The sequence below is a fragment of the Myripristis murdjan genome, chromosome 3, assembly GCF_902150065.1.
Source record: "Myripristis murdjan chromosome 3, fMyrMur1.1, whole genome shotgun sequence".
NCBI lineage: Eukaryota > Metazoa > Chordata > Actinopteri > Holocentriformes > Holocentridae > Myripristis > Myripristis murdjan.
Window position 1 is genome coordinate 40731385 of NC_043982.1, and position 72089 is coordinate 40803473.

The window sequence follows — 72089 nt, forward strand, 5'->3', positions numbered from 1 at the left end:
CTATTCATCCAGTTCACACAGCCAGTGCTCCTAAAGCTCTGGAAGGATACCGCAAAGGCATTTGGCAAACTTGGGCCTAATTTTCAGGCGCAGGATGTGAGCTGGAGCAGATCTCCCAGGGTTCATGTCGGTGAACTGTATATTACTGCACAGGCCATGTTCATAGTGCAGACTGTGCAGTTTCAAGGACAATGCAGTTATTTTATTTAAAAAAACTTTTAGCTAAGTTTTACACAGTCTTTCCATTTTTATCCTAACCTCTATCCAAAACAAACTGGGACTGCCAACATAAACACAGCACATTACCTCAAGATTTATCTCAGCTATTTGATAATAGTGTCATGGAACCAGAGGATGGAGCCAGATTATCTTATATTCCTGTGGCAATAGGACTGAATGAAACATCTGAATTTAGTGTGACCCAATACTTTTGTCCATGTTGTGCATTTCTGCAAGTAGCTGATAGGGTTGTTGATCAGTACAAATGACTCAACAATTACTGCACCAGCTGCTGCAATTTTTGGCTCTCAAAAACTCATATTCTGGCCCGTACTCCGTTTTTTTAATGATAAAACACCAAAAGCGTCGGTGTGCATCATGAGGGCCCGGCTCAGACCGCTGGGATTATGAGCGGCTATGCTCCAGTTATACTCAAAGGCCGGGATGTCCTGTAAAAAAACGTGTCATCCGGTCTCTGCTGAACATTGAATCCCAGGAGCTTCATGGCCTATATGACTGTGCTCAGGTCTGCAACCACTCAAAACCTGGAATCAAAAATAAGTAAGAGCATATCCCATACAAGAGACAGAACGGGGCAGCAGGACAGCTGGCAATGTATAACTCTTTTGGTTTTGGACAGCGGTCTGCATGTAATATTTTTGTTTATGAAAGTTTAGAAGTCAGAATTACAGGTAAATTCTCAGTATTTAGACGCTACAACACGAATATTTCTGAATGTATCCCAGTCATAATGCAACTAATCCTGACACAAATTACAAATACGGTACCCCAGAACAAATATAGCAGCATATAATAATCGTGATGTGATTTTTCCATTAATCTATTTTTCCCAAGCCTGATAATCCCAATCCAATTCATGACGGTGGTCTCATCTATACTCTTTCTTTTAACAAGGCAGCGGGGAGGCAGAGGGTGTTACTGACATGGGGGGGATCAAAGCAGTCAAAGTACTGCATTCGGGAGTCCAACTTTGGCCCACATGGGAGGATTATATGTGTTTGAAATTAAGCCTCCCCGTGGACGAGGCCAGATGTCGGCCTGATATCTGCTCTCCACAGTTGCTGGAATATTCATTTTGAATGGGAGCTGCCTAAACCAGCACGACACTGGTAGGGGCTAGCAGAGCTGTGGCCTCAGTGGTTTCAAATGAATGATGTAGTGATTATTCCAAAAAAAAAAAAAGCAGTGTGTTATTATGTATTGCATTGTTTTGATCATTATCCATGCTTTGTTCTCTGGCTGCTTTGATGTCAGCGGTAAAGTGGTAGGTGGGCATAAGAGCTCTCATCGTCGGGGTTATCAAGTGGACGTCGCCCACCAGAGACGTTTTGTCGCACGAGGCCGTTGACATTCACAGAGGGTTCAAGAGTAAAATCTGTCATCGCAGAGCCTCCTCCTCGCCACATGCAGCATGCGTCCTGTGTGGTGGCGCAGCTCGTCGTTTAATTGCTGGCAACTGCGTCTCTGTGCTTCTACCCAGAGGCTAACCCGAGTTTTCTGGTTCAGTCTGGGGGAGAGAAAGTACAGGACCACTTTCCATTAGACTACCCTCATAAAGGGGTTATGAGCAGCTCATAATGAGGATATTAACATTTTGGAGGGTTACTTTTAAACAATATTCCACTACATTTCTGAATACATACCCTAAAATGTAATTTGTATCATATTCCACTAGATTACTCAGTTCAAGTAACCTATTCTAGATACTTACTTTTGGAATACCTCAAAATTTGCCCATTTATCTGGGTCACTCTGAATCTAGTTAACATTTGCTTTGGGAAATGGCTTTAGCTGTCCAACTATACAAATGTGGTATGTTTTGTCCTGCAGCTTAAACTATTTAAAGGAAATGGCATCTTTTTATAACCTGCTGCTCCCCTTTTTCTAGGAAAAATTCTGTTTATGGGAAATGTGTGCCTCATATGAATTGTAGACAAAAACAAATGAAGTAATCCCCTCAAGCAATCTAGTTTAAAGACAGTAACTGTATTCAGAATACCTCCAATTTAAAGTGTAACAAATGGAATACAATTACTCATTTTTTTGTATTTTAAATATATAACATCATTACTTATATACCATTACTCCCCAAACCTGGCTATTAATTAGGTTGTAAACACTTTCTAAATCATTAATAAACAATTATAGACAATCAGTCATACATCAATGCAGGCTCACTATTTGGCAAGATCAAGCTACCGCTGCACTGCATCTATTCTGTTAAAGCTCAGATTTGCTAGCTGCTCACCGCTATCACTTCACAAAAAGACTAGACCCCTATAGAGAGCATGCACAGATGTATGAAAACCATTATAAACTGTTTATAACTGTTTGTTAATGATTTATAAAGTCTTACCACCTAATTAATAACCTAATTATAAACCATTCACAAACTCTCTATAAGGGTGGTCTCATTGTGAGGTGGTGCTGAGAGGGTTTGAGTCAGTGGCGACCTGCCTTCCCTGCAAAGAAATAAACAATAAATCCCAGTATTACTTGGAGGGGACATGTATTGTACATTCAGTCTCTTTCTTCTGAGAACTACAGTGCAGTTGTTTGGAAACGGTTTCTGTACATCGGTGTTTTGCCGGGTCACGTACATAACAACTCTCGATCCCTGCACACAGCTCAGTCGCTTTTCTTAAAAAATAAAAATAATAATATGTGGTAACTCCCTGCAGCAGGTGAGCCGGTGGTCTCAGAAAGGCCGTCGTGGAGCTGCTGCTCCTCCGCAGACAGGCGAGGCTGTGAAGAAGAGGCCAGCTGATTGCTAACACACCAATTGTGCCGCAACAATAGGCTTGCTTTATAGCGATGCTGCCAAAGGACTGGCTGCCGATGGGCAATTTGAAGCTCAGCTGTGGCCAACTTTTCCACTCCAACAAAGGCTTAAATGACGTTTCAGTGAGGGGAAATTAGTTACCAAGAAAGGCTCCTGTGCAGCTTGCAGCTCACCAAAACCAAAGACCATCCTCTAAGATTATGGTGGTCGTTAGAGTGTCATCGAGTTGGATAATTTATTCAAATCTCTACCACAAATGACAATAAAATAACAAAATAAAAAATGTTATGGAAATGTCACACACCTGTTTGTCTTCCAGAAAGCCCTAACCCAGTTTACTGTTAGTAACGACAATATTTCCTAACACATTAGTCTGTCTTCCCGGACATTAATGAGGCTGTTTATTGTTATGTTTTTGTCCCCTCCAGAGGAGTTGCATCCAGACAGCTTGGTAATGGTCGCAACCAAGCAAATTACAAATATCTCATAACCTGCAGGTGTTCCAGACAGGCTAATCAAGATCCACCGGAACATACCCGTTAATCTTTTCTGAGAAATTAAGAAAAAACCCCTGCCAGCCAAATCCACTGCAAGCTGCCCAGCAACAAAAGTTAATATACCGTACCTTACAACATATGTCCGCACTCCAGATGAGCTACCCAAGGTGTACTCTAACACGCATTTTTCCTCAAGATGAGTAATTTAAAGCCGAGCCAGACATCCCTTTAGATAGCAGCCAAGCAAAAACAAATAAGCCTCCTAACAAGCCTCTCCTCCAATCAGGTTGCTCAGTGCAGCTGTCTCCGGGCATACATGTTCCATGCTGCGTGAGTGCTGGTATAAAAATAATGCATGAGGTATTACCATAATGCAAAGACCTTACTGTACGTGTCAAGGTCAAAAAATCTGAAAAAAAAAAAAAAAAAAAAAAAAGCACTGCGTTTCTTCAGCGTGTCAGCATGGGTCGTCTCATCTCTCCTTGTTTCGGGGAGGAGTTACCTGTGGCTCTGCCCTTTATCTGAAAAAGAGCACCGGGGGCTTTAACATCCTTTTAGCCACATCAGCAGACTGTGAGGTCACACTGCAGTATGAACACACAGTTAAAACTAAGTGAGACCTCAGTGCGTGACTCTGTTTCCTGCAAGTAGCACCAGCTCAGGCACATTAATGCAGGGGAGTCATTTGAGAGAGATTTTAAGAACTTTAATAGCAATGAAAAATGAATCCAGTGTGTTAACCAGGAGAGTAGTTTAATGTTTTACAGTGTAAAGCCGTTATATGATGAGATGTGAGACTGGTGCGGCGCTACGTAGCACAAAAAGAGTCTTACAGTACATACAGGACCAAAATCTGTGCATCTCTGGAAAGTATCATACTGGAAAATGGATTAAGCTGTAACTAAATGCTCAGCATTACAGTAACTGCAGGCGTCTGAGATATTTTGGTAAAAGGTGCCATCTAGAGGACGTGCAGGATACGGCACCCATATTGGGGAAAACACACACTATGACCATGACAGCTTCACTTATTTAAATTCCCAACATGTGATAAAGTTGTGTGGAATAATGAGACCAAGCCTCTTAGTGCTTAATGTTTAACCTTATTGACTTTTATGAATGAAAACAAAGATGACATAATTTTTTTGATTGATTTAATTTGAAACTTTTATTTTGAACAACCAAAAGAAGAGAAAAAGAGAAGAAAAAACAAAAACAACAACAGACAATGAAAAGTTTGTTCAAAAAGGAGTGGGAAGAAGTTGAAACTTACCTAATCCCGCCCCTTCCCCATGCACAAATGATCTACAAATCTATCCTGCTTCCTTAGAAATACTACTATGAATAACCATAATGATAATAAATAAAAAATACTACTACTACTACTGCCACTACCATCACCAGCAAGAACAATAATAATAATAATAATAATAATGATGATTGGTGAAAAGCAATAACTTTTTCCAGCAATTTGCCCAGAAAGCCATGCTCGAGTGAGTGTGAAGCGACTTTGATGTGAGTATTGATTCATAATTTATTTACTCATCTCTTGCTTGTCCTGTGATCTCCATTAGCTCCAGGAGAAGCTGCAGTCATTCTTCTCGGGCTGCATGTAAAAGCGTGACATTGCAGACATACAGAGCAGCAAATTCATAGCTGCAAGCTGTCAAAAAGTTTTCTCTCTTTTTCTTGGATGTGTCCAAGTAAAGAAAGTGTATCTCCTAATGCTGTGAATTACAAACCAGGCTACAAATAAACAGAGTAGGCCGATTTAACAAGAGGGAAATTATGCCTGTTGTGAATGGTAAGATGCAGAATTGGGTGCAGATTCTTGCCTCTGGGGACGACAACTAAGCGGCTCTAAAACCTGCACCGTATTTCTTTTCCTGCAGAGGTTTTCTGCCCACCTACTTTGTTTCTGCACTGCATAAAGTTTCTGCTTTGGAGATGAAAACCTGCTCCTTTGCAGCGCTGCTTCCCTGTTAGATCCCAATTTATTTTTCAAATTTTATCTCTGACTTCTACTGCCTGACTTTAAGCGGCCTTGATCCTAAATATATCTCAGATTTATTAAGCTGGTGCGTTTCCTCTCGACCCGTTAGATCCGCAGATGGAGCGCCGCTGGCTGCTCCGAGGTCACGACTTGTGTCAAAGGGTGATCGGGCTTCTGCTGCACTGCTGAACTCTCTGCCTCACTAGCTTTTTAAATCTCTTCTTAAAACGTCTCTCTTTGTGAAAGCTTCTGGAAATGTTTTAATCCGTACTGTTTTTATTTGATCCTATTCATTTTATTGTCTTTGCTTCCTCTATTCTCATCTCCTTTGACCTTATTCTCATTGTATCTGCTATGCCTGGTTTTTGATTTCTGTCTGTAGAACATTTTGTAACACTGTTATGAAAAGCACCATATAAATGAAGTTTACCATTGTTGCTGTTTATTATAATTTGCCACAGATGATGTAAGCACACCAGTGAAATGTGGTGAGTGTATCTGCTTCAGAGGCTGTGTGATCCCTGCAGGGCTTTTGTTTTGGTGCTTGCTAATGAAATGCAGCTTCAGTGAAAATTTGGTCAGGAAGACTTTATGCTCACATGTCGGCTTTAGATGTTTCTCACTTCTTTTCCAGCCTGTTCTTCTCTCTGTCACGTGCTTGTTTGAAATTTCCTTTGCTGTCGTTGTCTTCACAGTGAGGCTACATTTTCTCTCTGTGGTCCAAGACTCTTGAGCCGCCCTTCCCCAAAACCAGAGGGCAGCAGAGAGTGTTTGTGTATGTTTTTAATAGCAAACTTAAGACCTACACCTTTTTAGCTTGGCTTTTAATTTAATTTTAATTTCTCATTTATCTGTTTATTTATGTATTTTGCCTGTTTGCCATCTCAATCTATCCTTTTATTTTCTTTTTAATACTGTAGTTTCTACTCTGGTTTCAGTCACTTCTGTTTATATTCTCTCTTTTACTATTTTATTATTTTATCTTGCACTCTGAACCACTCATGTACTTTTAATCTACTGTTTGGAATTTTTATTTACTTATTTATTCATTTGTTTGTTTTCTGCTTTTTATCCATTTCTTTTTTTTTTTACTTAACTCTCCCTCTGTTGTTTCCTCACTGCAAATTGATGAGATTTATGATAATGTTTCCTCAGCTCCTTTTTCAGTCTTTTTTGGAGGAGGCGGGGTGTTGTTTTATTGTTTTACTGTGCGACGCACTTTGTGTTACATGTGTTTGTATGAAAAGTGCTATATAAATAAAGTCTGATTAATTGATTGATTGATTGATTGATATTGATATTATGCCCCCAAGCCCACAAATGATGAGGCAGTCCCAATTCATGATTTTCATGAAACGGTGGGCCAGATTCATCACTTCATCAGCCACATTCACCACCTGATGTGTCTGATGGCTGATGCCCCTCAGCCTGAAAATCTCCCTGTAGTGTCTAAGATTTTATCATCGAGGCATCATCACTTATCTGCTGTATTAAACTCTATTTTCTCCATTCACTTATCTCTCCTGATTCTGAGCCTCCACACACACATACACACACACACACACACACACACACACACACACACACACACACACACACACACATACACTGGGACTGGTAGGAGAAGTTTCTAGGGGGAAAACACCAAATCTGTTCCACTGCTGCATTTCTCTGCTCCCAAAGCCTGAGCCTGAGGAGCACACGGGGTCACACATTTTTTGCAGGATGATTTATAGACTGAGTCATGCTGATCAAATAGTGCCTGTGTTACCGGACAAAAGGTGACGTTCACACACTTACTCAGAGCACACGAGTCAATAGGAATGGCTTAGCAGCTAAGATTAGCACAGAGAAAAGTGTTGCGTCACAGAAAACACCAGGAGTCAATATTTGTAGCCATGGTGCAGCAAACAAACAAGCTCACAGCTGTGGAACAGAGGAAAGATGCATAAAATGAAGATAAAGAAATATTCACAGAAAACATGTGAAGTCTGCATCCTCATTAAGACGAAGATACTTTAACGCATCCAGTCGATGGATGCTAAAAAATTCCCTTTGGTTCGGTTTCTGTAATTCATCACCCCCTCTGGCTAAAGGTTTAAGGTTTAATGGCATGTTTATGTTCATTGAAGCAATCCCTCAGGCATCTTTACTGTGTTTATTTTATATATGATTGTTTTTTGTTTTTTTTTTAATATTTTTGCATGAGTCTGTCCTTAAGAGCAAAGGTGTGCCTAAAAGAAATAATAGGAGGTTTGGAAAACTTTACTTAAAAGGGTGTCACTCCCAAAAATATAACCCCGTTTCTTTGGATTTGTTCAGCATGTGAGCTATATGTGGTGACAAAAAAAAAAAAAAAAAAAAAAAAAAGAACAAGACTGACTCAGGTCTGTTGCGTTTGTTGTTATGGAGAAGAGTTTCCTGCTTATGTGGCCGTGCTCTGGTTACATACCGGCTCAACCAGCCTGGGTTTGTAAACTCTGTCTAGAAACCTTTTGGACATGACCTCAGCCTGTTTTTTTTCTGCAAACCGTGGTCACTGAGTTGTTCAGCGGGCGTCAAAACACTGCACATCACACGGGTCCCGTCACCAGATGTCAGCCCAGAGGAGCATTTTTGGCACAGGATCTGAGCCTGCAGGTTCCACCGTCCCAATCAAGACTCCAGGGAAGAGCATTTCAAAAACAAAGAGACACTGATGTGGGAGAGAGAGAGAAAAAAAATGACCACTACTCATTTAAATTTAGTACTCTGACAAATTATACAGATAAACCCCCCATTATACTATTTTTGAACAATGTTAGTTCAGTCCATGAGTCTCTACTTGCACAGACAGACAGCCTCACAGAGGAAAAGTGGTTATTTGCTGCCACCTACTGTGATGATGATGCTGTATGCTTTTGAAAATGTCAGTTGAAGTATAACAATTAGAATTTTAAATGGAAAGATGACAACAAAAAGGAAATGGTATATGATAACCAGGTGACCCAGATGTGACCTTCATGGATGTCACATGAAAAACACGAAAGCTTGTGAGCCAAGGAAGTAAATACTATCAGCTGTTAGGAAAAGCCAGTTTTGTAGAGGTGAGTTTTAAGGCGTCAGCTGACCTGATGCTCAGTGGAAGGCTGGTCGAGAGCCGAGGAGCCAGAACTGCAAAGGCTGCATCACCTTTTGTTTTTAATCTGGACGCTGGAATAGTCAGAGGAGCCAGACTGGCAGAGCTGAGGGACCTGTTTGGACTGTAAGGTGTGAGGAGCTCATTTACAAAATCTGGCGCCAGATCATTCAGAGCCTTGTGTGTGATTACAAGCACTTAGAAATAAATTGAAAACGAATCAAAGAAACGGGAAGCCAGTGCTGTGAAGCCAAGATTGGTGTGATGTGTGAGATTGGCTTTGTTTTGGTCAAACGTCTGGCTGATGAATTTTGAACTAATTGGAGCTGCCTCATGGCTCGAGTGTTCAGGCAAGTAAGCAAGGCTTTATAGTCATCAAGGTCGGAGGATGTAAGAGCATGTATGATTTTGTCTGTGTCGCTGTAGGACAAAGAATTTATCTAATTTTGGACATAATCCTCAGTTGATAAAAACATGACTGGACCACTGTTTTAGCTGCTGCTCCAAGTTCAAGTTACAGTCCAGGATAACAGAATTTTTTGTTGGGAGTGGAGACGGCCAAGGAGTGGTTTTATTTGTTTTTGAGACATGTTCAGGGGCAAAGAGCAGAACTTCTGTCTTGTCAGAGTTGAATTTTAAGAAATTTTGAGACATCCTTGAGGCTGTTTTTTGTCAAATAAGCAACTATGTAATGAAGATAATTTCCTGGTGTCTGAGGGTTTTAATGACAGGCACCATCTGCATAGCTATGGAAAGAAATGAGGTGACTGATTACTGTCCCAAAGGTAATATGTACAACATAAACTAAATAGGTCCCAAAACTGATCCTTGTGGTGTTCCATGATTGGCCTGAGCAGTGTGTGAAGCAAATTCCCCAACAGAAACAATAAATCTCCTGTTGGCTAGATACAACAAAAACCAGTCCAGAGCAGATCCAGTTATACCCACTGAATATTTTAACTTATCTATAAGGGCAGAGTGGCTGATCATATCAAAAGCTGCACTGAGGTCAAGTGATAACAACACAGAACACATACCAGAGTCTGAAGCCATCAGTAAATCATTTGTGACTCTGAGAAGGACAGTTTCTGTGCTATATAGTTTGCAGCAACCACATATAACTAGATAAACTATAAACTAGCAACCAGATATTGTTGTTAGTAAGTGCCTGAAGCTCTTGGTCCAGCGCTGTCTTCTCCAGGATTTTTGATAAGAAAGGCAGTTTGAAAATTGGCTGGAAGTTTTTTAAGTCAGTAGGATCCAACATGGGTCCCTTTAACAGGATATGATGTAAGTCCCTTTGCTATTGAGGACAGGAAATCTCTCTTTGAGCTCATCAAGAGGCTCATCCCATTGCAGATGTTTGGTTGAATTGGGCTGATAACAGCTCCAGAAATCTGAACGGGACATTTTTGTGTCCACCAACCCTGCACAAACATTGAGGCTTACACCTAATTCACATGCATTAATATTCTATGTTTTTTTTTTCACTATTTCTTTAACTTTTAGATGTCACATATTTTTATCTTTAGTAACTAAAACGTCTTTCATGCGATTTTATCTCTTTTTACTGTGAAGTGTCTGAGTAACCAGAAAAGCATTATACAAATAAATATGCAAATTATTTTAAAACTTCTGTTACATACCTGATATGCATCTTCTCCTCTTCATTACGCCACTGCAATACAAGATAACTACTTCCCTGAGGTAAAGCAACAACTAATGAAAATCTAGTGTTGTAGCAGAGCCTGTTTGTTTTTATTTTTGTCCAAATAGTCCAGTAATTTTAGGCCAAAATTGGGGTCAACCTAGGACAAATTGCAAGAGAAGCAAACTCAACTGATTTTGTATCCTCAGTTTGTCCTGAGTGAGGGGAAAAAAGTCCCAGGAAATCCCATTGGTGGAAAGTTTTGAAAATCACCTATATATGACCACAAATTACCAATAAACACTGTTTTTAACACACAGGGGAAAGGGGTTCAAAATTTACTTTCAGATATCACTATAAAAATTCACAAGTTGATTGCACACACAAAGACAAGAAAAAAAGTCAATTACAAGTTCTTTGAATTATTCTGTTTACACATGCATATCACACATTATCTGATTTGATATGCGCTAATAAGGAATATAAGTAATTAATTCACTGTTACATAGAAACCTTTTAATTCAAGGTTACTATATATATATATAGCAACCTTTTAATTCATTGTTTAAATGTCTCTTCTGGCATTTATTACTTATATTCCTTATTAGCGCATATCAAATCAGATAATGTGTGATATGCATGTGTAAACAGAATAATTCAAAGAACTTGTAATTGACTTTTTTTCTTGTCTTTGTGTGTGTAATCACCTTGTGAATTTTTATAGTGATATCTGAAAGTAAATTTTGAACCCCTTACCCCTGTGTGTTTTTTGGTAATATGTGGTCATAAATAGGTGATTTTCAAAACTTTCCACCAATGGGATTTCTTGTGACTTTTTTCCCTCACTCAGGACAAACTGAGGATACAAAATCAGTTGAGTTTGCTTCTCTTGCAATTTGTCCTAGGTTTTTTCATAAAATGACTGGACTAAAAACCACATGAACCATCGTCAACAACATGTAACATTTCTAACTTTTAAACTGAGAAGCTGGATGTTAGGATCAGGGGCACTTGAGGGCAGCACAAATCCCTGTCTTCCACGTTTTACAGTACTGATTAATGCCACTGGATGGCACTGTGTGCTTTCAAATAATGCACTGAGCACACTGGCTGCAGAGGTCATCTACTGCTGGCCATCAAACCACACAACAGGATGATATGTGATGGCAAAATCCTGTGTAATTGTCATCTCGATCGTTCAGTCAGTCAATCAGTCTGTCTGTCTGTGTTGCATATGCAGGTTGATCCTAAAAGCAGACCAGGCAGGTGGGGTAAGGTGGAACAAAGTGATGTATTTTGAATAAAATGTTGTAGTAGAGGTGAGGGTTGGCTGGCACCGGGTCTGTGGTGGAGGGGCAGTGAGGCAGGCAGAGATCTGAGGTTTTTGAGCAGACTGGTGGGCTTGGTGATTGGCTAGACCAGGGGTGTCAAACCACGTGCCATGGAGGGCAAAGAGGCTGGCAGGCTCTCATTCCAACCAAAACCTCACATTCAAGCAGAGAGGAGGGACTAATTAGTGGAATCACCTGATGTAGTTTCTGGTTGGAATGAAAACAACCCTGGGCTAGGCGGGCAGGCTGGTAGGCAGAGACGGAGAGTGTATGTCAGGCAAGCAAAGAAGAAAAACCAGGCAAAAACTTTGACTTGCAGGCAAAACAGGCAGATCAACTTAAAGTCAAAATGGCTAGACGTTGGCTTGACAACAAACCACGTGTTGCACAATGATCCGGTGAGGACTGGATGTGGCAGCAGGATGTTTTATGTAATACAAGACATGATGATCGGATGGCAGGTCAGGTGCACAGGACAGCAGGATGTGGATGTGGAAGTGAGCAGAGTGGTGGGGAGGCGGGTCCAGCTAGAGAGGAGGAGGGAGTGCAGAGGAGCTAGAGAAGCGAGCAGGGAGGGCAAACAGGCAGGCAGACTGTCATAAAACACTTTCCCTTTCCAATATGCAGTTCCTCAGTGCCCTAGTACCCAAAAGCTCCCAAAACACCACACACACACACCTGTATTTTGTCAACACAGGAATATGACCACATGCAGTCGAGCTAAACCAATCCCTCTGTTGGTCTTAATTCCTCCAAAATAAGACCAAGCGCATGGACCAACAGTACGGTGTCTATTTTACTGTTTTTAATTTGTGTGTATATGCATGGATTTAGCTCTTGCAACTGTTGCCTTTTTTTTGCCATTATTTTGAAATGTCAAACCTTTTTAAAGCACTTTGAGCTTTTTGCTTCAAAAGTACCCTATAAATAAAATGTATTATCATTATTATAATACTCTTTATAAAAAAAAAAAAAAAAAAAGACAGCATGTAGACCTCTTCACATCCTCCTGCATGGTGGCCTGCTTTATCAGCTGTCCCTTGACTGGATGGTATAACACGTCAGTCCTACCTGTCCGGAAAAACAGGCTGACAGAAAGCCTCAGCTCAGGTGGGAGGGGTGACACCAGACAATTGGCATTTTATGGCAACCCTACTTCCTCGTTGCATGTCATTACAAGCGCATGGTGGACGAAGTGGCCAACTCGTGTATGAACACACAAAGGAGCGACCAGGTAACACACATCCTTTTGTCTGTGGAATAAGATACTTCTAATCAGGGGAAATAGGTGATTTTGACAGCGTGCAGAAATAATAATAACAGTAACAAAAAAGGAATACTGCATCTACTAAACAAGAATGCTCAATGTAAATTTGGAAATTGCGGGGTGAAACATCATGATGAGGAAATAGCATGCTTACAACACCAATCAGGAAATAATGTGATTTAGACAGCGCACAAAACCAAACAAATAATAATAATAATAATAATAAATAAATTCTGTTTATTAAACAAGAGTGCTGAATGTAAATTTGGAAATTGAGAGGTGAAACATCATGATGAGGATATAGCTTTAGAAATACGCATACATTTTGAGTAAAACTGGTGATTTGTTACAAAGCGTTCTTGGATTTGGTTAACGTCGTGACTTTTGACGTGGACTGTCCCTTTAAAAAAAAAAAAAAAAAAAAAGAGAGAAGGCAAACAGCAAAGCAGGAAGTGGCGGCAGTAAAGAGCAGAGCAGCCGGATGACGATGTGTTATGGCTCCGGGACAACACGGTTAATGCACTTTACATGGTTATAGTTCACCTACATGCATCGGCGTCCACCTCTCTTGTGCTTTAATCATGAACAGGACGCAGCTGAAGCGGTCTAACATCTTGAGGATGGCTCTGGCCAACAACTCGGACTCCGCGGATCCGGATGGACACGGAGAGACTTTCCTCCTGCGCGCCGTCAGGATAGCGGCTGTGGTTGCGCTTTATTGGTTCATCTCCATAACCATGGTCTTCCTCAACAATTACCTCCTGGATAACCGTGAGCTGGACGCGCCTTTGTTTGTGACTTTCTACCAGTGCGTGGTGACCGTGGGGCTGTGCTGGCTCCTGCAGTCCCTGTCCTCCTTCTGCCCGGGGCTCATCAGCTTCCCGGAGCTCCGCTTTGACCTGAAGGTGTGCCGGGAGGTGCTGCCGCTGTCGGTGGTCTTCATCGGCATGATCACCTTCAACAACCTGTGTCTCAAACACGTGGGAGTCGCTTTCTACACGGTGGGCCGCTCCCTCAGCACCGTCTTCAATGTGCTGCTGTCGTACGTGGTGCTGAAGCAGGGCACCTCTTTCAAAGCCATTCTCTGCTGTGGAGTCATCCTAGGTAGGCTTTATCTTATTTTTTTTTTATTTTTATTTTTTTAAATCATTTTCTCTCATTCAAATGCCATTTCTAGTGGAGGAAGTTGGTTGATCGTCTCTGTAAGGGTTACTCTGCAACTGGGACAGTGTGCGGACCTTTGGGGAAATGGGTCATGCGGCTAATAATAAAAGTCTGCAGTCACTGTGGTGATGACATATTAGCTTTCGGCCTATTTATCAGCCTACCTATTATCTAAGGCTGGGATGGTATATTTATTTCCTGAGATGATACTATCACGATACTTTGGTGTTGATTTGATATGTATCGCGATTCTTAGGTATTGGGTTTCCATCAGGGGTGGGAACACATTGATTCACTTAAGTGTTGCGATTCTTTTATATGACTTTTTAATCATTTTTGAACACACTGAATCCATTTGAAGAGAAGTTACTGGTATCATATTAAACTAGATGACATATTCAGTCCACACATGTCGTGGTAGATTGTCAGCAAGGTGGCTAAATATCGCTTCAGTTTTGGTTAAATTTTGACAAGGGGAGATTTGGCATTTCCAGTGGAGTCCCTTGACCTCTGACCTCCAGCTGTGTGAATGAAAATGGGCTCTCTGGGCAGCCACGGCTCTCACCTTTGCAGACGTGCCCACCTTCTGCTAATCCCATGCAGTTTGGGCCACAAACCCTGCAGTCCACATGTGTTCTTGTGGCCTGTTGTAAAATGGTGTGTTTGTGCAGACTGGAGCCTAAACAGTCTTGGAGCTGCATCAGTTGGCTTTGACAGGAAAGCTGAGACTCTTGTGGATTCAAGGAGCCACATTTGATTCATGTGTGATAATGTTTGCCCCCATAGCAGCCATTTCACTGGAGTGAAACTTGACATCACTGTATAAAATGACCTATAGTGACCTCTAGAATAATTACAGCTTCATGAAACTTCACATTCACAAACTAGGGGATAATTAGAAAATAATAATAATAATAATAATTTGTAATATCGAATCACAATTCTTGTAAAATCACAATAAATATCGAATTGGCACCCAAGTCGTGATAGTATTGAATCAGGAGATAAACATATTGTTCCAAACCTAGTACTTCATCTGTCCTGTTGACGACCTAAACAGCTTTTTAAATAAAACATAACCTCCCCCTCTCATTCCTCTTATGCATCATAATTCTTGAGAAGCATATTTCCCTTCCACAATGTCACATTAATCATCAGTGGTTCTCACATAACTACAGGTTTGAAGTTTTTTGAAGCTTATAAATGGCATGTTGGTACTAAAACAAGCTCTTCAATAATGTAGTGCTGTTTCAGTATATTGTATTTTTTATTACTCTTATAGGGTATACAATGTTTTTTTTTTTTTTTTCTTATATTCTTTGTATTGAGCTACTAAATATTTATGTTTATCTCTCCTAATGCTGAGAGGTATATTTTGTGTAGTTTACTACTGTTCCTATACAGTGTCTGGACACCCTGCTGCTGTAACAAGAATTTTCCAATTTTGGATCAGTGAAGTACATCCATCTATCTGTCTATCAGAAATTCCAATTGAATGAGTGAATTTTGAGGTTTTAAAAATGGCCAACAAGACTCAGTTGAAGAAGTTAAAATTAACTATGGAAGTCCATTTTAATTATAGTGATAGTTAATTTCATGAGACTTTGAGAATCCAGCAACACTGATTTTGTACAGTTGTACAAAGTCATGGTTGGACATTTGCAAAGCTGAAATATTCCTGTGCTCACATTCAGTTAACAGCACGTAGGCCTTTTCTAGTGTTTAAACGCGCTTAATTGATGTGTTTTTGGCACTGAACCCTCTCATATGGCATTGTTCCTCAGGTGGATTCTGGCTCGGCGTGGACCAGGAGGGCGTGGCCGGCTCCCTGTCCTGGACGGGCGTGTGTTTCGGGGTGCTGGCCAGCGCCTGCGTCTCGCTCAACGCCATCTACACCAAGAAAGTGATGCCGGCGGTGGACGACAACATCTGGAAGCTGTCCTTCTACAACAACGTCAACGCCTGCGTCCTCTTCGTCCCGCTCATCATTGTGTTTGGCGAGCTGGGCCACGTGGCCAGCTTCAGCCTCCTCACTGACCTCAAGTTCTGGGGCATGATGACTCTCGGGGGAGTGTTTGGGTTCGCCATCGGCTACGTCACGGGCCTCCAGATTAAATACACCAGCCCCCTCACACACAACGTGTCAGGGACGGCGAAGGCCTGCGCGCAGACTGTCATCGCTGTGGTGTATAACTCGTCCAGCAAGAGCCTGCTGTGGTGGACCAGTAACATGATGGTGCTGGGCGGCTCATCGGCCTACACTTGGGTCAGAGGTCAGGAAATGAAGAGGGTTTCCCCGAAAATCCCTCAGGATTCAGCCAAGGAGAAACTGCTGCCAGCTGAGAAGAGCAACATGGCGGTGTAAAACCAGCAAACTGGATTACCTGATGAGGAGTCTGTGGCCTTCCCTTTGTATGGGAATGTAAAATAATGCAGCATTTGACTGATTACTGGTACATACCATGGATTCAGCTGCACAGTTGTGTGGCTACATGTTGGTTGGGTTGAGAAGTTGGGAGGTATTATGGTAAAGGTTTTTGATGGGTTTTTAGTCTCTTTTATTTAAAGATATTTACACTTATTATGGGCCTTTTAGAATTATTTTGAAAATAACCAAGCTATATGATTTGTTTCCTATTGTCAGGACTCAGAGTTAGGGGAAAAAAGTACTTTTTATTCACAGGAAGGGCATAATCATATTTATTTGTATCAATGGCATTAGTGTAATGCGGGAACGAAGGAACTTTTAGATGCCTTTTGAATTAATTATGTTATTTTTTTATCAGAAGGAATATCCAACATAACAGTTGAAATCATGTTCGTCTCTGTCAATGTGCTATTAAAGGTTTTTAGGGTAGCAGAACAATGTGCTGTTTCTCAAATGTGAAGGAAGCTAAGATTGCAGGATATCCACTGAATAAAAGGCTTGAGGGAATCCGAGGCATCATGTCATTGTGTTGCTGACATTTACACCACAGTTTGCCTTTTTATCCCACTTAGCCTAAATATTGTCACGATTTCAAAATGCTGCAGCCATGATCTTGCAGAGTATTTTTTTAATGTATTTGTACATTATGTTTCTGAGTCCAAGCCGGGGTTTAAGATAGGCCTTGGTTTTAGATATATGCAATTATATTTGCATTAAAAAAAAAAAACACAAAAAGAGTGGGAGCGAGGGGTGAGGTAAAGAAATTGGACTCCAGGAAAGACGTAAGAAGCAGCTTGTAAAATTACCTCAAGGTCTCTCACATTTCAGATGATTGTCTCTCTGTTTGTACTGAGTGTGGTTTACATATGTTTGCATCTTCACCTTTCGAAATGTAATATACCCACTTACCAGGAGGGAAACCAGCCCCAATACACGCAGCACAGCAGATTCACTATTTTTTAGACCTTTGCTATGCTTCATAACTTCTAATCAACCAAAGATCAGGCCTAAACCAGTAACTTTTATTGGGGGGGTGGGCTGGTGGTGTGGGACGGGGGGCAGTTTTTAAGGTGGCGTTGTTTTATAAATGTGAAATTATATTGTGGCTCTGCTACAGATAACACTGGTTTTCATTTGAGAAGCTACATTAAAATTTAGACTTTAACTATTTTATTGTCTTGCACATTTTTATGTGACTGAGATTTAAACATAATATATCATTATATAATGAAATATTTTTAGATAGTTTATTTATTTATTCGTTTCAAATCAAATTATGCCAAGACCTAGGGTGCTTGACCGAAACTGAACACTGGGTGGCAGTAGTAAGACGTGCTCAGGGTAGTTGCTCACAGGTCCTGCATCAAAGCATCCCCAAATCTGTAACCATTGGGCCCTGATGCAAGGAGCCCCATCAAACACTTCAGCCCGTGTTCCTGTGCACAGAATAATTTATTACTCTGTAGAAATGAAATGGTAACTGTGCACCTCGTGAAACACGACCAGAATAAACCTATCAATAATTCCCTCACTGTGATGAAGAATAGATGAAGTCTTACAACAGGTGAATAAAATCAAATGCAGGACTCGTCAGTATTGCTGGGAGCACTGGGTGAGTCACAGCCGGTGTGCAGCTCTGGCATCCACACCGCTCTGGTTATTAAGGATGCCCGTGAATTATATGGTAATTAAACACAAGTTTTGGACTTATACCAAATAGCCAAGAAAAAACACTGTTAGCACTTTATTTCGGTAAGCCCATGCATTTTCAATCACCACAGTGCAGTGAGCTGCAATTTGTGCCATGTTCATACTTTTCTTGCTGGCTTTGACATTTTCCAATTAGGGCTTGAGTTCCCTATATGAAACTGCAAAGCAATAACATTTGTCATATGACCTTCAGCTATATGATCCTTAATACACCCTAGAAGTGTGCTGTGGGGGAATTAATTTGTAATCAAGTTCAGTTCATTACCTTATGCAATTATGGCCTTGATGTAACATACTTTATATGGACAAAAGTCCTGGGCCACAGCTCTTAATCAGTGAATTCAGGTGTTTCATTCAGTCCTGTTGCCACAGGTGTTTTAAAAAAAAAAAGCAGCTAGCCATGCAGTCTGCCTTTACAAACATCAGTGAAAGAACGGCTCGTTCTAAAGAGCTCACTGAGTTCCAGCGTGCTGCTGTAATAGTAAAGTAATAGGAAGCCACCGCTGCAACAAGTCAGCTGCTGAAGTTTCTTCCCTCCTAGATATTCCACCATCAGCTGGAAGTGGGATTATTGCAAAGTAGAAGCGTTTAGGAACCACGGCGACTCAGCCACCAGGGGGCAGCACCACATAAAGTTACAGAGCAGGGTCACCGAGCGCCGAGGCTCATAGTGCGTAAAAGTGGCCGACGCTCTGCTGCCTCAGTAACTGCAGAGCTTCAAGCCTCCTCTGGCATCAACATCAGCACAGAAACTGAGCGCCGGGAGTTTCATGGCCAAGCGGCCGCACGCCAGCCTCACATCACCGAGCACGATGCCGAGTGGCGGATGGAGCGGTGTAAAGCACGCCGCCGCTGGACTCTGGAGCGGTGGAAACGTGTTCTGTGGAGCGACCAATCAGGCGGTCTGATGGACGAGTCTGGCTTTGGGGAACGCCAGGAGGACGTTCCCTCTGACTGCATTGTGCCGACTGTGCAGTTTGCTGGAGGAGGGATCACGCTGTGGGCTGGTGTTTCTGGGCTCGGCCTCGGCCCCTCAGCTCCACTGAAGGGAAATCTGAACGCTTCAGCTCACCGAGACATTTTGGACAAGTCTCTTCTTCCAGCTTTGTGGGACCAGTTTGGCGAAGGAAGGCCCTTTTCTGTCCCAGCATGACTGAGCCCCAGTGCACAGAGCAGCTCCATAAAGGCGTGGCCGGCTGAGTTTGGTGTGGAAGAAGTTGAGCGGCCCGCACAGAGCCCCGACCTCAACCCCATCCAACACCTTTGGGATCAACCAGAACAGAGCTTCTACAACGGAGAGAGACGCTCCAACATCTTGTAGAAAGCCTTCCCAGAAAAGTGGAAGCTGTTCTAGCAAAGGGGGGACCAACTCCACATTAATGCCTATGGACTTAAAATGGGATGCCATTAAAGCTGTAGGTGTATCGTGTAGGTGGCCCAATACTTTGTCCATATAGTGTATAGTTCCTTTAACCAGCTGGGATATTTTCTGGTGTTAATGGTTTAACAGCACTGATGGTGTAGAAACTGCGAGTAAAAACAACAGTGATCCTCCATTAAAACAGCCGACAAACCTAGAGTGCCTATCATTTACCCATTTGAGATGTTTTGGGGTGTTGGGTTTCTTGCAGCACTGTTCAATAGTGCGGCTTTCACTTTATTGGCTCTCAGCTTTGCACATGGGTTGCAACCACTTGCATGTTTTGTTAGGGAATGGGCTGCATGCGCCTTATATAAAACAATGCTGGCTTACATAAAATCACCGGTGGCTCCGCACGCGGTGCAGCAGACAGTCTGCGCACTGCAAGGCTCGCCTATAAGCGAGGCTTATGCTGCATTTAAGTTCTCCTCGTAAACTCGGTCACTCTGCTTTGGAATTTGTAAATAGAAAGCTGTCACTTGCACACCCTTGTACTTTTTCTTTGGTCGGAAACACGCCTGACCCTGAGTGTGGAATTGCTGGGAACCACAGTGGAAATAGAGATATAAACAAATACTTGCAGAGGAAGAAATAACGAGAACAAATTCAGTGAAGTCGTATTTACCGATTTCTCTTTGGAGTTCACTCATAATTTTATATATATAATATTCCCCACAAGCAGGGGTGGTGTAATACTAGTATTTTCACCTTGGTAGGCTTCCTAATCCATTTAAGACCATATTTCCGGAATTATATTGCTTCTGAGCTTTAATTTGTGCACGTACAGAAATCAGTTTTTTTTCATGCAGCACATTTAAATACGACAAAGTGCCCAATATGCTGCACTGCGTCAGACAGACTTAAAAAATAGCCAAAATAAAATAAGTTCAAAACAAAATGAGCACATTAAAGTTAAATAACAAGTTGCACAACGTTAAAAAAAAAAAAAAAAAGAATGAAAACATCGGGGGGGAAACCATAAAAACTGAGCGTTACCAACAAAATCAGCGATAAAAAAAAAAATCTAATTCATTTCAGGCCATTGGATCAGATTGATGAAAGTCCATTAATACTGAATACAATGTAGTGGTTAGAAAATAGAAACTGTATCTGCGCCAGCAAAGCCAGCCAGTTTGTAAACACACTAGAGGAACGTGACAGGGATGAGACTACACGTGCTGAGCAGCCAATCAAAACCGACGATTTTCCCCTCGCTCTTGCACGTGCTGACCCGCAGCCAATGGGAGACGAGAGAGCGTGACCGCCGCCTCTTATCGCTCAACGTAGCCGCACTACAGAGAGGTGGAGCGGCGGGTTTCACGGCCACTCTTCAAAGTTTTTGCGGTCCAGCTTTGGGTTATCTAACGGACTCAGTTGATTCAAACGCCTTTTAACCTTTTTGGAGGACTTTTAGAAGAAACCATGGTGGTGAATTCCGTCCACTGGTTCCGGAAAGGGCTCCGGCTGCACGACAACCCGGCGCTGCAGCGGGCGTTGGACGGAGCGGACACCGTGCGCTGTGTTTACGTCTTGGACCCCTGGTTCGCCGGTTCCGCCAATGTCGGACTCAACCGCTGGAGGTCAGTTTCAACTTCAGTATCTTCACTTACACAAGATAAAGTCTCTGTAATGTTTGTCGATTTAAACCCGCAAGAAAAGTGAATCTCCTGTGATGTAGAGCCGAGTCAAGTTACTGTAACGCGCTCTGGCTTTAATAACAGGCATCACATTGGAGCTAGCTTGACAACATGACGTTATCTTGGTTGGAAAATAAAAGAAATAAAGAAAATGAGCAGGATAACCTCTGTCCCCAAACAGCAGGTTATGTAAAAAAAAAAAAAAAAAGCACAAGATGCTGATCAATTATTCATCCTGCACTCCGACAGCTAGCTTTCTCCAACACCAAAGTGCGCACATATTGCATTTCACTGGTTAATCTGCTGTTATAGAGTATTTAGCAGCTAAGACTTGAGGATGTCTTTCACTGTAAGGGTTTTTGATCACATGCTGAAATGAGCTACTGTGATCTGTTTTATCCTCCTGTTACCTTCACATTTACTAACATGTTTTACCATTTGGGATCAATGTGACCCCAGAAATTTGAACCTCCAGAAAATAGTTATCATAATTTATAGCCAAGTTTATGTGTCAGGTACTTTAGGTGTAGTGTTCATTACCCAAATAGCGCTTTAAATAAAACCTAACCCCCCCTTATGCATCAAAGTTCTTGTGGGAATCATGTTTTCCCCTCCCACATGTCACATCAGCTGTTCTCCCACTATTACAGGTGTGTTATGTCACTACAGGTGTGTTTATGTTCAGTGAGGGCCCGAAAGCAGAGGGACACTTTTTGAAGATTATAAATGGCATGTTATAGTTCCTTGGTTACGTTGCAAAACAACTACAGCAGTTTGTGTGTGGAAAATGTTGATATTTCTTACATTTTGTGCAGCTAGAAAAGCCTGGTGGCAAATTAAACACAGATGGTGCATACAAAATGCGTTCAGGACATTGAAAACATATCATCATGTTAATTTCATGTTTACCCGCTCGTCTCCATTAAATTAGGAGAAAATATAATAGGAGGGTTAAAGACTCGGGACCAGTGTGGGGGGAACCACAAACAAAACGGGACTGGCACTACTTTTGAACTACTTTTATCCCTAAACACCTTAAATTAAAGCTGACAGCCTTCATGTTAATCTCAGGCAAACAGTAGCATTCCTGACAGTAATTACAGTATGGCGCCATACTTTGCCCCCCACTGTGTAACCAGTGTAATCAACATTTTACTGTATTTTGGGAGAAGATATGAAATATTACAGTTCAAGACAGATACAAAGGAGTGCATGAATAATGATTGTGGGATTAGGCTGAAAAAGTTGTATCATTACAATGCAGCCAAAACTTTGTGTTGGTCAAAAGTCCCCTCACAGACAGTAATTCATTACAGAAAGAGGCAAGGGCCATGTCAAGGACGCCACAGCGTTATTGCATTTAAAACTGTGTTTGCTTCGTCATGTCTTCTTTATTTTCAGGTTCTTACTAGAGTCCTTGGAGGACCTTGACTCAAGCCTCCGCAAACTAAACTCAAGGCTGTTTGTGGTGCGGGGACAACCCACAGATGTCTTCCCTCGCCTGTTTAAGGTTGGTGTCAAAGTTGTGGAGCAAAAATATACAGATATTTGTGGTGCAAAATGATAATTAAAAATTTGTTATGGCTTCTTTTTTTCAGTCTTGCATTTTTGCAAGAACTTTGTGCAAATTTTTGCTTTTTTACATGAACTAAATCTGTACTTGAAAGGTCCTTTAAGCTGAGTATAGTCCTTGGAATGAAAGGAGATGGCAAACTAAGCATTTTCAGTTACTTTTTGTGTTTGATCGTTTTTTGTTTTTTTTTTAATTCAGGGTTTGCCGCTGGGCATGCTTTCTCTTTTTTAAGCCTTGCCCTGCTTCTCTTTCACTTAGCAGAGTTAAACAGATGGAAGCTGGCCAGAACAATTGCTGTCTTCTAGTGTTGGTCACTGAGCAACACTGAATGGGCTTATTTGTTTTTGTTGCTGTTTCACTCAGACCTGGCAAGTGCTTGAAAATATGACAGCTGGCTGTGGAAACAAACATAAAATCCCCACAAAGAAAGATATCATGAATTCAGTGGGCTGTTTCTGTGCCACATCTGTAAATATGGGTTAAAGGCTGCATTTTTGTTGTATGTAATGTATGTGTACATGCATGTACATCATTTATAGAAGGGCCTGACAATCACAGGCTGACCAGCTCATTAGCTTATGTCTAGGTGCCAGCCACTATCATGTTAGCTGGCACAGTAGGTTGGCTGTTGTCATTGCAGAGTTTTCCACAGACAAGCATGAAAAATGCAAGCATTGGTAATTGACCTGTTTGAAAGAGGCCATGATTTATGCAAGAGTTGTAACGGAGCATCTCTAGCGTCAAGCGGCATGCATGCGTTTACAAATACTCGAATACATGCGCTCAGACAAACGCTGTCATACTTTCAGACTATGGGCCCTATCTTGTGCCACCCGCTATCCGCTGCCACGACCCGCTACCCGCAAATTGCGGATTTAGGAACCTCCGCTATCCCTAAACGGTATCTTGCGCCACCCGCTACCCGCTATCCGTTATGCCGACTGCATCATTTGCGCCTGGAGGTGCGTCGTGGGCGTGTTTCATGCGCTATCCCTAAAGTTGCTATCTTGCGCACACACTTTAGGGAAAGCGGATAGCGGGTGGTCAGGACCACCCGCTATCCGCTTTCCCTAAAGTTTGGGCTGTTAGGAGAGCGCGCCCAGGCGGCTTCAATGCGCGCCCCGACGGAGCCTCGCCACACACACGGTCGGACTGATACCGGGACGCCGCCGGAATGGACTGAGTATATTACTCATATAGACTGTTTAGAGGAAAGACTGTTTTAATTGGACACTTACGCCAGCACGTTTTATTGTTTTATCATAAGCCAGCAGCTGTGCTATATTTTTATTTTTAATATTTTATTTGCCCAATCTACCTTGTCAATAAATTAGTTTACACATAGTTCCACCTCTGCCTCTTGTGTGTGTGTGGTGTGGCCCGGGGATTTTACTCAATCAGTACAACCTTGTGACACGTCCACTTGGACACATGTGGCTCCACCTCCCGAATTAACTCGCCTATAATATAATATATAATATGTATATAAAGCCAACTTGCTTTAGCCTCAGTAGAAGCCCTGAGAAAATCTCCCTCCCTCTCTCCATCGCGGGTTTAGGATTTAGGATTTAGGATAGCGCAGCCTGCCCTTAAAGGCAATGGCACCTGGCACACTGATTGGTTTAACTGGCGTAACGCCCAAAACACACCTATGCATAATATAGCGGGTAGCGGAGGTGTTTTGCGGATAGCGGGAGGTGCACAAGATAGCAACTTTTACGGGGGAACGCCTCTTCCTAAATCCTAAATCCGCAAATAGCGGGTTTAGGGAGTCTGGCGCAAGATAGGGCCCTATATCTGTACACAGCTTAGTCTCAAATCCATGCTGAGCCCTTGTCATGATTTAGCTCCATTGTAGCTCCTCTGTCTGAGCCACCTTCATCATGCAAAGAAAAAAAAAAAAAAACATCACACCGCCCTGCAGTTTTGCATAACTCGGAAGCCAGCAGAGCAGTGTGTCTTCATGTTTCGGTGTGGCCTTGGTGCTGCAGCCGTTTTTTTTTTTTTTTATGAGCATGGAAAAGTCTCAGAATGAAATTTTATCTGTGTAATGAGGCCGATTCCTCGTGCAGGCCACTTGTACATGAACCAACTGAGGTTTAATATCAATGATATGACTCTCCTTTTAATATCCCATGTACATTTTGTACTTACTAAATATAGATCCTCGTATTTTTGCTTTACAAGCTGAACCTTTACTCGGGCAAGGGTTAGCAAGGAGGAATTAACAAATTTTTCCCAATTGTATTCATCTCAGAGCATCAGTTGCATAATTGTTTGGTAAGTAATTTGATGTCAAAAGCAGCGTTTCACTCATCAGTCAGACTCACAAACCGGCCCTGCAGTTGCTCAGTGACAAAGATGTACTACAAATAGAACAAAGCCATCCTCCTCATTAACTGACTACATGTCAGATACATCAAAGTAGTTTGTCAGACTTTGGTAAAAAGAAGAGAGTTTAGACCAAATAAATTAAATATTTTGTTTCCAGCGAGCCTTTATTCTGTCCTGTAGTAATCCATGTTGTGTCTTTTGACTTGAGACTGATTCCCATGGCCTGCTCCTGCCCTCGTGACAGAAGTTAACATCTGTCATTGAACTTCATCACTATAGTTGGTTTTCTAGTGTAAAATTGTGTAGTCATGCCATTGCCCAGTATTTAAAGAGGCGGCTTTTCTGTGGCACAATGCTGCAGTTTTAAGTGGAACATTGACTGAACAAATTGTGGAGCCTGCATTTACATCATCAATCATGTTATTAGTGTGTTTAAAGCAAATTTCATGTATAGTGGAAACCCACGGCAGTGACAAATCAGCACCAAATGTCATTCAGATGTGAAAAATCACTGATCTTAATCACGTTAGTCATAAAATTGTTCTCTTTTTTTAGTTCTAAATTTCTCATTATGGTAATGTACACCTGTAAGCCCAGCTACAATTAAAATGCAGGCCATTTTGTTTGTTACAGCATCAAAAATCTGCTCTGTATGTGGTCTTTTTTTCCATCCTCCTTTAGTGGAAAAAATATGCACCTAAAAAGGAGGAAATTTACGTTTTGTTTTGTCTGGTCTCAATGAGGGCACCACCTATCTGAGCATCAAGCAGTCAATGTGGCACTGGCTATTCATCAGTGTACATTTGCACAAATCTAATCACAACATTTTAGTTAATCGGTGCATTTTCATAAATAGTAAGGCTTATGTCATTGTGACTGTCACATGTAAGGCTGTCTACCAACACACACACACACACACACACACACACACACACACACACACACACACACACTCAACCTATAGAATAAACTTGCACCAGACAAGGATGAGGGCACACATGGACTCAAATGCAGAAGTGAGTGTGATAAGTCTGTGGAAAAGCGGCATAGAGAAAATTAAAATCAAATGGAGACTCTGACCAACATTTTGTATGGACCATGCCAAGTTAGTAGCTTGTTAGGTCTAAAAAAAAGTTTCATATAATGATAACATTTATGATAAGATTCACAGATGTGTGTTCACATTTTTCTGTAAGCACAAATTTGTGTTCTACAACTCATACTGTAGGTTTACACATTTCCACCCAAATCGTATCATAATATGGGCATAAGAATAGAAACTTGCACATTGGATCAGAAGTTAGACCCAGCCCACTCCTATGACCAGTGAATAGACTATTATATTTCACGATATATAGTAGTACATAAGGGCCATGATGGTACAAGTGGATGCTTTTTTGTGTGTGCCTGGTTTTAGTTTTGTGCACACAGATTTAGTCTTGAATCAACACCAAGTTTTATACATCTGGCTTGTGGTTTGTTCCAGATTTTGGGCAAAGTCACAGAGCAAATAAAAGTACGAAAGGATGCACAGCTTTGTTTTAGCTCTGGTATTAGTCTCACAGGTGCAGCAGCAGACTTTGCAGTGCGAGGGTTTTGCAGCAAAGCAAACTTCCACAGAGAAACAGCACACTTGCTAATGCCATTGATTGTCTGTAACTTGCCTTGTAAACTATAGGTGCAAAAGTGCAAGTTTGTTGACACCACATCTCCCTCGCTGTGTCATCTGAGCTGTCACTCAAAGATGGCTCGTTGAATATTCATTAGTCGCTGGGACCTGCTCTTCCCGTGGCTTGGAGGCCAGAGGGACATTTCTGGATAGATGTGTTACGTGCAAACATGGCAGGAAACAAAGGCAAGCAGGCTTGAATGCTGAGTATATTTAATGAAAACTGAAGGCAGGAACACAGGAGTTCGGGATAAAGGCAAGAGGGAAAACAGGCACGAGGAACTCATACAAAAGAGCTGAACTTACACAGGCCAAGGCACACATAATGAACCGCCAAAGACAGACCTGAAAACAGGACTTAAATACACTAGACTAACAAGGAAACGAGACGCACCTGAGGACGGGAAGGGGAGGGAACAGAATCAGGGCTCATCACTCTGATTTAGGGCAGGTGTTGGAAACTGGGCTGGGCAAACGTGACTGACAGGGAGGACACAGAAACCCAACACACCACTAACACAAGGCAGAAACAGAAAGCAAACACTGTCCAAACATAAAGTCCAAAAACACAAAAAGTCCATAAACATAACCATAACATTTTTTTTTCCCAAAATAGGGAATACTTAGAATAAGTTTTAAATCAATCAGATATGATTTTTTCCCTACAAAAAAAAATATGGGATTTCTGATATTGGTTTGACTTTGAAATATCAAAACTTTAAACTGAAGCTATATCAGCTGTGCTAAACAGAGCGCATGGTGTCTAATTTTTGTTTAATTTACAGCCTAAATGCCTAACTGTGCAGTAAGTTAACTGAACTGATCCATCAAGCCAAAGCTTGAAAACATGGCACTTTAAATTTAACAGTCAGACTGCTAAGAGTCAGGTGAGCTGCTTCAGCGCTCTACGGCAGAAATCCCACAAGTCTCTGGAAATCTCCTGAGAGGATGGAGCCCCATTTTTCCTAAAGATATTCCCACATTTGGGGGGTATTTCGGTGGTATAGACTAGGGCTTTGCTATATGACCCCCAGTCAGTATCACGGTTAATTGAACAGTTTACCTCAATTATGGAAGGAAACACACAGAGTTTGGGTCAATAACACTATACTCCACTGTAGCTATGGGAGCCATATCCTTTGTGATGTAGTAGGAAATGGCATCTGTCATTTTCATGTTGTGTAGCATTTGTAAATACTGCACTGCTGCTTTGTGGAGGCACTTGTTGCTGGGCGCTCACACAGTGTTTACATTTCTTTTTTTTGTTTGTTTGTCTGGTGTCATCTTCAATAAAGCCAAAATGTGTCCAAACGACGGACACAGCATTTTTCTTCGGTACGAGCTGCTCGAGTTGCTCGGTCAGCTTGGTGTTTCACTTCTCCTCCATGTTGCTTTAAAGTCGCAGACTGGACAGGGCAGAGTCACATGACTATACACACTGTAGTAATATACAGAATTTAAAAAAAGACTTACAGGCAAGGGCAGGATTACATTGGTTAGAGGCTCTGAATGTCAGTTTTGATTAATGTTCAACTAACCCTTACCCTAGTACAAAGCACTTTCTAACATGTGGCTCCAGAACCTCCCACAGCTGTCCATCTGGTCTGAGATGTGGCTCAGTGTGAAGGTCATAGCATCATGAGTTACATCATCATCATCATCATCCTCATCAAACCAGACAGTGAGCCCTCCTGCACTGATAATGGGAGGGTGGTCATCCTGGAATAGATGATAGAAATGTGTCATCATTTCTAGATAAAGCTGATCACTCAGAATAACTTTGCATTGGTTTGCAGTGAGCCTTCCTTCCCTCCACTGCATAACTGGGCCAGTGGACCCCCTCCCTGTCAGAGTCCAGCTTTAACACCATTATCTCTACACCCCACTCGCAGATCCAGCATTTTAGTCCAATGTCCGGTTGGCCTTTAGGAATCCTGATCACCGAGATAGTTCATTGCAGGTTGATTCACAGAGCGTGCACGACCTGCTTGCAAACTTATTCTGATGGAGAAAAAAGGAGCATCCTCTGCTCCTCAGATGCTTTAAACATTTATTTTCACATATAGGAATGTCCCGAAGTGCACGCAGTCTGGGAAATGGTGGCCAATAAATAATCCGTCCTCCTGTCTGTTGACATAGTGGCCTCTCTTTCCGTCTTCCTCCTCTGTGACCTAACTGCTCTCTCTTTTCATCACATTAAGGCTAACATTTTTCTCACAGGTGTAACAGCTGCCAAAGAAATGATTGCTTTAAGATGACAAAGGGACTCATTTTCTGTAATTTTCCACTGTTGGGCCCTATCCTTTATGGATTTGGCCTGTTCGAGCTGTCAGTCACATGCATGGGGCCAAATCAGCTAATATTGTTTTGTGGGAGGGCTTGATTAGGGAGCTGGAGATGATTTTCAATGAGTGAGGCGGCAAATCTCTCTGGGCTCACTCTGATTTCCTTTTATTTTGTATTTTATGACCTATTTTTTTGCTCTTGTTCTTTTTGGAACATTAGTCCACTGGCCCTAAGGTTTGCTTGTCTTGTTTTTCATGTTGTATTTTATGCTTTATGTGTGGAAAAAAAAAAAAAAAAACATATCAAAATGAAAATATGTTGACAAAAATAAGCAAATGAATTGATAAAATCCGATTATGTCACTTGTTCTCACACTTTGTAGACCATTTCCTTTGGGTTTTGCTCCGTTAAGCTCTCAAATGTGTATTTGCCTTTGTAATGAAGCTATGTGTCCTGTACTGAATACAAGACACAAGATAGCTTTTTTTCATTGTTACATGCCCTTTGTAAAGAATAAGGTGGCCCAGTGCTGAAAATATCTCAGCAAATCATTGTTATGAAATGTTATTATCCTCATGCCATTGTAATGGCTCGTAAATGCGGCGTGTCTGAGGTCTCTTGTTTTTTTTTTCCCCTTGAGGAATGGAACGTCACACGGCTGACCTTCGACTACGACTCTGAGCCGTACGGCCGAGAGCGCGACGCCGCCATCCTCAAGATGGCGCAGTCCTACGGGGTGGAGACACACGTCTGCAACTTGAACACTCTCTACAGCCTGGACAGGTAAAGGACACATCAGGTTTTTGAGCTTAGGTCTTATCACTGACCTTTTTGGGTTCTACTTCAGATGAGACAAAAACAATCTAACGGTGTTTCTCTGCACCCGCTGAACGTTTCATTTCTCAGTGTTGGTTGCATATTGTCTTCACAGTTCCCTGCTTCAAAAACAGAGCTAGTTCCTTTTATCCCTTGGATTGTGTTCACTTTTTGCACCTTTACCCACACTGCCATGCCCAGTTCAAATAATCTCCCACCCTCTCTCTCTCTCTCTAAAAAGGAAAATGTGTTGTACAGGCTTTCTGTCCTCTAAGATGTAATTATCACAAAGACCTGCTTTTTTCTGTGGCAAGTAAAGAGTGAAGCATCAGGATATTAACAGCATAAAGACTTGGATAAAACATGCTTTATCTAAGTCTCATTCAGCTGGAGAGCACCATAGCAACAGCATACAGGATGCTCTCACAACATAATTATCTGAAACATCTGTGTTTGCTCTATTCATTTAATGTAATTTGCAAAACTGCGAGAGGGTGCACACTTGTGTCCTTTGGCTCAATATATTTGTCCTGGAGCCCTTTGTGTGGATCTGTTTATTATTAGTAGTATTTCTTTGTATTCTGCGCGTGCTTACTCACTCACTCACTCATACACTCAGTCCCACATGCAGTGTTATTCATGTGCAGTGGTAATAAAGAAGCATGGACTGCTGCCCCCTTCTGGTTATGAAAGAGGCCCACGCAGTCACACTGCACAACATGTGCTGTGTTAATCTGAGCAGTGGAGTCACTCAGCCACATAAACATGTGCTGTCGGAGCAGACAACCCAAGGCTCCCAGCTCAGGCGGGAGTGCGTAACACCCGTCCTCATGTGGGACGACCGATTCAACCTTGGAATTTTATCTCACCTAACAAAGCAATCACAAAACAAAATAATAATAATAAAAAAAAATAAATAGAGGAAAAAAACCTAACAAAATACTTTTACACCAGCCAAAAAATTTAAAATATTTTTTCCCAACAACTTAGTCACCCTATTTTGTGTCACTGCTATTTGAATGAATGAATGAATGGATTAATTTATTTATACAGCACATCTCAAGCAGAGGTGGCAGATCACAGTGCTTTACTGACAGAAAGAGAATAAGTGATTACATACATTAAATTAAGCAAAACAATAGTAGTTTTAAAGTCTCAAATAAAGGGGATTTTAATAAGGTAGACCAAATAAATATTTTTAGTTGAGGGAACAGAGGGAAAAGGCAGCAACTCCAATTTTTCCTGCAAACTCTGGGGAACTCCAGGAGGCCGGCCTCTGAGGACTGAAGGGCGGTGAACGATAAACACATATGGAAGTGCCAGAGCATTTAATGCCTTACAAAACCAAAAGACGTGTTTCGTAATCAGTTGTAAAATCGGAACGGGCATTTCAGGCAAAAACACTTCATTGATTTTCTTTGGGAACTATTGGATGATTTTTCAGTTGCCGATAATCAGTTCTGCTGGAAATAAAGGCATGGGTTTCTGCATCACGCTGTGTTTAAAACAAAGTCTGACCTTGGCAACGTTGGAGGTGGAAGAAGGCAGTTTTTAGTCAAAGAATAAAAATGAGCCTCTATGTTCATGTAAGTTAGGAGCCAGGAATCTGAATTTGTCTTTGACACTATCTTTTTACCTTCAGGGCCTACCAACAAAACACAGCTGGTCTATAGTTTAGTTTTAGTTTAGTTTATTGTTTATTATAGTGTCATACATCTCAAATGATTGGAGGCCCATCACACTACACACTAAGAAACACAACCACAGCGAGTGTGAGGCCACACCACCAATAAACAGTTCCTACGTAGATAACAAAAGTTTCTTCATACAAACATGCAAAGGTACAGAATGATCTGTGTATGAACCCAGAAAGGCGATAGGTAGATAAATGACTGAATAAATTAAATATTAAGCAAAGGCATTTAAACAAAGAGCATAGCTTGCTTTATTTCCCACGCTTAAAAGATATATACGTTTGTTTGTTTTTTTTGTCATAGTTAGTGGAAAATGGATTTATGTTCCTTTGTAATGAATGTAACAGATAATCTACATTGGTAGTGTTCTACTTGATTCTTAGAAGTTGTTTAATTCCATATGAATTAATCTCATATCTTACCTGTAATTATTAGATCATTTAAGGTCAAGTGCTGTTAGTCTGTAAACATTATTGTTGTGCATTTCTGTGACATTAGGCAGGTCACAGTGACGAAAGATAGAAACAGTGTTTGAGAAAGACGACACAGTTCTTCTCTGTCTTTTGTTGTGGTGATAGTTTCACCTTTTTTGCTGCAATATTTTTATTCATTGTCTTATGTACTTGAATAATATCTGGTGCCCTGAATACTGCTTCTTTCTCTCTTTAAGTGAATCTCTTTTCCTCTCTAACTTAATGGGATCCGTGCTTGACATCATGGGTCGGCGTTTTAAAGTAGTGAATGCACAATTATCTTGACTTTTCACACCAGTCTTGAATTAGCGGAATTATATCAGCTGAAAAGTGAATCCTTTAATCACACATTGATTTGTAATGTTTGGCTTTTCATATTAAAGCAGGCTTGTCTTTGCCTCCTGTCTCAAACATCCTACTGTTCACATCCCAATTAGTGATGTTTATGTCGGCATTGCTGAAGACGGTGGTTTTGCATAGTATCTGAACCAGAAATACAGCATGCCTGAACGGCTCAGCCCATGCAGAGAAGCACATCAGATTTCCCCGCTTGTGGCTTTCAGCCTCAGCTCTGGTCGTTCTTGACCTTCCAGTCAGTGGAGAAATTGCCAAACTTTAAACGCTGCCTCACCTGCCTCGTGTGGAGCGGCTCAGCAGGCAGCTAATCAAGAGTTTGCTTGATGAAGCCAGTGTTGCTTTTTTTTAGGTTTGATCAAGGACAGAGAGTGTAAAGCACAAAAACCAAGATAGATTAAGCGGTCAACGAGGGAAATTCAGGCTTTAACTGGAGTTCCTGATGTTATAAAGTAGTACGCTTTTAGATTTTTTTTTTTAATATATATATATAAATTGATGTGTTTCTCATCAGATGTTGTGTAAGAGCAAAGGAAAACATGACTAGATTGACGTCACCTTGGCATCTACGCACCCGGGGACCACAGGAATGTGCAGCCAATCTGAAAAGGCCTGAGAAAGGCCACAGAGACACAACACTGCCAGAGCACCAGTCACAATAACTGTCCATGATGTAATGTTGTCTGTGTGAAATATTTTATCTAGTGTGAACAGCAAAATGCTCTAATGCGGTTGTCATTGTTGCTGTTCAGAGAAGCCGTTGTTAGGCAGTGCAATTCAGTTTTTAAAACTGCGATCAAAAGTAAGGTGTTAGGTAAAATATAGAATTTTACAGAGGCGTATTAAAGTGTGGAGTGAGGCTTATTGACTGTGAGGAAAAACAACAACTGTGCACTGTTTGATTGCATAGGTTACTAGCATTTTTCTGTCATTTTTTTTTTATTTAGCTGGAGGATACAGCTCAAAGTCCTCGATAGCACTTTGTAAAATGATGCTCTGCCAATGAAGAATATGACGAAGTGGCAACATATTAAAAGAGACAGCACTGACTCAAGAACTGACCCGTGAACAGCCATAAATAATCACTGAAATGGAGGAGGAGCAGTCAGTGATATAGTCCTAAAGCTGTTAGTAATGGGAGGCAGACAAGCAGAATGTAAAATTGTGCTTGTCTACTGGAACTTAAACTATAATAAATCAGTGCAACAATAGAAATCTTACTATGAAAACAGATGGAAAGAAATACAGGAAATATTCTCCATCTATGTAATAAATATGCCACTGATTGATCGTTAATATCCTTAGTTTCCCACTCTTGACTTTTCCATGTCTCTTCCCCTTCTTGTTGCAGGATCATAGAAATGAACAATAACACTCCTCCCCTCACCTTCAAGCGCTTCCAGGCCATCATCCAGCGGCTGGGCCTCCCTAAGATGCCTGTCCAAACGATCAGCCCTCAGCAGATGAACAGCTGCAGCACTGTCATCTCAGCCAAACATGACCAACATTATGGAGTACCTTCCCTCGAGGAGCTTGGTAAGGACTGTGTGGTTCTGTTTTTCTCTGTTTTTCCTCTTTTTTTTTTTTTTTTTTTTTTTTTTTAAACAACAGTATTGATATGACAAGGACAAATTTCACGTTTGGACAGGTTTTAAAACACACAGCTTGGCTCCGATAGTTTGGAAAGGAGGAGAAACCGAAGCACTGGAGAGACTGAACCTGCATGTGAACAAAAAAGTGAGTAAACCTGCAGATGTTTGTTATTTATTACTCCCACATCAATCTGAGAACCCATCGGCTATCGTCTGACGATGATTTAGCCTCTGGAGGCGACGGCCAAAGCTGCACTGATGTGTCTGATGTGGCTGCTGGCTGCTCGCTTGCATTCCAGTTTCCGTTTCCATTTCCATTTCTGTTATAACACAAGTTGAATCTCTCTGTATAAACAAACATTGATACTTTTTGTAGGTGTTTTAGGTCAAGGCAACGTTTTGACCGAAGTGCTCGCCCCTTTCTCTCCCCACACAGACTGATAACCTGTAGAAAACCACTTGGACCACAAACTAAAACAAGCAGCCAGCAGCTACACTGGAAACACCAAAATCTTGTCTCTATCTGTATCTGTATCTGCATAGGTACAGTAATGTATGCATGTATGTAGATTACTCCCACATGAAACCAGTAGAAGCTGAAGTTGATGAATGAGGTGCTTTTCCCTCTGCGCCCATTTTCTAAAATCTTTTTGCTTCCTCCTTTGTGCGTTTCGCTGACTCAGGAATGGCTGGCGAACTTTGAACGTCTACGAACGGGAGCAGATTCCCTCATGGCCAGCCAGACGGGCCTCAGCCCCTACCTGCGGTTCGGCTGCCTCTCCTGCCGAGTGCTCTACTTCAGACTCAGGGCGCTCTACATGGAGGTCAAACACTTTGTGCTCATTTTCAAGCAATAAAAAGCAGCTGCAGTACTGAATTTGTTATCCTCTCTAGTATCTACCTTTCGTATCGATGATCTTGACCCTAGGTCATTTAGCTCTGACAGTTCGTTTGCAGCATTGCTCACCTTTACTTATTGATTTATTTTTATTGGTTTAACAAAAACTCTCATCTCTAACACATTGTCTGATGTTGCATATATTTTTTTATGCAGTTGTTGTAGTTTTTTCCCTTAGCTGTTACTGTTTGGGCCAAAAGTATTTGTCAAGTTGAGGTTCTGGTGCTTGAAATGTTTTTAATCACATATAGTCATTACTTCTACAGCTTGTTTTAGTTGCAGATAATGTTTTTTGGTGGTAATTTTGGTGGCAATTTGGTGGTAATTTCCTTGTTTTGTTGACACGCCGCGAGTAAATGAATACAGAGGAAACGCTGCATCATCTCTTGAGTCTCCTGTTTGCTCATCACATCTCAAATCTGTTCTCTCTCATCACACCCCACAGGTGAGGAAAAACCACACACCGCCCCTCTCGCTGTACAGTCAGCTGATGTGGCGGGAATTCTTCTACACGGTGGCCACCAACAACCCCGCCTTCGACCGCATGGAGGGAAACCCAATCTGTGTGCAGATCCCCTGGGACCGCAACCCCGAGGCACTGGCTAAGTGGGCAGAAGGGCAGACAGGCTTTCCCTGGATTGATGCCATCATGACTCAGCTGAAGCAGGAGGGCTGGATCCACCACCTGGCCAGGCACGCCGTGGCCTGCTTCTTGACTAGAGGGGATCTGTGGCTGAGCTGGGAGTGTGGCATGAAGGTACGCCAAGCCTGTCAGCATGCCAGTTTCGCACTTAGTCGCTCCACTTAGATAAGACAATCATTTAGTTGCTTCCTTGTGTTTAGGTTACTGTACAGTGATTTATTGGTGATTATATAAGCTTTATTTATATAGCGCCTTTAAAAACAGTGTGCAAAATAGCAACAGAAAGCTGTACAGAAAGAGCCAAACAAGAGCAACACAAAATTAAGGTAAAAACACAAAACACAGTAGAGAGGAAAACAAAAAGATGTTAAAACAAGACGGTAAAAGCTACAAAAAGGCAGTAGAATTGTTTTCATTATAATAACAATCATGATAAACAACATCACATGAAGGCAAGTCTATAAAAACGGGATTTAAGAAGTGAATTAAAAGAAGTTACCGATCCTGTGAGTCTTATCTCCTTTACCTTAGTGGCATGCACCGTCCCACCCCTGGAATAAGGTGGAATCGGATGTTCAGTTTGTGAATCATCCTGACAAATCTGCAGGAACTGTGTGATGTTATTTAACCAGTGTGGACTAAGATATCTGTGGTATGTTTGCAGCAGCTCGTGGAATCCATGCCTCAGAAATTTCAGGCGGCCTCGAGGCTAAATGGGCGTCCCACCAGGTGGTGGTGGTGTAAATACAATCAAATGGCCACTGAGTGTATGTGCACTTGGCTGTCCTAGTGCTAAACTCGTCAATACAAGGAAAAGTTGATCCTGGCTTGTTTGGCATGTAGACCCTAGGTGCGTCACGATCCGTTGATCTGGAGCGTTAGATCGATCTAATTATCAACAATCCAGTATAATCAATATTAAGTGAAAATATCCGTATTGTTATTGTAGAGATACGCCTTTTTATTTGAAATTCCCATTGCAGCTCTGCATCACCATTTCCGTCCAACCACACTGCCTTCCAAAACATTCAAATAGTGCCAGCAGCAAGGCAGATAACAGCAGCCGCGGCCAGCAGCCAAGAAAAACACAGCGAGGATATCGACTTGTGTCTCAGGGATAAATCGGCAGGGTGCAAGCAGACATGACAAACCTGGCCAAACACCTAAAACAGAAACATGGCGATATGATGTAACAGATTGTGATCAATGGGCATCATGGTATCGCCTCACATCAGTCGTAGGCCACTGAATTGAATCAAAACAAAATCGTTTCGCAGCTGATTTTGTGATATCTGCAGGTATTGCACCACTGAATTGCATCAAAGAGTCAGTATAATATTATATCATAATGACACATCCCTCGTAGACACCATAAATGAATATAGGTTCACAAATGTTATTTATACAATTGAAAAAAGATTAAAAAGAAAGGTCCCACATTTCTGTTTTGTGAAGTATCATCCCCTTTATTTTTTTCCATGTAAGACACAGCGGACTGACACATTTTCTAATCAAACCCAAGAATAATTGGTTAAGTAACGGTTTGTTCATGGGTATATCGGTACGGTTGCACTCTTCAGTAGCTAAATCAAACTGCCAGATAGTTGGGAATGTGTTTGATGTGCCTGAACTGCTGCAGGTGTTTGAGGAGCTGCTGCTGGATGTAGACTGGAGCATCAACGCGGGCAGCTGGATGTGGATGTCCTGCAGCTCTTTCTTCCAGCAGTTCTTCCACTGTTACTGCCCCGTGGGCTTCGGGAGGAGGATAGATCCTTCAGGAGATTACATCAGGTACGTCAGGACCCTACATCACTAACACTCCATGTTTCACGGACTCATGGGAACTGCAGAGTGTTTTATATGGTCCTCTGCACAGTGTGACTGCGCATAAAAAATGTCCGCAGAGCTTATTGCCTGATCACATGCGTCGTTACGTTTTCAAAAGGAGGGTGTTTGCCATCTCCACTACGCTGGAAGTCATTCTTACTCTTTCTCTGCCATATGGAGTTCAGTGTTTCATTATTCTTTATTATATTTGCCTTCCCTTATCCAAAAATTTGAAAGACTATTTTTGATCATTTTTGATATTTTTGTTTTAATTGCATTCCCATTCAAATTATCGACGGTGAAAATGACATATGCTTCGAAAAACACTGATGAGTCGGATAGTGTTTTACTTTAAATTCATGTTGGTTTCTACATTTGTGGATATGGACCTTTCAGAAAAATACCTTATGTCTCCTTGTTTTGTTAGATGTACTGTAACTTCTTGCACCAGCCTAACTTTGCTACTTTTTTGTCTGCATTTGATTATAATGATAATCAATCAGGAAGGAAAGGGATGTGCTTGACTGGTTTATTCCATTTAGTAATATAGATAGATAGATAGATAGATAGATAGATAGATAGACATACTTTATTGATCCCAACCAGGGAAATTATGATGTTCCAGCAGCAACAGTAGAAACATATAATAAAGTTAAATAAAATAGAATAAAAGCTAAATATATACAATAAAGGCTATAAAGGCTAAAACTAAAAATATACAATAAGGGCTAACCTAAGAAAAAGAGATATGAGATCTGAAATATACAGATGGTAATGAATATGAAATATACAGATGGAATTGAAGTACATGATTGTATAGATAAGGAGAGTTAGCATGAAACCACGAAACCAAGAACCAAGAACCAAGTGGCAGAACCCGACGCCCGGTACTGGGATTCAGGAACTAACCGACTTGATTCGGCCTCTTAAGGAATCACCACTTCCCCTCCAGTCTGAAAAACAGTGTGAATGTATATTAACCTAGGATGTAATATATAGATAATAAATAATAAATAAACAGTTAAGGTGCTGAGTATATAAGAGTTATTTATAGTCATTATATGTGGCCCATGGACCCCCTGTGATTTTTCTGCTTGGCCCACTTGCTGCTGAAGTTGAATAGCCCTGTCACGCATTATCTGTACTCAATACCACAGTGGTGTAGGTAGCAGTGTGGATTCACCATAGCGTGACATTTTCATGGCTATAGGCTAAGGCCACCGCCACAGGTGGTCGTATTAATTGCTCAATTTGTCATTCTCTCTGAACTAGTTTATCATCACGTAATATGACGGACGATATATGAAAAGCAGGTGTGACAGCCCAGTTCCTCACCGTTACGATGAAGCGTTTTGACATTTGCACATGAGGCTGTGGGTTAGTACACGTCTGCATGTGTCTCCAGGCATTACATCCCCATGCTGAGGCACCTCCCAAACCAGTACATCCATGAGCCGTGGAGTGCCCCGCTGTCAGTGCAGAGAGCAGCAAACTGCATTGTGGGAAAGGACTATCCCATGCCCATGGTGTTGCATGCACAGCAGAGCCGACTCAACATCGAGAGGATGAAGCAAGTGTACAAACAGCTCTCCAGCTACAAGGGCCTCAGTAAGTGTATCGTCCTACGGTGTGTTAAGTCGCCTGAAATCATCTGACTACTCATTACTCACTACTCTTCAGAACATGCTCCCTTTTTACAACAAATGACACCAGTCTCTCCAACAAAAGATTCAAATAAACAGCAAACGAAAGTAAAATTTAGTTGTAGCCATTTTACCGGTTAGTGAAACCACACCCAACCGCACACGTTCCATTGTAAATACACACACGCCCAGTGGTTGGGTATTGAGGTGAGGGAGTGTTACTCATTCACTTTGCCAGCATTTAAAATGGGCAAACTTTCCCTAAACTTCTAAAGTCTAGCAGTTTCCCTGCCAGCCATTTCCTGCTTGCTCACAATCCTCTGAGCGGCTGGTGAACGAATTTCAAGTATAAAATAAAAATGAAAATGGTAGAGATACCGGGAAGAAAAATGGGATTGTTATAATCTCCTGGACCTTTAGTGGGATTTTCTTTTTGTCTGAGCCTTCTCAAATGCATTATTAACTGTACCTGTGCCCCTTTTTAATTAATTGATTAATTAATTAATTTACTTATACTTTACTTATTTATTTGCTTTCCTCAGTGCCCCAGACCTTGTTTTTTTTTTTGTTATACAAAAACAACAAAAAAAGAAGTATAAAAAAAGACCTTGGTATAGATGTCTAACCCATCGTGACCATGATTTGAATTTTATAGGTTTTGAAAAAAATAAAATAAATAGCACATTTTTGAATTCGAAAAGTCGCAACTTAAATCATTTTGTCCTTTCACAACTAGTCCAATAATTTTATTATGTGGAAAACTTTCACTCATGTCTGTTGACCAGGTGTCAGTGAATTATAAAACACCTCATTTTGCAAAACCTCCCTCTTGCAATTACATTTCACATAACCTCAGATTCTTGAAACCATCAGTATTGAATTTTATAATTAACGGTAATAAGTGATGATGAGATGTGATGATATGGTTGGTTTCCATGTCAGTATTTTTGAGTGCTGCATTGCATTTCATGTCATTTCTCCCTTTTATTTGTTTTTCAAAAGTTATTATGTGGACGTATAGATCTCATTATCCTGCACTGACAAGTTTTTACTTTCTCTTTAAACTTGGTTAAAATTAATATGCATTTTGACCTAGTGAAGCAAATTTCTAATTCCCCTCCTGTCCTCCTCCTCCTCCTCCTCCCTCTCCTCCTCCTCCTCCTCCTCCTCTCAGGTCTGCTCGGTTCAGTTTCGACACTGCAGGAAGAAATCGAATCCTCAGCGACGATCGACACATCAAAGGCCACGAGCAGCACAAGCAGTCAGTCTCACTTTGTTCATGTTTATTAATTGAAAACGACATTAAAATAATGACTCAGTTTGTTGGTAGGTGGTGTTTTAATTAATTCCGTGAGCGCTGCTGAAGAACAGAGATTAATCAAGCTGTCATCGTCCCATTGTACAGTATGTACACTGGCTCAGCTCAGCCTCATGTTGCTGTAAATCATGCCGCTGTAAAGTCTTACAGCCTGATGCTTCAGCCTCCCCCAAAGATGTTTTCCCTGCCTAAGTGCCTTTCAAATAAATGAAGGATTATTGCAAAGTACTCTTTACACTTAGGTTACAGAATTACTCCCTTGTATTAAAGCGATACCAAGTGGTTATAGGATATTATTTTGCACAGAGTGTGCTTTTCCAGTGATTAATGCAGAACTTTTAATAGCACTGGAACACAGCCAGTATGAAGTAAAAAAGTTACAAGCCTTTGGAGGAGAGTTCAAATGCTTGAAAAATATTGGCCCTGGCTTATAAAGTATTTTATCTGTTATTGTGGGTAATCCTCCTGCTCTGATATCCCACTTTCAGCATAGCATCGCTGTCCGGGGAAGACCTTGTATGTCCAGTTTTGGTGATTTTTATTATTTTATCTTAATTTGAGTATTTGCATGCTCTGATATGAGGCCAGAACGCTCTACAACCCTTTGACAACTTTACAAAAGTTATTATATAAAGTGAAAAACGTACGGTCGTCAACCTAGAGACCAAGACGGTTTTCCTTACTTTCTGAAAAGTTGACATTATGGAGATACAAGGTTTTGTTTGGACGACAGTGATAAAAAAGCTAGCAGTTACTGAAAATCTCAGTCTTCATCATGACTGCATGAGGATGACCACCTTCTGAATGTCCCACCAGGCACCATGGTCGTCCCAGACTCGTCCTTTCACTCCGTTCAGGATGCTGCAGTCGCCACGACGACGATGGCGACGACAACCACATCTGAGCTCCTCCCACAGAGGAAGAGGAGTTTCCCTACGGAGCATGAGCAAATCCCCGAGAAGTGCAGACCACCAAAACTTATCTGGTGCGCTGGAAGTTCACAGCCGTGACAGGTAAGGAGTCACAAAGTGCCTCAAAAAACAAAATCTGTGGTAAAATGGTCGGCTCAAATCAAGAAACATTGCCCTTTTCAGCTCAAGGTTTCACATTTGAAACAAGGAAGAAAACTCAGAAAAAATCTTAGCCCTAAACTCCCAGACCTCCAGAGACAAAAAGATTAAACTTTGTTCTTTACTCTTTATTATTTTATTCTTTCTTTGGATCCCCATCAGCTTCCAGAAAGTGGTTGCTCATCTTCCTTGGGGTCCACAAAAACAGCAACAGTAAAAAACAAGGAAATGATTAAAATCACACTATCACTAACACAAAAATACAGTAAGCAAGCCAAATGTAAAGATCAGTAAATGAATAAAACAGCTCTAAATATGAAACAAAGATAGTAACCTTGCAACAAACACAGAACAGCAAAAAACCAAAGCAATCAAAAATTCTGAGACAGAAAAACCACCACAATATCTGTAAGAAATTCATCAGTTTTTGTTTTAGTGACTTTATAAAATAATATCTACTTTTCATCTGTCTGATATTGATGGGGAGAAAACTTCCTCTCGTTAACACTCGGCCCTCGCGGCTGATGTGTCTCGCCATTGGCAGGAAAACATTGTTCTCCCTCGCAGATTACAAGATGTCATCTATTCAAATATTTCTGTTAAAACAATCTAATCTAAGAAATCTGGCTCCATCGTCGCTGAGCTTCTCTCTGTTTGGCATCTTGCATGAAACTTCTGCAAGATTAAATCCAACCAGTGCTTCCAATCGCTCGTTTTCCACAATTACGGTTTTCATTTGGGAGGGTGTCCAATCTGATTCCCGCAGTGGAGCGATAATGGAGTTCACACACACACTTTCTGATATTTTTTGGAGGCTCATTCTAAGACTTTCACAAACAAGTTTTTCCCGATCACCAGACTCACTGTGTCATTTAGAAAAGTAAGCAATCAGCGAATAAAAAAAGTGTGACCACAGCTTCATTATGTGATCAATACTGCTTGAGTGATGTTTGTAACTTGTTCATATTTAAAGGCAGAATGAGTAGGATTTCTAGTTTTATATCCCCATAGTGATATAATATTGATATACCACCCAGCTCTAGTTAGCCCTGTTTCCTGTGAAGTACTCTTTGTTTTCTCCCGTGTGTGTGTGTGTGTGAATAAGCATAATGCTGGGAACTGTTCAGTTTTCTTATGGCTATAAGAAACTGGATGGGAAAATTGCACCTTTTGAGTTATACAACATTTTGATGGGGGTGTGATTATTTAATATTCTGTATGAATCATCAAAAAGTGAATCAGAAAATACTGTGACTCTGACGGATGGCTCAAGTTTGATGCTTCAAAGAACCTGGTCCAGACTTTGTTAGAAAAAGACAAACTCCTGACACAAAATGGGAGGGAATTAAGGATAAAATAGACCCTTTTCACAGCAGCCATTTTGACCTCAAATTAAGTCTGACTGAGCCAGGCTCCTGGCATCGGCAGGCAGGCTTGGCTAAACCTACAGTGCACGATAACCCTGTGACATTTTAACCTCGCAACACGTTTAATCTTCGTATTTTACAGAAACATTTTAAAAACCGCGAGGAGTTTGTAAGATTTTGATCATACTTTTTCGAGTTTTAGCGTCGCAAAATTGTATACACTCAATACACTCATGTCATCATCAACACTCGTGTGTTAAGCCTGATTTTTAATGTCAAAATAGCCACCGTGAAAAAGGCCTGCAATCTCCACATCATTTGTCTCCAATCCGCATTTCAGATTTAGCGTTCATTTCACAAAATGTTTTGTCTGTGTTTACTGAGAAGTGATAGTTTTATTTTTTTCATATTATTATTATTTTTTTTTAATTTTATTTCACTTATTTATTTTGAAAAGATGTGGTGCTAGATTAACTCTCACAATAAATAAATAAGTAAATAAATAAATAAATACGTAAGTAAGTGAGTAAATAAATAAATACGTAAGTAAGTAAATAAATAAATAAATAAATACACACTGTAAGTAAGTAAATGAATAAATAAATACGTAAGTAAGTAAATAACTAAATAAATACGTAAGTAAGTAAGTAAGTAAGTAAATAAATAAATATGTAAGTAAGTAAGTAAATAACTAAATAAATACGTAAGTAAGTAAATAACTAAATAAATACGTAAGTAAGTAAGTAAGTAAATAAATAAATAAATAAATAAATACATAAGTAAGTAAGTAAATAAATAAATAAATATGTAAGTGCTAACATTGCTGAGGAACTGATTTTTTTGTTTTTGTCAAGTATTCACATAATGACTCTGTTGTAATATCGGTGCATGTGTTCTGTCTTTTCTAGACTGCCGACTGTAGAAGAAGGACGTCGTGCAAGTGGAGCAGCTCCTCACGGCACCACACCTTGCTCTGTAACTACACACACACTAGACAAAACATATGCAGGAACCACTAATAAATAACACATACTGGACTTTGGTTTAGCCAAGCTTTCAGCTGATGTTTAAGCGCACAGGTGACCGTGAATATTAATAATCTAAATCAGATGGGCAAATGAAATCTATGAACGAGAGAAAACACTTACAGCTTACTTTGTTTGGCAGTAACTCACTGTCTATCTAATCTTTTTTATGTCTTACTGGCAGGTTATATGTAAATATAGCTTACATTAGCTATACTTGAAATCTCTGGTAGCTGCCAGAAAAATGGGTAAAGCATTTTTATCTTTTTGTTTAGTTGCTAAACAACAGTTGTTTTTCTGCACATTGTTTTTTAAAGAGCGATCATTGTTTTATGGATTTAAAGCTAACTACATTGCTCCAATGAGAGGAGGTACAGATGGTTTCAAAGAGCATGGCATCTGACTTTGAGGTAAATTTCAGCCCACACAAACTTGTATTTTTGGAGCTCAAAACTGCTCGGCACCGCTGTCGTCCCTTGACATTATTTATATTTTTCAGTATTCATTTTGGAAGCAGGTGCCTCCAAATTCTTTTTTTACGCTCTCCTGAGAAACTTTTACGTTCTCTTGCAAAATGTTTACATTCTCCCAAGGAAGTGTGATTTTTTTTTTTTTTTTTTTTTTTTTTTTGTGGAAATGTCATTGCACCTCCAGGTCGCTGTCTGTCACTTGGTTTCTCGCTCTGCAGTGCATAAATGTGTTGAGAGAAGCCGGGCGTTGTGTGCACTAAACAGTGACCTGGAAGTACTTTAACATTTTACACACACGCGCACGCACACACACACACACACTCCTTTCCTTAAATATTGGTGAGTCAATGCAAAAGTTTCCTAGGTGAATGCAAAAGTTTTGCAAAATGATGCAAAAGTATTTAAAAAACTACCTTTTCTCCAGACTTACTTTTTTCTTCCCCATGTCACTTTAAAAAAAAAGTAAAGTATGGAGCCCCTGTAATAATTATTATTTTTTAAAGGTTTATAACTTATATTTGATCATATTTGATCCTTTTATTAGTGACTAAAGTCTTTGTTGTTGAATTATTTGATAACTAAAATGCAGTATGAATAAATCCACCGAGGACGTCACAAACTCAGCCAGGTGTGCCAATATAACTTCATTCTCATAATTTTAATTTGCATTAAAATCAGGTGCAGTCATAACTGCACTTTTGTGCACAAGTGCAGTTGATATGGTCAGAAATGTCTGTCATTTCTTTCCCCCTTATGAAGATTTTATGTGGTCTTCAGTGAATTTTTGTTTTGCCTGATTTCAAGGGACGACACTGATACTGAGCGGCTCAGTTTTGGGTTTGTGTGGTTCTTTAGTTGCTCAGAAGATAAGCCGAGCTAAACCCGACTGCTAGCTACCTCAGTGACAGAAAATGGGTGTAACCATCTCCTCCTGCTTTATGAAGGAATGTATTGTTTTATCATCTGGAAATGAGAGTTGGTAATATATCTTATATGTGTTTGTTCAATACCTGTGTCTCTGACAATATGACAAAATTAACATCTCACATCACACCTCGGTCTGATTTTCTTTTTTTCATGCTGTGCTTGATGAGTTAAATTGCTGTTAAATTGCTCGTTAGACCTGCTGCTACACCGAGTGAGAACGGATAATAATACTGTGATGTAAAATACTGAAAAGGACCTGAGGGTGAGGTTTTTGGAGGGTGAATATTGTGCATGGGTCTTTGTCCAGATTCAAAATATTCCGATTGAAATGTCACTTGCATCATTAATAAAAGCTCGGAGGATGTGTTGTGCATGAACAAAAATGGTTGAGCCACAGATAACAGGCCGGTAAGACTGAGTGACTGCTCACCGGGGCAGCGTCGGCTCAAGTCAGATTCAAGACCACAGCTGTGGTCAACAAAAAAATGACATCCTGTGTTCTTTCCTAACCACCTCTCCTTGAGCTTAATGCAAAAATTACTTACAACTACAATGCTGTGAAAATGAACGACAAAAAGCTCATCTCAGATACTTCACCATGTGTTTTCTTACCGTGTTGTTTCTTGCCGGTGATACAAACGCAGACAACACGGTGAAAAATATGACTTGATGACTGAAGGTGTAGCGGTTCAACAAACCCATGGTTCGGTTTGTGTTTTGGTTTTTGGGTCACGGTTTCAGGTTTTGGTTCGGTTTGTTTTGTACGTCAGGGAGAAAAAAACAGTGTTTCCGAACTTCTCTGCATTTTATCTTATTTGCAAAAATACGTTTTTTGTTTTTTTTTCGCCATTCATTGATTAGCGATAACAATATGACATCAACAAATATCAAAAGTCTACTGAGACCGTCTAAAACAAACATAAAAACCACCTCAGTGTGTGGTTAGATGCTCTCATACAGTGGATGTGTGTGTAACCTTTTGTAGAATGTGTTGTGGAATGAACAGTTTTGTTATGATTTGGTTTTGCACCCCTATTCATTACAAAGGTTGGAGTTGAAATAAAAAAAGGAATATAGGCAACCAGTCTAGAGTTCGGATCAGGCTCATATTTTTGTCCGAACCTGAGAGCGTAGTAACCGACCCCGACCTGAACCCGACAGGCTTTCTTTTTTTTTTTTTTGCATCTGAACCCGACCCAATCCATTTACCACCTGAAACAGCCTACGTGTCGCCTTCAGTGTCATCACGTAAACTCCACCACTACACAGGAAGTTGCCCAGAACAGACAGTAGGTCCGTCATTTCTCTTTGTTTTAGCGTTATTTTAGCCGACCCAAACCCGAACATTAATTTCTAAGTTTTTGCCTGATTCCCGACTGGCTCGTGTCGGGTTTCTGCACTCCACACCAGCCACAAAAGTGAAACCAAATGGTTGTCACGTTGGCTCACCCTCCTTGTCCTCACATATTTATCCACATGAATCCCAGTTAGAATGACTGTATGAAAATAACCTGCAAGATGAAGTATAACATGTACGGCTTACAAATCTACTGCTACATATCATCATCAAACATGTTGAATTAAAAACCTCTTCTGGTCTCACATCTGTTTTCTTGAAAGACATTTTCCTGTGTAGTTCATATTCTGATTATGATGGTTATAAGCTTGTGTATAATAGCTTACGAGCCACCACAAATCTCAGTAAACACCCTGAACAGCTGAATGGGGCGTGGCCTTAAATGTTGCTTTTGCAAGGAATTGTAGGACGGCACTGGCTCCCGTCCTTTTTTTGCGGGACAGTCCAGTGTGTGCCACTTTTTTCAATAATGGACCCGCTGGCCAGTACAAAAAAATAAAAAAAAACAGGTACAATAAAAAGCCTATATAAAAATGTCCAGACCAGCTCCATCAGTGTCTGAAACAACAACCTGATACTGAAGATATTTTGTTGTTTCTGTTTTTGCTTCTTTTTCTCTTCTTCCTCCTTGTTTTCAGCTGCATCGCTGCTACGTTTCACCCACTAATCCATTTTCTCAATTTTCAAAATATTTTTTTTTTATCAAACTTACATTTATATTTTGTATTTAACTTATTGCATAGACTAATTATTTTAGGAATTGTGCATGACTGATATTTTTAAATCACCATTTTTAAAAACTCTCTCGTAACCTCTGCAGTACTCCTACGTACCCCTAGGAGGACACGAACCCCCATTTGAGAACTGCCAGATTGGAAAGAAAACATCGAGGCACTTTTTCTTAACATTTGGAGATTTCGACCAGCTCTTATCATGGAGGCCGCTTAGATACCTCCGGGTTAGGAAGCTTCCTAAGTGAAAAAAAAACCCACAGACGACTGGATGGCAGAGCAGCCGTCTGGGGCTCCGCTGGCGAAGGTGCGCACCGTGCTGTGTGACCACAGCATTGTCTGTTTGAATCTGGCCTGCAACCATTAGTCCCACCGCCCTTCTGATCTCTGTCCACTGAGCTGTTCGGTAAAGCAGAAATGCCACAGAACAGATCCATACAACTTTAAAAGCACAGATCTATACGTCCAGAGCCGCCACAGACATGTGTGCTATTTGGCCGCCGCAAATCGATGAGGATTCACAAATGCCTTTTGAGTTTTCAGCAGGAACAGGGCACACAGGAGACATGAGGCAGTCTGACCAGGGGTGGAGAGAATACTGCAAACTGCTCCTCCAGTAGAAGTACTGTTCCTCTGCTGGTGTCTGACTGCAGTAGAAGTAGAAGTACTGTTCCTCTGCTGGTATGTGACTGCAGCAGAAGTAGAAGTACTGTTCCTCTGCTGGTATGTGACTGCAGTAGAAGTAGAAGTAGTGCAGTAAAAATCTCCTGCAGTAAAAGTCCAAAGTGTCTCATTTCAAATGTCCTGGCAGTAAAAGTGACTGAGCTCCTTTTTCCAAACAGTAGTTGGAAAAAGGAGTTTTGGCGACTTTTTTTTTTTTTTTTTTTAACATTCTTAGTTTTTGTGTAGTTTTTATTAGTTTCAGTGTTGTATTTTTTTTTTTTTTTGTAATATGGTGTGTTTGTCATGGGTGAGATTCAAAAAGGTCAGAAAAAGTGTTTTGTTATTAAAAACTCATCAAAACATCAAGCAATTTTTAAAAGATGTAGTCACTGAGGACAGATGAACTAAATAAATAAACTGACAAAGACAAAAGAAATTTCCCCAAAAATTTCAGTTTATTTTAGTTTAGCTTTGTAAACACACAATACAGTTTCAGTTAGTTATTATTTTCTTTTTTTTGTAAAGCCTCTTTTTTTTATTTCAGTCAACATTAAAAAAAAAAAAAAAGTTTTCATTACTTCTTTAGCTTTTATTAACCTTGATTGTAACCTTGCTTTCCACACATGAGGAATTCGGCTTGGTGAGTCACTCGCATAGAGAAACACAAAAATAATACGTAGCGTGAGAAATTTAGGAAATAGACATCCTCTGTTCAGAATGCATATCGTTTGTTTTTTTTTTTTTTTTGAGCGTGCACAGTTAGGCTTATTTTAGACTTTGGTTTCATTTCTTAAAATTTTTCTGCTGAATCGGCCGGTTTGCCAAAGAGAGAGACAGGAAGGATGACGGGGAATATCTGAATCAGATTTCCTCATCTCTAAAAGCCTGTAAAGTCAGTTCTCGTCTTGGACTTCATGTTGGCTTCACTCTGAGAGACGAGGCCGAGAGAAAAAACGCACACACGTGCACAGCGGGAATCTTCAGCAGGAATACGTCTGAGAGACGGGGGACGCCTTTAAAGCTACAATACGCAACAATACTGAGATTCAGACACCAATTAATTAATTTCAGACATCAGAAAGTGTCTGTCTGTGATCCTGTGTGTGGGCTTCATGTCTGCACCCTCCTATTTGTCTTAAATTGGCTTTTCACTGATGCTTGGCACATTTTGGTTTTTCACAGACTGAAAGGATCAGCTCATAATAAAAGAGGGAACATTCGGGGATTCTGTCTCTTAGGTAGCAGGTACTGTATGTCTGAGGTTTACAAAATAGAGACGTTTCAGAATCAAAGTCTAGTCAGCAGCAAGACATTTGATGAGCGTTGCAGGTGAGAGGCAGCCCAAAAAACATTTGGATAAGGCACCAGAAGATGAGAGAGAGATGAATAATGCACTTAGAAGAAAACGTCCAGAATCATTTAATGATGTTGGGGGGATCAGAGAAACTTGGGACGAAATGTAAAAAGACAAAAAGGCAGGCTGAGGCAGCTTCGCCAGGCTTCACCACGGAGCAGAGTGCTCGGCAAAAAGCGAAAAGGCAGGAGATACAAAACACCCCAGAGCTAGGAAGCAGACGTGGGTTTCCTCCGTGATATCCCGCCGCCCGACGCGAGGCAGAGCACCAAATGGGTTTCAGGCTGTAAAAATGGAAAGAGGTGCAAACTGCAGGAACAGAGGGAAGCTCTGCCGGGCCAGCAGCTAACGGAGCCTCCCGTCCCGCGTGCAAAAACACACCAGATGTCTTAAGATGTTCAGGAAACTTTGAAAGCAGAACCGGAGGAGAAAATATTCCCAACTCCACGGTGGAAAGCAGGAGGGATTTTAACTTAACAAATGAGAAAGAGAAATATGAAATTCATGAATGTAAAACACAGATGTCAGGGTTCTCAGGTTTGGTAAGACAAGAACAGAATAACACCAGCAACTCTTATATAAAAGCCACGATACAAATTTTTGTTTTACAACCCTTGAATCGCCCACGTCAGTTCCTGGAAACTGGTGTCAGGGCAGAGCGCACCGTGTCCCCGCTCACATTTCACTACTGACCGATAATAACTATCGCTACAGCAGCGCCCACCTGGCAAGCAGCTACACCTCAAGTGTTTGGAACGAATATCACGCTCTATTTCAAAACTGTTAAAATGACGGCTTGAATAGCGATCTCTTAAAACCAGCTCTGAACAAACATGTACATCTGCAGAGTTTCAAAATAAAGGTTCTCTCTTTCAAAACTTATGTTTCAAGATTTCAAAACCTTTTTCCGAACGTTTTTTCAGATCATTTACAAGGTTTCAAATCTGGAAAACAAACAAATGTTGGAGAAGGAAAACTGAAGCCTATCACAACATTTTTCAAGGTTTTAAAACTTGTTCTAAAATTGTTTTTTAGTAGATTTCAAACACTGAGTTTCAACCGTTTGAAGCTTCATTCCTGCAGTCCTGCGGGACAGCTGTTGTAAAGCGAGTCCCACGTTGTCTTGGTGGTGTGGCTCTGGTTGGGACGAGGGCACTCGAGGTGCCTCCACCTTGACTGAGACCTGATTTCCAAATGCATAATTAAGACTGGACACTAACATCAGCTGACGACACAACAAATATAGCTCCCATTCTAACATCTGAGCCAAAACCTCAAAGCTTGTCCCTGTGAAAGTGAAAAATCAGTTTTTTCCAACTTGTCAGCCTATTTTCTGTGCCAGAATATTCACATATTGAACAAATCAATGCCAAAGAACTAAACAAATTTGGTATTTTATGTACTTATTTTATTTATGTTGCTGTATTTTTTCATGAAAATCCCTTTATTTCCACCTGTTCATTGTTGACTGCTTGCTAAACCAGCAGCCATGAACTGAAACCTCAACCAATATAAATATATTAAAAAAAAAAATCTCTCTCTAATCAGATGAAACAGCCTCTCTTCCACCCTCACTACTCGCTGGTTTACGCTCCCAGTGACCTGTTTCATGAGGAACCAGCCAACATCCACAGGTTGTTGGCCTCTGGTCATACAGAGGCATCGGTTTTAAACTGAGTCTGTTTCATAACCAGTGAAAAACTCCTTTAGTTGCTTTAAAAAAAGAACAATCAAGACAGAGGGGATGTTCAAATGTGGACACTAATGTCTACAGTAAGGAAAAGGGGTGGGCTATAAACTGAGGTTGTGTGTGTGTATTTGCCTCGGGCCCCCAAAATCACTGAAACTGCTACTGTGCTGATGCAACACATGCAACATATGTACATGATTCCTGACATTATTACACTTAAAGATGTTCAATTTATAATGTAAAATTATTGTTAAAAGCACCATTTTTTTAAACCAGGGGTCACTCTAAGATTAATAGCTGATACATCACGACCCTCAGCCTTATAATGAACCAGACAAAGCTTGTGCCACTGATACCAGGCAAACCTCTGTGCTCCATCATTATGATACAACGAATCAACGGAAACGGTTTCATCAGAATTTGAAAATTTGCAAATTAAAAGAGCAGATAAGATATTTATTACATCAAATTGCCAGGCTGGGTGTCCTTATGACTGATATATTTTTCTTCTTAATTAAAAAATAGGAAGGTATATGTGTTGTGTCTGGATCCAAGTAGCCTTTCACACCCAGCTCATTATTTCATGCATTTCTCCAATGGGGACTCTACATATTTTTCCCTCGCTGACAGCTGCCGTCACTGTTTTGACTGACTGATTGATTTTTACATGCTGGCTGCCTGCTGCACATTGGCTGCACCTGGACAAAGACAATAAATTGAACCTCACTCTGCCTCTCGAGCGCCTTGTTGCTTGTTTCCTCGCTCTTCGTTCTGCCACACGGGGCTCGGCTCGAGAGTGATGAGTGCCGCGTCGCTCCCCGCTCAATCAGGAGCTCCAGATGAAAACACTTGCCGGTGCAACAGGGGAGCCAATTACAGCCAACGGAGCTCTGCAGGTGATTACAGCCACCAGGAGCTGGCGTCAAGAGGTCCTCGCACGTGTGTGTTTACTCTCGGTGACACTGGGAGCTGGTTGTCATCTTGTGGGAGTGGTTGTCATCTTAAAAATTACACACAGGCATGCACTGTACTTCAACATGTACTGTACTGCCACATGCACTGTACTGCCACATGCACTGTACTGCAGCATGTACTGTACTGCAGCATGTACTGTACTGCCACATGTACTGTACTGCCACATGTACTGTACTGCAACATGTACTGTACTGCAGCATGTACTGTACTGCAGCATGTACTGTACTGCAACATGCACTGTACTGCAACATGCACTGTACTGCAGCATGTACTGTACTGCAACATGCACTGTACTGCAACATGTACTATATTTCAACATGCACTGTACTGCAACATGTACTATATTTCAACATGCACTGTACTGCAACGTGCACTGTACTGCAACATGTACTATATTTCAACATGTACTATACTGCCACATGCACTGTACTGCAACATGCACTGTACTTCAACATGTACTATACTGCAACATGCTCTGTACTGCAACATGTACTGTACTGCAACATGTACTGTACTGCAGCATGTATTGTACTGCAACATGTACTGTACTGCAGCATGTACTGTACTGCCACATGCACTGTACTTCAACATGCACTGTACTGCAGCATGTACTGTACTGCAACATGCACTGTACTGCAACATGTACTGTACTGCAACATGCACTGTACTGCCACATGTACTATATTTCAACATGCACTGTACTGCAACATGAACTGCACTGCAACGTGCACTGCAACACACCATACTCAGGCTTTGTTGGAGAATTTGCCAAAAAAAAAAAAAAAAAATGGAGGAGAATATCATCTAATTCTTTTCAGAGTATTCACTATTTATTCCTGTCAAAAGTTTGTGTAAAATATCATGTGTTGTTATGTTTTGCCTTTTTTAAACTGAACCCGTCACTTATAAAATGTGTTGCTTAAAGTCGTATTTTTCAGACATGTAGACATTCAGTTTCTGCAGCAAATGCTCTGAAGTGCTGAAATTTAAGATTATGTTGATTATCGGGTTCAATGTTTTAACTTGTAGTGTTTTTGTTAGTTGTAAAGTTGAACAGCGTGAAAAAGGAGAGACACAGGTGAGAAAAAAACTGATGAGATCCAATTTGAGGGATCTCATCAGAGGATCCAAAGGGATTTGTCCTCTGGGGAGATGAAGGAGAACTCGATGGTGTGGCTGAACAAAATAGATGGAGAGGAAACGGGGCAGGGTTTGTGGTTCAGGAGCTCCCCTGTGTGGGGAAAAAGGGAAGCGCTTCCACTTTTCAAAAAAGGGGCAATTCAAACATCCTTCTCCCCAGACAGGAGAGAGGCTGGATGTGACAGGCTCAAAAGGAGAGAAACAATGACAATTATCATAAATCAATTTTGGAAAAAAAAAACTGTAATCCTGAAAAATAAAGGCATTTGTGGTTTAAATGGATTTCTTACATCCAGAAATGAATTAATATGTAATTTATACTTCAACTGTGCGATGATAGTATGTTACTACAAGAATACACCAAGTGAAAAAGGTTGAATTGCCGCAAAACAACTTCAAACCCAGAACAGCCACAATGTTGCAGCGAGGACCCTGAGGATGTTTAGTCTTTAATCCAAGGCTTGCAATGATCTGTAGTCAACTTCACTCAAGTAGGTAAGTACATAATTTATTTTTCCAGGTGTCATGAACCAAAAGCTGCTCAGCCTGCAGGGGCTCACACAAGACACGACAAAACAACCAACAAGAGCGACATCATAATGAAAGTGGAAGAACAAGTATAATACACGTTCTTTAGTGTTGAACAGTGTCCAAAGCAGAAACGAACACAGGCCTGCTCCTCAGACAGCGCGGCTTTAAAACATTTCAAAACACTTGTTAACACTTTGTGAACAGGAGCTGAAGTCTGCATTCATCAGTCATAGAAAACAAATCTGGACATTGTGCAGACATTTTTCAGAAAAGCCTGCGTCTGAGATTGTGATATAATGGACAATAAAACCAAAACTGCATTTCATTTTCAACCTCTCACTCTCTCATCCTCTGGAGTTGGATGGATGCATCCGGTTTCCACCGCCAGAGGCAAGATACCACATCTCAGCTGGGCACACACACACGCACACACACACACACACACACACACACACACACACACACACACACCTCTGCACTCTGCTCAGGTAAGGGGTTACATAGAGCTCTCACTGGTATTTAATCAGACATCACGTTCTTAATTTTGCTTTACGCAGGTTTTCTTCTACGGTGGCCGAGAAGTGCAAACCAACATTACAAAATGTGAAACACTTTTACAAAGTTTGAGACAAATTTACATTTTGGAAAACATGTTTACATATCACAAAACAAAATTACATTACCAAAACACTTTTACCAGTCCCGAAACAAAGTCACGTTTCGGAAAACAAATTAACAAGACGCGAAACACTTTTACAAGCGCTGAAACAAATTTACAAATTACACAAACCGGAAAGGGAATGTACCAAAACCCCGATGGACACGGATTTGACACGGAAGTGAAAAAGTGCCCGGTCAATTTTGGTTTTTGTCGTCAGTGGCAGTGGATTTCATGGCCACCCAATATGGACCGCGACCGGGTGCTCTTTTGTCCGTATTGTGGACAATATGTGAGCCAATGGAGTCAGTTTTGTTTTTCATGTGGACGGGGTTTACTGTGGTAGCCAAACAGTTGTCCAGAGGCCTGTATCACGCAGTGGGATTAAGGCGTTATCCTGAAAGCTAGCCTGCTACGGGGCAGGCTAGCTTTCAGGATAGGATTGAATCCCACATAAAGCACTCGCCCCTTGGCCAATCAGCTGTTTGCCAAAACGTGGCCTGCCCAATCATTGAGGATCCCTCTGAACGACGAGTCCAAATGAGGAGAGCATTACGGCGTGAAAGGATTTCCCTGTGTGACCTGTGTATGTTGTCTTCTGCATTGAATGAAGCTCACAGAGTGCAGGTAACAGCAGGTTTATTTCACCTGGGTTCGACAAAGAGGGAAATAAGGCAACGGATCAGCTCCTGCGGACATACATCTCATGCACCGTCTCTTACACATCCTGCGGTGCACTCAGGATTTTTCCTAAACCTTCTGTGATCGTATAGTGTTTTACAGGTAAATAAAATGACACAAGATAGAAAAATCCCTCTCAAGGAAAACAAATAAAACAAATACAAAATATATATATATATATAAATAATTTTAAATCTCTGGACTGCTACCTGTCTTTTCTACATACTTTTTACCCCACAACAACAACAACTTTTCCACAAATATACAGAAAACAAATGAACCACAATCCACCTGCATGTCCAAAACTGCTCAACACACTGCAACATACCTGGGTTCGACAAAGAGGAAAATAAGGCAACGGATCAGCTCCTGCGGACATACATCTCATGCACCGTCTGAAAGTGCGGCATAAGTGAATGTTAGCTAGCACTCCAGCGGCTATTTCTTTTACTGGCAACAAAACACATGAAAACGAATTATTCACTTAACAAAAACATGGCGATTTAACTCTAAAATAATTAAAGTACAACTAAACACAGCCAGTTTAACTTTTTAAGTGCTTTTGACGCTAATCAACACCACTCTTGTCCACAGATATTCACAGACATATTATCTCTTAGGGTTAGGGTTAGGGTTACACATCCTGCGGCGCACTGAGGATTTCCCATAATCCTTCTTTACTCGTAAATTACAGTTACACATCAATGACAGCAGGTGGCGTAGTCTCCACATTTTGACCGATCAAACCCGTTAGATTTTGCCGCTGACCCTCTGTATGAGAGAGAGGCTGTAATACTAATGTGAAGCAGCTTCAGCCTGGCTCACAGCTGCCTGCTACACAGAGCTGACACTCTGTAGGAGAGGAAAACACACATGAGAGATCATTAAAGGAAATTTGATAATTAAAAGTATTTTTAGAGGCGTTTCACGACATTTTAGGGACATTTAAAATGGCACAATTAATTAGCTCTAAATATTTTTGGGGGACAAATTATTCCTGTGTGAGAGAATGGGCCTGATTGGCAGCTGAGGGGAATTACATCTGGGGGAATTCAGCTCTACCTGTCATACACACAACACATCTGTGCAGTGCAGTGAGTTCATAGGTTTCAGCGTCAGATATGGACTTGAGCTGTTGGTGTGTAACTTGCGCATTTACACCGTCGGCAATTCGTTGCCAAGCATTCTGCCTTCTCTTCGCGGCAGCCGCGGTGTTCGATTTAGTGTGTAGCCTAGATGTTGTTTTTCCTCCTCATACTTTTCCAGTATAATACGCTGCACCTCCGCCGTGACATACGCTGTGCGTTTTTCCTTGTCGCGCCTTATACGTGCGCGTTCACGGCTCTTCATGAGGCAAACCTGAATCGAATGAACGGCTGAATCTCAATCTCCTCCCTAAGCCCTGAGCCCTGAGCCCTCACCGACTTAAGTAGCTGCACCTGGAAAGTGACTGAGTGCGTGAGGCTGCAAGGGGCTGAAGTAGTAAAAAGGGAATGGGACAGCCCTTTGTTTGGTTGTCAGCAGCGATGCATCATGTTTCTCACAATCGCAGCTTTGGGACTTTTTATTTTACATTTTTTGCTTGGTATTTTTGAGGAGTTGTGAAAACAGCATTAAAAAAATGATCTACTCTCACAAAAGGCATTGATGAGTTTGCCAAGAGATAAAAAACAAATAGCCTATGCATTGCCTATCTGCTTATTTCCTTAGTTTCTGAAGGCCATCATATATATATTATTATACTCACATGAGAACATTTTCTTTTTTGCAGCGTCACTGCTGATTGCACCCTCCATGTTTTTTTCTTTTTATGCTGTGCGGGCACTGCATTCTACATATTTTATTCTATTTAAATTATAATTGTATTATTATTTTATTGTATTTTAGTATTTTATATTATCTTTTCTTCTTATTATTATTATTATTTTATCTTATTTTATTTGATCTTATCTTATTTTATCGTGTTATCCTATTGTGTATTTTACCTTTTTATTCTGCTTCTATTGTGTTATCCTGTGGTGTGTTATCTTGTTGTGCAACACTTCGGAAAACCTTGTGTTTGTTAAAATTGTGCTTTATAAATAAAGTGGATTGGATTGGATTGGATTGTTTACAAATTCGCTCGTTTCACTTCGCTTTTATCGCGGCCGCCAGCTGGTTTCCCCAGGGGAATCATGTCATATGTCACAATGCAATGAACTATGGGTAATTCCCTTACGCTAAGTCTGCGGAGATGCCCACTTACGGAAAGGGTGCATTAAGGGCTCAAAAAGTGGTTGGAGAGATCCCTCACGCGCTTCATGATTTGTCAGTGGGACAACCCTAAGCCCTCACGGACTTAGCGGGAGCGCGCCTCAAAGTCAGTGAGTGTGTGAGGGTGAACATTGGGATTGGGCCAGCGAGTTGATAACCAGCGTCGTGATACCGGAGTATCCCTGAACACCATGATCTCAATTAGTGTAGCCGGATAGGTCTGTGAAATCCAGGGGAAACTAAGCTTGCTTTGTGATACAGGCCTCTGGTCCACGAAGTTCCAATCTGATGGCCCTAATTACGGAGTTTATGGGGGAGTAATGCTTCTTGCGGTAGTACCCGGCTTCATTCAGCTTGGTTTTCAGGGACCTCAAGCTGATGTGTACACCATGCACACTAGACATATAGTCCACAATAACCGCATACGAATGCCCCTCGTTAAAATACTGGATGCGCTGTTGCAGCATATTTGGCTCCTCTGCCTGCTCTGTGTCGCTAACAAATTCCCCTACGCCCATCTTGGGTCACCAACACAACAACTGATGACAAAAATCAAAATTGACCGGGCACTTTTTCACTTCCGTGTCAAGTCCGGTTTGCACACTCTTGGCATTCTCTCGATGAGCTTCAAGAGGTAGTCACCTGAAATGGTTTTCACTTCACAGGTGTGCCTTATCAGGGTTAATTAGTGGAATTTCTTGCTTTATCAATGGGGTTGGGACCATCAGTTGTGTTGTGCAGAAGTCAGGTTACTACACAGCCGACAGCCCTATTGGACAACTGTTAAAATTCATATTATGGCAAAAACCAATCAGCTAACTAAAGAAAAATGAGTGGCCATCATTAGTTTAAGAAATGAAGGTCAGTCAGTCCGGAAAATTGCAAAAACTTTAAATGTGTCCCCAAGTGGAAGAGTGTGCAAAGCAGTAATCAGAGCAAAGGGTGGCTATTTTGAAGAAACTAGAATATAAAACATGTTTTCAGTTATTTCACCTTTTTTTGTTAAGTACATAACTCCACATGTGTTCATTCATAGTTTTGATTCCTTCAGTGAGAATCTATAATGTAAATAGTCATGAAAATAAAGAAAATGCATTGAATGAGAAGGTGTGTCCAAACTTTTGGCCTGTACTGTATATGTTGAAGAATAATGTGAATAATGAATAATGTGATTACTTAGGTAGTGGTATTTGGAAAGTAGGAAAAAGAAGAGCAAGAGGGAGAGAAGAATAAAGGAAGGAGGCAAAGAGGAGGAGGAGCAAAGGGATGAAGGGGAGGAAGACAGGCTGAGAAGAAAGAAGAGGAGGAGATCGGATGACAGAGGGACACAGAGAGAGCCTTTTTTCTACCGCTTTTTTCCACGTTTCCCTGAAAAAAACTTTCACAGCATAAAGAGACGACAGACCTGAGCAACAAACCGACTCTCCCTGCTGATAGAGCTGACGACTTAAACTCAAAATCCTTGATTGCATTTATGATTGTAAATAACGACAGGCCGGGGACAGATGCTGAAATAAATCGTCTTCTGGAACGTTGTGGGCAGTCTCAAAGTCCCCTTCCAGTCATTGACCAAGCCCCTAAAAAGCCCCTAAAATGAAAATAATCTCAATTTATCAGTATTGCATATTTAGACTTTTTTCCATGGAAAAAACCTCCCTTTGTGCCTGAAATGAAACTCTACATCTTGCCCTCATTAAAAATTTGCGGATCGTGAACAGAGCTTGTAACCACAAAGTCTCGTCCGTAAGGAAAATCATGCCACATTTGAAAATAGAGTTGGTCCTGATGAAGGTCAGTGGACCGAAACGTTGACCCCAATAAATAGCAGAGCTCTAATGTGAGTGCCGGAGCAAGTTGTGATTGTCTTACATTTGAAAATATAACCATAAAAAAATCTTGTCTTTCCAAATAATTTTTACTGGCCAATGATTATAATTCTGGATAGTCTATTTTTGCCCACACCATGTACAGTCTCTAAAATTTCATCGTTTTTATCGCGTGAATCCGGTTTCCAGTTTCGACCGATGCCGTGACGTCAGTGCGCGCGTACGGCTGTTGCCATGGCAACGTGAGCCACCCGCAAATGCTCGTAATTTGCCGTGAACCAGAAGCCCACACCACCTGTTCAATCTCTGTGGCACAGACTGAAGGTCCCAGGGAGCGTCCCGTAGTGAGTCCCTCGCCTGAAAACCAGCAGGTTCGGCTCCACTGATGTGAGTTTAGACGGAGCGACACTTTTTTCCTGTGGAGTAACCGCCAGCTCTGATCACTTAAGAGAGCCACAGTGTTTTTTTTTTTTTTTTTTGCTGCTCTAATAGTCGACCACTGACTGCGACCAGTGAGTCAGCAGCATCTCGTGTGTGTGTGTGTGTGTGCGTGTGCACAGAGCACGAATCAACTGCCAGTAACAAATTCCCACCAATTCAAGCTCCAAGTTGAGTTTCGAAAGCGGCAGGTAGATCCTGTCTGGCCTATTTCGCGCAGCATGTGGATCCATGCAAATGTGAACAGCCCACGTGCGCGCGTCACCGCCTCATGTCCTGTTTTATAACTAAACCCGTCCTCCACTCAGTCCATTAAAACGCCGTGATGGGCCGTGTCGAACGCAGCGGAGAGGCCTGACAGCTCCACGCCAGCCGCAACAGACGGCAGCTCGATTCATCCTCATGTCGTGTAAAACTTTTAGACAGTCCAGTTTCTGGCCTGTGATGAGTTCAGAAACCGAACTGAAACTTTTCAAAGAGAGGGAGGTCATTCATGAAGAACATGAGCTGACATTAAACCACAGTCTCCAGCACTTTGGTAAGAAAAAGTGATTTAGATAGACGTCTAAAATTATTAAGGTTGTCGGTATCAATGTTTGATTTTTTTCAGTAGGGTTTGAACAACAGCTGATTTAAAAACTGGAGGAATAACCCCTGAAGATAAAGATTTTAGTTAAAAACTTTGAAGATATTTGAAGATAAAAAGGCAGAAAACTCTTTAAAAATGTGTGGGTAAAACATCTAAAGGAGAGGAGGAGGATTTCATGCCATTAATCGCTCCAAACAAGTCTGTAAAAATCAAAAAACTTTTTTTTGAATGTGGTAGGTTGTAGATGTTGTGTGTTTTGACAGTTTAGGGAGTCCTGAGTGTGTGAGCTGTTCTGTGGGATCACACACCTCCAACACAGCTGTGGGCTATTACGCAATTATGGACTGTATTTTAAAGGAATACTCCTGAAAACATTTTGGGCAAAATAGCCTTTTTCCAACCCCCCCAGACTGAGACAAGATGTTGGACACCATTTTCACATCTGGACGTCCACTGGTTCAGTTGATATGGGTAGCATTTTGTGTTAGCTTAGCATAAAGACTGGAGGTCTATGGGAGTCGTTAGCCTAGCTCCATCAAAGTGAAAAGAATAAACCTTACAGCAACTCTGAAGCTGTTTTATTTACACAGTGTGTCATGTGGATTTGAAATACATGTCTTGGATTTTTTTTTTTTTTTTTGAATAAGAGTCGTTTTAGGAAAAGTCAGGTGGTGGAAACCGCTGAGCACGTTTATCCTCCATTTATCGCAGTCCTGGCACAAATTAACTTCTCCTTAAACAAAGAAAAAAAAAAGTTGTTTTAGGAGAAGTTAATGTAAGCCAGATCTTCCTCTACCTTTAGCCGTGCACAGATCACTGCGGTAGATGGAGGATAAATGTGTTCAGCGGTTCCACTTCCACCATCTAACTTTTTTTTTTTTTTTTTTTTTTTTTTTTTTTTTATTCCAAGACATGCATTTCAAAAACACATGATACATGTCCCATCTACCCACAGGAACTGAACCGCTGCACGTACAGAGACGAAAGCAGTATCAAACATCTTGTGTCGATTAAAGGGGTATTTTGCTCAAAACGTTGGAGTTCTCCCCTCAGCACTGTGGCTCTTAGTGATTGAAGTGTCCTGAGAAAGGTTCCTGTGATGAAACGTCAACTTCTTTTAATAAATAAGAATAACAGCAGAGGGGAAAAGGTGTGTGCGGGAATCCACTTTGCTGCGCCTCATGAGAGATGAAGCAAGCGGTGTATGTGTGTGTGTGTGTGTTGCCTTCCACTCATCTTACACTTCGTGACCATCGTCATCGAGGAGGGTGAGGATCTGCATCTGCTCATGGTTCCTTATTGCCCCGGGACGTCGTGGCAGAGCTTCTTAACCCCTCACCCCGACCATACAACCCAAACCAGCCAATCATCAACAGGAGGGGGCAAAAAAACCCCAAAAAAACACACCATAAGCCATGTGCATCCATCCTGGAAGAAATATCAGAACAATATGTGAAAAAAGAGGCAAAGGCACTGATGCATTTTATATTTGCAAATAAATAGTGAGCCCTAAGAGATGCAGATGTACTGATCTAGCTGATACACCTGTAGCATCGCCTTGTACAACTTTGACTTAGTGAGAAATACTTTTAATCGCTGTGTTTTTGTAATAAGAAATATTGCAGTGACAGCTCTTTCTTACCAGATTGGAGATCACGCTCCATTTGTATAAGTTTAAGATAGCAGTATGTTGTTTTTGTTGTTTTGTTGTTGTTGTTTTTTCAGCTGATAAGTGAAAAATAATGTGAATAACTCTGCTTCCTCCAAGTTATATGTTTGTGAACTCAGACAGAGAACCCTGTGCCATAAAACAACATTAACAATAACAAAATGCATGCAAAGAAATTAAATAACAGCCTGATTTAGCGGAAGAAATAATGTTTTATTACAAAATCCATCTTTCTTTGCCTACTCCATTCATTTATTTTTCATTAGTTGACCTATTTCAGCCTCTTTGGTCTACGTGGATCATTTAGCATTTTCATTTTTAAGTGTTTCGTTTAAATGTTTGCTTGGGAGAAAAGTGTCTTCACTGTGAGTCGACAGCGGTGCAGCTGGGTTTCCAACATGCAGCGTTTAACGTCTTCCTTCGCTGATGTAACCTGGAGTTTTTTGATTAAGTCTTCCTGGAGCTGCACATCTGAAATACATGTGGTAGTAAACTTTACGGCAGCTATCATCCCCCCCTCCTCCCCAAGGCACTGGACGTGATGCAGGTGTTTTTCACTCCAGTTTTGAAGAATTGCCTTTTCCTTTTCACATTTTTCACTTCCTATTGCATGTGAAGGTGTTTTTCTTGCTAATGGAGGACTGATTACAAGTTTTCTGGTTTCCTGATGATGATAAATCATGTGATTTTACAAATTAGGTGACTGTAACACACCTTTGTTTTAAGCAGGACAAATCCTTTGTTGAGCATAAACCAGAACTGTGGACTCTTTTATGATGGCCATGAGGTGCAAATCACAAAACACAACAACAAACTGCAAATCAAATGAACAAAACAGAAAACACAATAACAAATCAGAAAAGACCACAACAAATCCAAAATGACAACGGCAGGACAGAAAACCCAATCACAAATCGCTCAGTGAAATTGTTTTCCAATCATGTATTTATTTATTCATTTATTTACTCTAGGTTACTGTGGTGGACCGTGCTGTAACGTTAGCTGTAGTAATAATAATAATCATAATCTTTATTTATGTAGCATCTTTAAAAAAGCAAGTTTACAAAGTGCTTTGACAGACACAGCAAAAGCAGAATATTCAGACAGCAAAAGAACAGAAAGCTGTGCAGAAAGGCCAAACAAAAGCCCCAAAAAAAAAAAAATTAAGGTAAAAACAGGAAAACAAAAGATGCAAAACACAGTAGAGAGAAAATACAAGGATGTTGACAGTGAAGACAGTGAAAGAGTTCAAAGAAATTAACAAAAAAAAAAAAAAAGCAAATATGAATTAATATCTTCAACTACAAGAATAAAAGCAATAATCCTACAATAAAAAGACGACATCACATAAAGGCAAGTCTGTAAAAAACTAACGGTAGTTATAAAGTAGCGGTGGTTAGCAATTATTTTTTCAGGTTGTGTTCAAATCCTGAAAAGCTGGCTGTGGTTTTCGAGGGTTTCAGCCCCATCTCCTCTCGTCGGCAGCGAGTCAGCACTGAACGGCACCTTGGCTTTACGGTAATCCAGACGCTCCTGGCCAGGGGGGCGCAGAGCTCACCTCCACCTGTTAATCTGCTGCTGCTCCGGGCCCGTCTGCGTGCCACATGCCCTCCGGCCGCTCCGCTTCACCGTTTGCTCCGTCTCATACGAGCAGCTGGTTTGGTTTCTGTCAGCGGAGCGGAGGTGTGCAGAGGTCAGGGGCTTCAGGAGAGGCTCTGCACCACAAATGAAACACCTCTCAGAGGAGCCAATTACACTGACGGGGCTCTGCAGGTCATTACAGCCACCAGAGACCGTCAGACTCCGAAGGCAAGAAGAAGAAGTAGCTTGTGGAACTGCAGGTTGAAAGTTAGGTGTGTATGTGTATGTGTGTGTGTGTCAAATTGGTGTTATCATCTTATCAATGGCTCACACACAGGCAGTGGTTGAAGGCTCATCAACATCTTGTGCAACCTTTTTTTTTTTTTTTTTTTTTTACTTTGTCCATGACATAATTTGAAATGGTAAGTGGAAATAATATACATTTGTGGATGCTGAATTTTCCAGAATTTTCTTATTTTTCTTCCACACTTGTCTTGTGTCAAAAACTAACAGACACCATGGCCTGCAGTCTGTATGTTCTTGGATTTTGTTTTTTTATGATGTGGCTTGTGGATGGATTGTGTGTAACTGCAGTGTAGTAGTACGAATCATTTTTCCATTTTTCTTCACTTGAAATATTTTACTTGTTTCTGGCAAGTGAGTTGGCAAAAAAAAAAATCAGTGTGTTTCCTGTACTTACAGCCATGGGCGTTTCTTGGATCTCAGGACATTGCAGGCTGAGCCCACTGCCTTGTAGGTGGGTCCGGGGGTATTCTCCCCTGGAAAAATTTTGATAAACAAGCTCTATTTTTATGCTTTTTTATGCTTTCTCGTGCATTTTATTTTCAGAATTAACAATGAACAATATACAAATGTCTCTCCAAACTTCTGCTCTTTCTCTTTTGCTCTCTCTCAATCTCACTTTCCATCTCCTCCACTCCATCTTCTGTGCTCTCTCTCTCTCTTCATCTCTTGTTCTTCATCATCTGCTCTCTCTCCATCTTCTGCTCTCTCTCCATCTCTTGCTCTTCATCTCCTGGTCACTCACCATCTTGCCACTTTCCTTCTTTCTTTCACTTGCCACTTTCCCTCTTTCACTTGCCGCTTTCCCTCTTTTTTTTCACTTGCTGCTTTCTCTATTTCACTTGTCACTTTCCTTCTTTCTTTCACTTGCCATTTACAGTGCTTCCCATCCTTAAATGTGATTGGCTGAGCTGCGTTCCATGCCGTTGTAAAATCAGTGTAACCCACTGGCAGACCGCAGCACAAAATATCCCTGCGCCAGTGTAAACGGACATAGCGTTGCCTAGCAACCAACTACTCTGCGCTCAACTTCCTCGTCAGGTTACATTTGTTTCAAGACTTTTGTAAACAAAATGTCAGACTTTGTAGTGAATTTTGATTTGCTGGGTGGCCTGAGCCTGGATGAGTGGTTGGAGGAGGTGCTTGGTGTCTGTTAAAAGACGCTGAATTCACCACCAGCAACAATGTTTTCACCGGTGTGGTAAAGAAACTCCGCCGAGAAGGACGTGACAAATCTTCCCACCACCAAGCCATAACCGAGGCAGACTGCCAGAAGATGAAGCACTTTCAGGCACCAAGTTCAAACACACCTTGGAGGCTTATCTGTAAAGTCTGGTTTGACGTGCAGCTTCATATGGGACGCAGGGCGAACGAGGGCAACCGCAATTTTTTTATTATTATTGTTGTTGTTACAACCGACGTTAGGCATACGTCTGTGCAAAAACGCAACTGTCGCGAAGCGCACGCCACTGTCCCTGCAAAGAGGGATCCAAACATAATTGAACACTATTTTAACAATTGCACTATTAATGGAAATATCCAATTCAACATTAACGAGCCTACATAGCCTGATGTGACATGATGATGGCGCTAGATGAAAAAGCAATCTAGCGTCTGTGTTGCTTGGCAACTGTTCTGTCCACTCTATCTTGCTTGGTGGAAGAATGAATAGTTCTCAATTTTTCTTGTGTGTTTATTTTATGGGCTATATGTAGGGTAACCATTTTATAAAAGCAAGAAGCCCCTTGAAGCCGTGAGTTACAGTGATTTTACAACGGCAGAGGGGCACTAAGGCACTCCGCTGCGCGTCGTGCCGTTGTAAAATCACTGTAACCCACGGCTTCAAGGGGCTTATTGCTTAATATGTGACAGTGAGTCTGAGATTCATATCACAGATAAGATACCTGTCAGCCAATAAAACACGGTGTTGCCACACAACTCCTCTCACATTGGTCTGAGTGTCTCGCCGCTGTTGCGTTCACTGAAAACGGGAAAATAAAAAAAATAAAAAAATGTCTTCTTTAGTGTAATGCCGCTTGAATAGCACACGGTGATATTATATTCCTACTCCGTAGTAAACCGCAGACAGGAGGAAAAATTATCCGGGAAAGTTGGCCTGCTGTCCAGGCCAACTGGCAAAAAAGGGGGCGTGGCAGTGGGAGTGGTCTATAATAAAAAGAGGGTGTGGCAATGAGAGCGGCCTATGGAAAATAGGGTGTGGTCGTGGGAGTGGCTTGTAACAAAAAAGGGGGTGTGACAATGTGAGTGGTCTATGACAAAAGGGACATGGGGGTGTGGCCTATAACACATGGGTGGGGCAGTGAGGTGGCCTGTAGAAAATGGGCGTGGCACGGCAATTTTGTGCCTTTAACAAAAAGCCACAAAATTTCTAAATAGATTCACTTAACATGGCCAAACTTTGTAGAGACACACACACACACACACACACACACACACACACAGGCATCACTGGACTCAGCAGAGTTTATTTTTCATTGGTGAAGGTTAGCTTATACTTTAGCCACACCCCCTTTCATAGCTGGACTTGCTGCACCTGCCCGAAAGCAACTGCACCTTTTTACCTTTTTAAAATTTCAGCCTAAGAGGCTGAAATTTTCCATGGAGGTCAAGTGTGTATGAGGTTCTCTCACTCTCTCTCTCTCTCTCTGTGTGTGTGTGTGTGTGTGTGTGTGTGTGTGTGAATGCATGCATGCACAATAGAAGTGAATTAATATTTGCTTTATGAATAGCATTTTATTCACTGAATAGCATGAATAACAATAACATGAATAGCGTTCATGCTGACCTTGTGGGGCCATGAAAGCTTTTTTTTTTTTTCAGTTATTCCACTGTTACTTAAAAGGTCTTTGGTCATTTCCCAAGCAAACTTTTATAATTACAGCCTTAGCTTTAAAAAGGTCCATCATATTCATCAGCAGTGAATAATCCCTCCAGCAGTTTCCAGACCTCTTGACCTTTTCTTTTTGTTGTGCTGCAGCCTCATGTCAAAAAAAAAAAAAAAAAAAAAAAATACTGAGATTTCCTGCCAGTGAACACACAATACACCATGATAACATGACTGCATGTCTGACAATTTGTTTTATACACTTACAGAAAGTAAAATACAGATATATTACATTTAAATAACCTCCGTGTTCAGAACTTTGTCCAACTGTCTAGCAGCAAATTACAGGTTTGACTTTTCTTGAATCTCCATACAGGCATCAATAAAGCATCACGTTCATATTTTATTATCTTTTCGCTGTTAGAGGTCACCTGATAATGAGGAAGGTGAATCAGTGTTGGCCCCCTTGCTCTGCAGGTCATTCACTATGACCGCTTATAAAAATAGACCCAGACAAAAATCCCCTGATGAGTGGATTAATGCCACATACACACCGACCAAGACGGTGTGATCATCAAGAATAAGAATGATTGATCTGATGATTTACATAAAGTATTAAGCTCACGGGTAATATGCTTGACATTATGTATTTTTTTAAAATCTACACTACTCACAAAAAGTTAGGGATATTCGGCTTTTGGGTGAAATTTCAGGATGAACCTAAAATGCATTATAACCTTTACAGGTGAACTTAATGTGACCTTCTGTAAACTTTTGAATGCACATGTCCAACTGTTCAATGTTTCAGTACTTTTTGCACAAGTTGCTGTTCTCTAACAAGGAGTTTAACGGCAAAATTCACATCAGGTGTTTGACGCTCCAGCTCATCGAGGTCGTATCATTAGGGAACGGCCGCTGGAGACTGGGGTACCTCAAATGGAGTGGCCTGCACTTTCTCCAGACCTGAATCCCATAGAAAACCTATGGGATCAGCTGAGTTGCCGTGTAGAGGCTCGGAGCTCTGTACCCCAGAACCTCAATGTCCTGAGGGCCGCCCTTCAAGAAGAGTGGGATGCCATGCCTCAGCAGACAATAAGTCGACTTGTGAACAGCATGAGACGTCGTTGTCAAGCTGTAATTGATGCTCAAGGGCACATGACAAGTTATTGACACTGACATTTTTTGTTGTGGTATACCCACCACTGTTGTTGGCTTTTGTTTCAAGAAATTGTTTGAGATGAGGAAATCACCAGTGTATGCTTCTACTTAAATGCCCTACTTTCATGATATAATATCACTGTAGCGTGAACATTTTACATTTTCCATAAATTTCACCCAAAAGCCAAATATCCCTAACTTTTTGTGAGTAGTGTATATTTCCTCCAACAAGTCCTCCAAACTAGAGTGTGGACGGGTCCCGATGCGTTCAGGTCGGGTTCAGACAGAAATTTAGAAATTATGTTCATGTTTGGATCGGGTTCAGTGAAACTCTCTTGTAAAATGCATAATAATGACGGACCTCCTGTCTGTTCTGGGCAGTTTCCTGTGCGGTGCTGGAGTTTACGTGACGACCCTGAAGGCAACACGTAGTTAGGCTATTTCAGGCGGTAAATCCAACGTAGCGATGGAGAACGACCAAAATCTGAGGCTCGGGTCTGGTTCGGACGTAAAAAAAAGAAGGCCTGTCGGGTCCAGGTCGGGTCGGGTCGGGCTTAGACAAAAATATGCGTCCCAATCCCCACTCGACTCCAACCCGTACGACCACAAAGAGACGTTTGTTCCAACCCCTGTAATACGACGAGCGAGCTAACGTTAGCATGTGGCTAGCGGCAAGTGAGCGAGCCACTAAAAAAAAAAAAAGGTTTGTCGTAACGGTTAACGGTTAAGGTTAAGAAACGTTGGCTAACATTCACTACAGGGACATTTTTTTGTTAGAGGTCAGTCTCGTTTTCTCCAAAGTCAGACCTGTCTGCTACCATGATGTGAACTGGGACACAATAAACAGGTAATAAATCGAATATAATAAATATAATAAACAGATATGTAGATCAGTAATAATATTCATGTTTGCTAACCTGATGGAGTATCACTTTGGGAAACATAACTACACTGAAGCAAGCCAAAAAAAAAAAAGTCTTCAACAGCACTTTTACAAGTTTGTGTTGAAATCCACAATACCAGCAACATACAAATACATTTCTTTTTGTGTCTATACTGTTAAAAGGGACGCTGCTTTTGAATTGAGAGGCAGGGTTGCCAGATCTGTGAGACAAAAGCAGCCAAACAGCAACTCAAAACCAGCCCCAAACCCGCCCAACCGGGTATAAAAACTGCCCAAAAATCAGCCCAATACCAGAACTCAAAATATGCCCATAAAAATCCATATATGTTGCTTTTAAAGTCCAACAGCATTGCTATAATTGCAAAATGCACTATAATATCTATAAAATAACATCATAAACATTAAAGGCAATTTCCCAGGCAAAGGCAATTGAAAATAATTTCAGCTCACCTGTTAAACTGCTGGTTGTCTCCAACATAAAAAAGAACGGGAAAAAACTCCATGAACTTGAACTATTTACAGCGTTGTCCAGTTTCTTTTTAGACATGTTGAGATGCCTCGCCCTGGTCCCTGTCATACAGAACTGTATTGGACAAGGCCAGCATCTCTCTGGTGGGCTCAAACTCGTGGCAGCAGTTTTCATTAGTCATTCAAAATATAAATCTTTATTCATAGGCATTATTCATCATCTGTATGCCACAGGTCTGCCCAAGCCCAGCCCGCGGACCAAATTTGTTACCGCGGCAACACTTAAAAAGTAGCCCAATTTGGCGGAAAAAACGCGGACTTGGCAACCCTGTTGAGAGGGGAAAATGCGAGTCGAGGTCATATTGCGGCGTCATTCTCAGGCTTCACCACTATCTGTCTGCATCTTGTAAGGAGGAAGATGAAAGCAGACATCAGAACATGGAAAGTGGTAGGTAAAGGCTGAGGTAATGGAAAGAGACCTTGTGTTTGAAATGAGCTGTGATGTTCCTGTCTGCTCCATTACACTTGGCAGCTCTGTGCTGAGTGATATCATAAACACCGGGTCATCCGTCTCCCCACTGGTGTTTTGAGCTGCAGTGCCATTCATGATAGTTAGATTTCAGTTTTAATCAACACAGCTGGTTTGATCATGCAGATATGTATTAATTTCCAAATTCGTGTGGACAGCAACATGTCTTCAGCTTGTTTGGGATTCACTGCTGACCTAATTTAACTTTTCCTTGACATCTCTCACTGAATACTGACAGATGGAAATCTCCTCTCCCACCCATCACTGTTTTCTTCATTTAACATGGCTTCGCTTTTTCCTCAAATGCACTTTCCACATTCTCCTCCAATAAATATTTTCCCCCTGTTATTTGCTCAGCGCTTGGCACCGGTGCTCCGGACTCGTCCAAACAACAGCAGATGCCGGGGCTGCTGAACAGCTTGAGAGCAAACACGAGGGCTTTACCGATGAGAAACATCTCGCTGGAGGGGAAGGGGTTAAGGATCTTTTATGCATTAAGCTGAGAGGAGAATTCTCCATGCACAGCTACGTCACACGCCGAGCAGACACAGGAAGGTCTGCAGGTAGTGCTGTTGCTCCGGAGCTTCACAGTTCATCGCCGGGAGCTCGGCTGCCAACATGCTCACTGTGTTGTGCCAGTTGGCGCTGCTGACAAGGAATAAAGCAGTGCCCACTCCACTGGACCCCAAACTGCACTGCCTCCTCCTAATGCTCTGCCTTTGTGTCACAGCCTGGCCATATGGTGAGTAAAAAGCATCCTGATTACACTTTTCACTGAGTATTGCTCCTGTTTAACACTGGATGTCATTTTTTATATCACCACTCTCCTCTTGCTGCGAGTGTGGGCACTTTTTTCATCATGAAATAAGCTGGGTAATTTTTTTTTTTTTTTTTTTGCTGACTAATCGGACAGTTATTTCATGAGCATGAGTCATGATGTGGTCACTTTTGCTGCCCAACTTTTCTCTCAGTTCAGCCTCTGAGAAGCTGCAGGCTGTGTGTGTGTCTCAGTCTGGAATAACTGTGGTACAGTGTGTCTGTATAGAGCACTGTTAACTATATGAAAACTTTGCTTCTCAAAGCATTTTCAGGCCAGAAACTGACAAACAGATGCATATTCTTGTAGGAACTGAAACCTATGAGAATATTTATTGAATCTCAAAGGTTTTCTCACTGTGCTAATTTTTACTAAAACAATCTTTTTTGTTATTTCCCCTTTTTTGAGCCTCTCCCTGAACCCACTATGCACTGGTCTATGTGGCCAGTGTTTTTTTACATGCTGCTAACATGCTTTATGTTCATTGTGTCTGCAGTATGTTCATATTTTGTGTCATTAATAAATTTGCCATTTAGGGCAAGATTGTTAAGCAGAAACTGGCATGTGCAGGGGGACAAACCTGAATCCATCTCCACACCAACACTGGCCTCAATATGTTAATTATATGTTAATTATTGTTTATTATTGTTTACAATGGATCAAAGTTCAGCTGTTTTAGGGGCTGTTTCCCCGTGCTTTGACATCCACAGGAACTTGGTCTGCATAAAGTAGACAGTCTAATTTAGCTCTGTTTGTTAGAGCTCTTTTTGTATAATGTGCCATGATGGATTCCCTAATATTTCATTTTTTTAAAAGCAAGAATTTTCCTAGATCCTCCACTATTACAGGCACATATACAGCAAAATTCACCACAAATCTTAAAGAAAATCATTGTTTAATTGTGTTTTTTTTTCCACGATAAATATGGTGCCTGATAAAATCTTATCACGAAATTGGCCTCAGCACATCAGCAGTTTGTCATCATAAAATGTGGTACAGATGTTTGCAGAGAAATTTGTTGAGCTCAAGTTCGATGCCTGTTTCCTTTTTTCCAGACTCCAAAGCGCCGGAAGGTGACAACTGCCCGAGCTCTGAGTGGAGCGTCATGTGTCGGCCTTGCTGTGAGTACCACCTGATCCAGTGCAGGTGTCCCGCCCAGGGGTCCCGGGTGGGCTATACTGTTCCCTGCTGCCGCAACGCTCTGGATCAGTGTGACCCCTGTATCATCCACCCAGGTACACACTCACTCTCAGCTCAGTGGTAAACCATGAGATCCCTGGGTGTTTTTGCGTATCCCCCGGGGATCACCCCTCAGTCAGTGGCCCTGTTTCCACCTGGCATCGAAAAGCGTCTATGGAGATCTGATCTCAAGTGGGCAGCTCTCAGTCCGTCCGTTCACACCTGGCATTACAATGAGTCTGCACATGCATCTCACCTGCCCACTTGTGATTGGGTCTCGCTTTCCTTCTCCATATGCAGATAAACACGTATCATTTTCATCTGCTGAGACCTTTTTTTTGTAGTCAAGAGAGAGAGAAAGACGGTTTTACACTATACAGTTAAATTATTATTCTTCTAGTCTTCCTTCCACAAAAAATAAATAATTACAATATTAAATGTCAAATATTTTCATATCTGAAAGGCTTGACCTGATCATGTTGTTTTAGTCTCAGATTATTTAATTATTCCAGCAGATCTGAGAGGGGTGGGTTCTG

General features: G+C 41.2%; 3 protein-coding genes across 6 annotated transcripts in view; all 3 read left to right on the top strand.

The window, feature by feature from the left end:
* The first annotated feature begins 12695 nt into the window (after positions 1-12695).
* On the top strand, positions 12696-17262 carry slc35c1 (solute carrier family 35 member C1). 2 transcript variants are annotated; one of them, XM_030048593.1, is made up of 3 exons: positions 12696-12843; positions 13466-13980; positions 15825-17262. In XM_030048593.1, the coding sequence occupies exons 2-3, from the start codon at positions 13497-13499 to the stop codon at positions 16403-16405; spliced, it is 1065 nt and encodes a 354-aa protein (XP_029904453.1). In that variant the 5' UTR covers positions 12696-12843; positions 13466-13496; the 3' UTR covers positions 16406-17262. The 2 variants fall into 2 exon arrangements, with proteins under 2 accessions (XP_029904453.1, XP_029904452.1); XM_030048592.1 differs by lacking the exon at positions 12696-12843 and having other exon boundaries at positions 13322-13980.
* Positions 17263-20889: 3627 nt separating this feature from the next.
* Positions 20890-45340, top strand: LOC115354907 (cryptochrome-2-like). Of its 3 annotated transcripts, none has more exons than XM_030045425.1 (12): positions 20890-21178; positions 22637-22745; positions 29738-29880; positions 33786-33970; positions 34083-34171; positions 34710-34862; positions 35370-35681; positions 37207-37358; positions 38800-39002; positions 40212-40298; positions 41169-41368; positions 43701-45340. In XM_030045425.1, the coding sequence occupies exons 1-11, from the start codon at positions 21021-21023 to the stop codon at positions 41363-41365; spliced, it is 1788 nt and encodes a 595-aa protein (XP_029901285.1). In that variant the 5' UTR covers positions 20890-21020; the 3' UTR covers positions 41366-41368; positions 43701-45340. The 3 variants fall into 3 exon arrangements, with proteins under 3 accessions (XP_029901285.1, XP_029901293.1, XP_029901304.1); XM_030045433.1 differs by having other exon boundaries at positions 41172-41368; XM_030045444.1 differs by having other exon boundaries at positions 34710-34850.
* Positions 45341-70162: 24822 nt separating this feature from the next.
* pamr1a (peptidase domain containing associated with muscle regeneration 1a) overlaps positions 70163-72089 on the top strand; it is a 16386-nt gene continuing 14459 nt past the window's right edge. The window contains exons 1-2 of the mRNA XM_030048655.1: positions 70163-70299; positions 71430-71609. Coding sequence (XP_029904515.1) covers positions 70176-70299; positions 71430-71609 — 304 coding nt within the window. The 5' untranslated portion in view covers positions 70163-70175. The remainder of the gene's footprint in view (positions 70300-71429; positions 71610-72089) is intronic.

Bases quoted from the DNA above. Each gene is read 5' to 3' on its own strand.
- slc35c1 (XM_030048592.1), top strand. From the start codon at position 13,458: ATGAACAGGACGCAGCTGAAGCGGTCTAACATCTTGAGGATGGCTCTG. The intron at 13,981-15,824 runs GTAGGCTTTATC...ATTGTTCCTCAG, and splicing joins CTGCTGTGGAGTCATCCTAG to GTGGATTCTGGCTCGGCGTG.
- LOC115354907 (XM_030045425.1), top strand. From the start codon at position 21,021: ATGGTGGTGAATTCCGTCCACTGGTTCCGGAAAGGGCTCCGGCTGCAC. The intron at 34,172-34,709 runs GTGAGTAAACCT...TCGCTGACTCAG, and splicing joins ACCTGCATGTGAACAAAAAA to GAATGGCTGGCGAACTTTGA. The intron at 39,003-40,211 runs GTAAGTGTATCG...TCCTCCTCTCAG, and splicing joins CTCCAGCTACAAGGGCCTCA to GTCTGCTCGGTTCAGTTTCG.